This window comes from Miniopterus natalensis, chromosome 1 (assembly GCF_054644295.1).
Source record: "Miniopterus natalensis isolate mMinNat1 chromosome 1, mMinNat1.hap1, whole genome shotgun sequence".
Taxonomy (NCBI): Eukaryota; Metazoa; Chordata; class Mammalia; order Chiroptera; family Miniopteridae; genus Miniopterus; species Miniopterus natalensis.
The window spans coordinates 23,717,443-23,789,531 of record NC_142081.1 but is presented as its reverse complement, the minus strand read 5'-3'; the positions used below and the strand labels follow the sequence as shown (position 1 = coordinate 23,789,531).

The 72,089-nt window shown below is 41.9% G+C and overlaps 3 protein-coding genes and 1 pseudogene across 3 annotated transcripts; 2 read left to right on the top strand and 2 right to left on the bottom strand.

Moving 5' to 3' along the window:
• The first annotated feature begins 23,204 nt into the window (after positions 1–23,204).
• Positions 23,205–24,037, top strand: LOC148094049 (survival of motor neuron-related-splicing factor 30 pseudogene; annotated as a pseudogene).
• Positions 24,038–29,280: 5,243 nt separating this feature from the next.
• LOC148094048 (disintegrin and metalloproteinase domain-containing protein 21-like) lies at positions 29,281–31,931 on the top strand. The gene is made up of 2 exons (XM_087813987.1): positions 29,281–31,732; positions 31,824–31,931. Exon 1 carries the CDS (start codon positions 29,419–29,421, stop codon positions 31,579–31,581), a length of 2,163 nt encoding a protein of 720 aa, XP_087670113.1. The 5' UTR covers positions 29,281–29,418; the 3' UTR covers positions 31,582–31,732; positions 31,824–31,931.
• A 9,291-nt stretch (positions 31,932–41,222) lies between these two features.
• On the bottom strand, positions 41,223–43,674 carry LOC148094047 (disintegrin and metalloproteinase domain-containing protein 20-like). The gene is given in 3 exon segments (XM_087813982.1): positions 41,223–42,544; positions 42,547–43,256; positions 43,259–43,674. Coding segments are annotated over 3 exon segments (2,238 nt in total). The 5' UTR covers positions 43,644–43,674; the 3' UTR covers positions 41,223–41,401.
• Positions 43,675–56,724: 13,050 nt separating this feature from the next.
• LOC148094046 (cytochrome c oxidase assembly protein COX16 homolog, mitochondrial) lies at positions 56,725–71,640 on the bottom strand. Its single transcript, XM_087819483.1, has 4 exons — positions 71,517–71,640; positions 69,119–69,190; positions 60,132–60,194; positions 56,725–57,074 (listed from the first exon to the last, which is right to left on the bottom strand). The coding sequence occupies exons 1-4, from the start codon at positions 71,583–71,585 to the stop codon at positions 56,958–56,960; spliced, it is 321 nt and encodes a 106-aa protein (XP_087675609.1). The 5' UTR covers positions 71,586–71,640; the 3' UTR covers positions 56,725–56,957.
• Positions 71,641–72,089: the final 449 nt, after the last annotated feature.

Here is a 72,089-nt window from a genome sequence, read left to right as displayed (position 1 = left end):
AATTGAACCCATAACCCTTTGATATGCTGGCCTACGCTCCAACCACTGAGCCACACCAGTCAGGGCAAAGATGCCTTATTCTTGATTGGGCCTTTTCTTGGTTGCTGGAAACATTTATTTTTTCCCCTGATCTCCTATAAAGTTGGTTCAGATAGTTTCTAGTTGTTTTTCTTAAGTTTTACTGTGGCGGAAGGAGAGCTTGGAGCTTCCTAGTCTGTCATTTTACTGATGTCACTCTCAGTACAAAACTTTTAAAAGTTGTATGATTTACACTGACCAGGTGGCTCAGTTGATTGCAGCGTCATCCTATCCATGGAAAGGTTGCCGGGTGTGTACAGGAGGTAGCTGATCAGTCTCTCTCTCTCTTCCTCTCTCTCTAAAATCAATGAACGTATCTTCAGGTGAGGATAAATAAGTAAATAAAATCTGTATGATTTCACAAAACAACACAGAGTAGTTCATTAAAACCCACAAATTGTTTCAAGACTGCCACTTAGCAAAACATGGTCCTGTTTCATTTATCACCTTAGGGAATGGTATGAATTACAATTATTGCAAAATCCATCGAATTACCTCTCATTTTCATATATATCCAAACCTCTTTCTTTTTTTCTTTCTGTAATAGTAGAGCCTAATTCTACCATAAGTACACCTTTGCTTATAAAATATTAATTTATATTCTGGTCCATGATATTCTTAAGAATCTTACTGACTCTAAAACCATGATTTGTTTAAAATCTCATGCAGTTTTTCAATTGGAAAAATACATGAATCAGCGTCCAATTGTCTCCACATCCTAACTCTCATATTGAATACCCCCACACTTACCACCCTCCTTCCTCCTCCCAAAATACCCACATTACCCTCCCTTAAGCAGGAGATAATATAAGTTGGTACAAGTGTTGACAGGTGAGATGCAAAAGAAAAATTCACAAAGACTTTTTTCTGACTTTCGGTTTTTTAATAAAATGAAGAAGAATTTTGAAAGGGTAAACATACACACATGATTACTCAAAACTAACTCATTTCTGATTTCTCCATGTATGGGAACAATCCTCTTCAGACCATTCAGATAGCCTATGCATTTGGTCAACATATTGTGTAGTAGCTTTCCTGGCTATACTTTTTCTACAGCCTGAATGCTAAAAGCAGCTTAATTATCTTTCAAACATTACCATCCTTGTATCACCCCTGTCCTCACAAATACCCTCCCAATAAACATAAAGGAAAAATGGGTAACTTACTATCACTCTGTCCCAAATGGCCGAACTTTCTTTTCTGTTCCATTTTTCCAAAAATACATATCTGATGTTTGAGTTCATCAGTTTTTCTAATCCTTACCAATACAGTTAGTTCTATTCATTTTTATACCATTCACAGTACTTTTTGTTCTTAAAATTATCTTTTTTTTAATCATGGCCAGTTCATCTCAGGCTGAGGTCAAGGCATGCTTATAACTTTGCAAATGTTCCATATTGCACTGATACTGAAAAAAATCTTCCAGTGCTGCATAAAACATTTAAACATTTAAATATTAATGTGTGAGTTACTCTTCCCAACTGAAAGATATGATCCATAAGAGAAGAAAATAGGTGCCTGGCTCGTCATCCCATGAACCAGAAGGTCATGGTTTGGTTCCCAATCAGGGCACATGCCCAGGGTTGTGGGCTCGATTCCCAGTAAGGGGGTGTGCAGGAAGCAGCCAATCAATGTTTCTTCTCTCTCATTGATGTTTCTGTCTCTCTCTCCAGCTCCCTTCCTCTCTCTGAAATCAATGAAACATATATATATATAAAAGAAAAAGAAAACAGATGAGATAAGTTCTTCTTGGTAACTTCCCTATATGGACTTGAGTACATTCACATGCAATTCAATGTTGAAATGATTTTTGAAAAGGTAAAGAAGATGGTGCGTGAGATAAGTTAATGATGTGTTTCTTCAGACTGGGTCAAAAAGAGGCTGAAGTCAGAACTTTTATACAAAATTAACTTCCTGAGGCATACTTAGCATTGCAATAAAATACACAGATTTTAAGGGTGCAGCCTGATGGATTTTGATTTGTAACCACAAGCCTGTCTTAGTCTGTTTGGGCTGCTATAACAAAATGCCATAGAGAGCAAGGGGGCTTCTAAACAAGAGAAGTTTACTTCTCACAGTTCAGGAGGCAGGGAAGTCCAAGTCCTAGGCACCAGCAGATTCAGTGTGTGGTGAAAACTGCTTTCTGGTTCATAGATGGCACCTTCTTCCTGTAACCACACAAGGCAGGCAGAAGGGGTGAGGGATCCCTCTGAGGTATCTTTAATAAAGGCACTAATCCCATTCCTGAGGGCCCTGCCCTCCTGACCTAATCACTTCCCAAAGGCCTCACCGCCTGATGCCTTCCCCCTAGGGGGTTAGGATTTCACCCTTTGAATTTGGGAGCTACACAAACATTCAATCTATAGCACACCCCCGTCAAGATACACAAGTTTTCCATCACTCCAGAAAGTTCCCTCCGTTCCCACGTCAGGAAACTGCCACGTTAAATTCTATTCCCAAAACTGACTCTGGACTATTCTAAAACTTTATGGAAATTAAATCACATATTAACTTCCTTTGGTCTGATTTCTTTCTGTCGTCATCCTTCTCCTCCTCCTCATCATCATATCTGTGAGATACATCCATGTTCTTACACGTAACAGAACTTTCTTCTGATTTACTGGTTATTCCACTAATATACCCATTTTTTTATCCACTGCTGTATTAAGTGCTGGTGGTTCCAGGTGGTGGGATAAATTCATGAATAATGCTGCTATGAACATTCATGTGCAAGACTCAGTGAATAATTTCCTAGGGCTAGAATCGCCGGGACATAGGGTAGATGTAGGTTGCACTCTTCAAGAAACTATTAATATACGCCCTGAATTTCATACTCATGACATTTCTTTACACTTTCTTTCGATAATTCAGCCCAAATGCATTCAGTTTTCATAAAGTGTGTGAGAATATATTTCTCTCCTCAAAATTCTTAGAGAGAGAAGCTTCCACTCTCCTCACCATGCTCTATTTTCATGTCATGTTGACGTATTATGTCCTCCAAGCTTAAGGCAAAAAGCCACCATGTGTCTTAAAACTGTCACAAAAGCACATCCCCTGTGGGCCAAGACCTGTAGCCCTGGAGACTACACAGGTGCAGGGAGGGCAGCGGAACAGCCGCCAGTGGGTCAGTAAGAGGAATGGAAACTGGGCCACCCAGCTCCTACTCCTTGGTTCCTGGTCCCATGTGTTCTGCGTAACGGATGTACAGCACCACATAGCGGTCTCTGATTTAACACAGACACTGCACGCCGAAGGAGGGCGCTCTGTCCGTCCAGAGTAGTGTTTCAGGGCTGGCATTTTGGCCATGTCTTCAGTAGGCTCTCTCACACACTACGAGGGGAGCTGCTACTAAAAATTTGATAAGCGATGCAGACTGTGTATTCCCATGGGTGGGCCCGTTCCTGTACCTCATTCTCTCAAGGGTGAGTTCTCTGTTTTCACACTCAGTCGTGTGGGATTCCGTTTTTAAAGATCACACATCTCACCAGGAAATCCACTTATTCTTCCCCTGGGTGTTTTCCAAGAGACCAGGGGACCTTTCAGTGCAGGCTCCCTGGATCCCTGAGCACAGCCTCCCCTAATGAATGCGCCATTGTTATGTAATAGCTGCCCCCTCCCTGCTCCACCTCTCTGGGGGTGCCAGACCTCCAGTCTCTCTCTGCTCTCCTCCTGACTACACAGCTGGGAAAGGTGCTGTTGCAGGTTAGTCTTGCCTGCCTCCCACTTGCCTGTAGTTTCTTTGGTCACAGGCTGCCTCACTCATGGGGCCTGCCTGGGCCCAGGCCCACCTGACAGGTGATCTCTGGCTGCCTCTACTCTGGCTGCTCCTGTCCCAGGTCTGCTGCTCCCATGCCCTGCCAGGATGGCGCTTCACTTCCTCTGAAATTGTGATCCCCAGGAAGGTGTCCCACAGGGTGGGTGGAGCTGGGGTGCAAGACCAGCTGTCCTACAGGATTCACTTCAGGGGCCATAGGCATGTGGTTCACATGAAGGTCAAGAAGAACTTGCTGCCCAGACAGTTTCCTGTTATCACCGATAACGACCAAGGTGCGATGCAGGAGGACTACCCCTTTGTCCCTCGAGACTGCTACTACTACAGCTACCTGGAAGGAGTTCCCGGGTCCATGGGCACGCTGGACACCTGCCGTGGGGGTCTGCGTGGCATGCTGCAGGTGGATGACTTCACTTACGAAATCAAACCACTGGAGGATTCTTCCAAGTTTGAGCATGTGGTTTCTCTGCTTGTGTCGGAAGAACAGTCAGCAGAGAATGAAAGGTGTAGGATTGAAGAAGAAGATGGTGATCTAGCATATGAAGAGGCAATGGTTGCTGAAAACCCTAGAGCTGTGCCCGTGTATTTGTGGTGGACCCATAAGCAAGACGCAAAAATTCACTATACAGTTACTAGCTCATTATACAAGATGTGCCGTAATATGACACAGGTAGTAGAGAACGTGGTGATGATAAACAACATAATGCATACCATTTATATTCAAAATCAACTAGTCATCAACATACGCCTTATGTGCATATGGCAACATTCGGATCCTACGGACGTAACCCGTCAGAATTCTTACAAAATTGTAGAACAGTTTGCTTTGTGGAAATTTTGGAGGTTTTATAAAGAAATTCCTCATGATACTTCATTGCTTCTTACAGGACATAAATTGGTTAGAGATATATATTTTAGCCACGACAATGGAGTATGCAACCCGAACTGGGGGTCAATGGCTGTATTTGTAGCAAATTATCATATATTTTTAGCTGCCTCTATTTCAGCACATGCACTTGGTCATGGTTTGGGCATCCTACATGATAAACCCGGATGTAGATGTTTTCGAAGGACCTTCTGTGTCATGGTTCCTAAGCCAGGTCTTTTTGATATGTTTAGCAACTGTTCTTATCTCGCACTCCAGTTTCGTCTGGCTGTCTTTCCCAACTGCCTGGCGCATAAAAATGTACCATATGGTAATTTTCCTTATATAGCTCCTCGTTGTGGTGACCAGATCATAAATGAGAGGGAAGAATGTGACTGTGGCACCTTTAGAGACTGTGCTAAAGATAAATGTTGCGAGACCAATTGTGCCCTCTCCCTTGGCAGTCAATGCAGTGGAGGAGGTTGCTGTTTGAATTGTAAACCTGCTAAACCTGGATGGATTTGTAGGGAGAGGTTTGGCATTTGTGATCTAGCAGAATACTGTGACGGGAAAACGGCTCTTTGTCCAGAAGATGTTTATATCCAGGATGGAACCCCGTGTTCAGGATTAGCCGTTTGTGTGAGCGGAAACTGTAGTGACCATGATATGCAGTGTCAGGCCCTTTTTGGCTACCAAGTAAGAGATGGTTCTCCAGCGTGCTATAAGCAATTGAATGCAAGAGGTGACCGATTTGGAAACTGTGGGTTGGTGAACGTCATTTACGGAAAAAGAACTCAGAAATGTGAACCAGATGATGTTTTTTGCGGAATGTTGCACTGTCGTAATGTCCCAGAAGTACCTGGTGGAGGTGATCATATTACATTTCGTCACATAATAGTAAAAGATGTTCAACAAGAAGTATGCTTTGGATATGATCTACACCTTGGCTCAGAAGAACCAGCTCTCGGACTTGTAATGGATGGTGCAACATGTGGGCCAGGAAAATTTTGTGTGAAACAGAAGTGTACTTTTCATGCAGACATGGGTTATGATTGTGATGTCAGGACATGCAATTTCAGAGGGGTGTGCAACAATAAGAAACATTGTCACTGTCAACGAGGGTGGAATCCACCAGGATGTAACCAAACAGGACCAGGTGGTAGTGTGGACAGTGGCCCTGCACTTGACAGAGAACCAGGTGTTCGCGGCAAAATAAGTGTTAATGTAAACCACGCCCTAGTTGCGCTCTTTATTCAATCAGCCCTTTTACTGCTTGCATTCATTTTGGGTTGGCTTACATACTTAACTGAAGATGATGATGAAGGTGATGATAAAAGAAGGGGTAAAAAGTAAACTGGGAAAGAAACAGAATCCCCTGAACTTTACTAAATGCTAACTGGAACCTACACAATGGAGAAAAATCACATTGGCACTTACTGGGAGAATCGATCAAGAATCACTCTGAGAATGGCATCATCCTACAGCTATTCATCCCAAGGTTGTCATCTTGAAATAAAGTGACTTGGAAACTGAAAAACATTCTGTGTGTTTCAGTTCACTTAACATATCATGTGTGGCCATATTGTTAAAATTCCTGTAGATGTCAGTAGGACCTCTTAGATTCACTAGCCAGAGGGCCTGTACTTACTTAAGATGTTGGCTCTTATGTCTTGGAGATGCTCCTGTAGGAGATCTTGTGGGCAGTGGTGTGCCCTTTGTTATAACAGTTTTGCCCAATTGGTTATGTGCTAGATTTTTGTTATTTGTTCATTTTATTGGTAGTGTCAAATAAGCATAAAGAGAACCCCTCAGCACACAGAGTAGGAAGATCAAAAACTTCTGTGTCATAGGCCCGTGATGTCAACAGTAGTGCTAGCACCTGCTCTTTATGTGATCTTGCCTGAAGTCTTTGAAGTTTACATTTTCAAGGTCCACAATTACATTCAGAGAAGAAATAGATTTTTCTAAGGTTGTGTGATGATCAAAAAAGCCTCTAAGCCCAGCTGGTGTGTCTCAGTGGTTGACCCATGAACCGGGAGGTCACAGTTTGATTCTCGGTCAGGGCACATGCCCAGGTTGCATACTCGATCCCCAGTGGGGGGCATGCGGGAGGCGGCCAATCAGTGACTCTCTCTCATCATCGATGTTTGTCCCTCTCTCTCCCCCTTCCTCTCTCTGAAATCACTAAAAACATTGCTTTTCGTTTTTTCTTTTTTTTCCCCCAAAAAAGCCTCTAAGAAAAGCCAGCCCAATTTAAGCACTTACAGGCCAACTCTTATCATTTTTGTTCTTCTTCGGTTGTGCTAAAGCTGGGGTATTCCAAGTATGATGAGTTCAGCATCCCTCCTTATTGTAAAGCTTTCACATAAGGAAGGGGCCACTGATGACTGATCCATCATTTCCTAAGGCCTCGGGTTATTGTGTCATAGTATCTCACATTCAGAATCACGGGAATTGACTCATCACAGCCTGTCCATAAATTACAGAATGGCACCGACTGTCTGACACATAGGGTGTTTCCAAAAAAGTGTATATACATTCTTGAATAATTATAAAGGCCGTGTTTTATTAAAATACATTTAATATTCCAAATTGAGCTATGGGCTGTTAAAGTGTGTATACGTTTTGGGGGGACACAATGTATATATGAAGACAAAATTTTAGGTAAGAGGAAACAGGAAGCGGTCACTTCAGAAACAGTGCACTAGAACAGAGTCTGACAAGTGGTGTGTTGTGTTTGTGCTATTTAGATGCCTCAGGCCAAAGTTTACATCTCTTTCTGAAAATATGGGATGCAGATGAGGCCAGCCACCAAATGGTGGAGGAAGGATGCAGCAGTGGAGAATCGGTAGGATCGCCAGTCTGTGACACTGTAACTTGTCCATCTTTTATAGAGCTCTCATGGCCAGCTCTTTGTGTCCGGTTGGCTTCTCTGATCGAGTGATCTGGACCTTCATCCATGATGGGTCTGAGCCCCTGCTTCCTTTACTCTTATCAAATATGGGCGCTCCATCAGCAACTGTCATCAGTATCTCCTAAAATCGAGGTTGGATGACCATTTCCTAAGAGGGTTATTTCTTGCTGATCCATGGGCAATTGTTGAAACTAGACTGTCTTCCTGCGGGGGTGGGGGTAGGGGGTGGGGGGTGGGTAGCAATTCTGTTTCTGTTTCAGCAGCCTGTTTACCAAAGCATGTGAACTCTGGGCCCTGTCACATTTTCCCTCTTTTTTCCTCACTTTCCCAATACTGGTTCATATCCTCACTGATCTGTTTTGCATTTGTTAAGGGCCTGTTGTTTCCCTCAGGCTGTTTAATTTGTACTACAGTAAGTTTGATTGTGTGTGTGTGTGTGTGTGTTTTCTTTGGTTATCATGCTCTCTCCAAAAGTGTGAAGTAAGATTTTGACCCAAGGATGGGTGTGGCGTGCAAGTCTACAATGTTTGTAAATAGCATTGACAATTCAGGTTATATGCCATAACTTCTAAAGAGGTGGCTGTGTCATGTTAAGGCCTAACATGTGTATTCCTTAAAAGTGGTTTCTAATTGGTGCCAGATACTCAAGACAGATCCCTTACAGCCTAGTGAACACAGCTGGACTTTTCCCAGTTAACATAAGAGCAGACATGCTCAGGGTTAGCCTTAAGTTCCGTTTAACCCTATTTGTAGGGCTTTGGCATATCAAGAAAGGGTGAAGTTCCAGGACAAAGGTAAGGGGGAGCTGCAGAAGGTGAGGAAGAGGAGCAGTGGGGCTGAAAGGAAGAGAGGGATCAGGATAGGAGGGAGGTGAGAAAGGAGTGGGGCTATGAGACACACAGTTACAGAGGTAGACCGGAGGACAACGTCTTTGGGAGGGGGAGAAGGCTGAAGTTGTTTAAAAGGAAGGCTCAAAGTCTTAGAATTTGTTCAAAATCTATCTTTCTTTCTTTTCTTTTCTTTTCTTTTCTTTTCTTTTTTCTTTTCTTTTCTTTTCTTTTCTTTTTTCTTTTCTTTTCTTTTCTTTTTTCTTTTCTTTTCTTTTCTTTTCTTTTTTTCTTTTCTTTTCTTTTCTTTTCTTTTTTCTTTTCTTTACTTTTCTCTTTTCTTTTCTTTTCTTTTCTTTTCTTTTCTTTTCTTTTCTTTTCTTTTCTTTTCTTTTCTTTTCTTTTTTTTCTTTTCTTTTCTTTTCTTTTCTTTTCTTTTCTTTTCTTTTCTTTTCTTTTCTTTTCTCCTTCCTTCCTTCCTTCCTTCCTTCCTTCCTTCCTTCCTTCCTTCCTTCCTTCCTCCCTTCCTCCCTTCCTCCCTCCCTCTCTCCCCCCCTCCCCTCCCCACCCCTCCCCTCCCCTCGCCTCCCCTCGCCTCCCCTCGCCTCCCCTCGCCTCCCCTCGCCACCCCTCCCCTCCCCTCCCCTCCCCTCCCCTCTCCCCTCCCCTCCCCTCCCCTCCCCTCCCCTCTGTTCTAATACCCTCTCTTCTAAGGTGGCACGCTACACAAGTGTGACCTGCCCAAGAAACCAAAGGGCCCCTGCAGTTCAAGACTGTACTTCCTGAAATCATGCCACTTTCAGAAGAAAGTAATAGAGTCAGGAGCTTTGTGGCACACCACAGAGCTAGCACAAATCTGACCAGGGGTTGGGCGGATTACGGGTTTCCCCTAGTTAAAGAGGACTGACATAGAAGGAGGGACTTGCCCGACCTTACAGTAAGCCTGATTCTCTGTTCATCCAAAGGACTCCAAAAAGCAGGCAAATACTGACATGAGTCTGGCAGAGGGTTGACCTGCAGAAGAATGGCAGCCTGCAATCTCCATGCTATAAAAAAGAACAGAGACCAGGAGGAGGACTTGCAGCCCCACCCAAGGAAGTTAGGGTTCTTTGATAGGTGCTGTTCTTGACCCAGCCACCCAGTGTTTGGGGTTTGCCCAACCTTTCTCATGTAATGGCACCAAGTTATTTTAAAAAACAAAGATGTACATGCCTCAGATAGAGGTTAAAGGCTTCATTCGGTTGAAGCCTATCAGGGAATGCCTGAAGACCAGGCGGGAACCAAGGTCAGGGTTCTTCTAAGATGGAAAGAATTTGAATAACCCACCCGTGTTTTAACTTCAGTGGCAGTTTCCACCTTTTGCAAAACTTGTGGATGGGGGTGGTTCCTCTTTTCCTGCCCCTTGTTTGGAGTCCCAGTAACCAACAGAACAGTATTTCTGACAGCTGTTTCTGTAAGCCTTGCGGCACTTTTAGGTGGTCATGGGGTGTAGGAGGTATAAAGCCAAAGAAAGAAAACGGGGCAGAGTAGAAGGAAGGTAAGGGAAATGAGAGGACTCTCTGTATTATGTGTTGAAAATCTTTTGCTCCTTTATCCTTGAGGGGTCTGAGGCCTTCTGGGTCAAGTTGGCTACACAGGTCCGTTCGGAGTTACCATTGCCCAAGGGAGTTCCACGTGGCTCCCAAGTGAGTCACCTGGATTCCACATATAATCCTCCATGGCTGTACCGAGGTTCAGCAGCAGCCGTTCCCTCCCCTGCTACTCAGAATCAGTTCGTACTCTGTCCAAAATGGCAACTCCCCTTCTCACCAGCTGGACACAAGATGTGTGAGGTGCCCTGATGGCACCTGTAGCTTGCAATTCTGTGGGACTCGTGCCATGTCCCTGGCAAAAGCACATCCCCTGTGGGCCAAGACCTGTAGCCCTGGAGACTACACAGGTGCAGGGAGGGCAGCGGAACAGCCGCCAGTGGGTCAGTAAGAGGAATGGAAACTGGGCCACCCAGCTCCTACTCCTTGGTTCCTGGTCCCATGTGTTCTGCGTAACGGATGTACAGCACCACATAGCAGTCTCTGATTTAACACAGACACTGCACGCCGAAGGAGGGCGCTCTGTCCGTCCAGAGTAGTGTTTCAGGGCTAGCATTTTGGCCATGTCTTCAGTAGGCTCTCTCACACACTACGAGGGTAGCTGCTACTAAAAATTTGATAAGCGATGCAGACTGTGTATTCCCTTGGGTGGGCCCGTTCCTGTACCTCATTCTCTCAAGGGTGAGTTCTCTGTTTTCACACTCAGTCGTGTGGGATTCCGTTTTTAAAGATCACACATCTCACCATGAAATCCACTTATTCTTCCCCTGGGTGTTTTCCAAGAGACCAAGGGACCTTTCAGCGCAGGCTCCCTGGATGGCTGAGCACAGCCTCCCCTAATGAATGCGCCATTGTTATGTAATAGCTGCCCCCTCCCCGCCCCACCTCTCTGGGGGTGCCAGACCTCCAGTCTCTCTCTGCTCTCCTCCTGACTACACAGCTGGGAAAGGTGCTGTTGCAGGTTAGTCTTGCCTGCCTCCCACTTGCCTGCAGTTTCTTTGGTCACAGGCTGCCTCACTCATGGGGCCTGCCTGGGCCCAGGCCCACCTGACAGGTGATCTCTGGCTGCCTCTACTCTGGCTGCTCCTGTCCCAGGTCTGCTGCTCCCATGCCCTGCCAGGATGGCGCTTCACTTCGTCTGAAATTGTGATCCCCAGGAAGGTGTCCCACAGGGTGGGTGGAGCTGGGGTGCAAGACCAGCTGTCCTACAGGATTCACTTCAGGGGCCATAGGCATGTGGTTCACATGAAGGTCAAGAAGAACTTGCTGCCCAGACAGTTTCCTGTTATCACCGATAACGACCAAGGTGCGATGCAGGAGGACTACCCCTTTGTCCCTCGAGACTGCTACTACTACAGCTACCTGGAAGGAGTTCCGGGGTCCATGGGCACGCTGGACACCTGCCGTGGGGGTCTGCGTGGCATGCTGCAGGTGGATGACTTCACTTACGAAATCAAACCACTGGAGGATTCTTCCAAGTTTGAGCATGTGGTTTCTCTGCTTGTGTCGGAAGAACAGTCAGCAGAGAATGAAAGGTGTAAGATCGAAGAAGAAGATGGTGATCTAGCATATGAAGAGGCAATGGCTGCTGAAAACCCTAGAGCTGTGCCCTTGCAATTGTGGTGGACCCATAAGCAATACGTGAAAATTCACTATACAGTTACTAGCTCATTATACGTGATGTCCCGTAATATGACACAGGTAATAGAGAACGTGGTGATGATAAACAACATAATGCATACCATTTATTTTCAAAATGAACTAGTCATCAACATACGCCTTATGTGCATATGGCAACATAGGGATGCTACGGAAGTTACCCGTCATCACAATTCTTACAAACTTGTAGAACACTTTGGTTTGTGGAAATTTTATGGGTTTTATTACCAAATTCCTCATGATACTTCATTGCTTCTTACAGGACATAAATTGGTTAGAGATATATATTTTAGCCACCACGATGGAGTATGCAACCCCAACTGGGGGGCAATGGGTGTATTTGTAGCACGTTTTCATATATTTTTAGCTGCCTCTATTTCAGCACATGCACTTGGTCATGGTTTGGGCATGGGACATGATGGAACTGGTTGTAGATGTTTTCGAAGGACCTTCTGTGTCATGGCTTCTACGCCAGGTCTTTTTGATATGTTTAGCAACTGTTCTTATGCCAGATTCCAGTTTCGTCAGACTATCTTTCCAAGCTGTCTGGCTCATAAAAATGAACCATATGGTAATTTTCCTTATATAGCTCCTCGTTGTGGTGACCAGATCATAAATGAGAGGGAAGAATGTGACTGTGGCACCTTTAGAGACTGTGCTAAAGATAAATGTTGCGAGACCAATTGTGCCCTCTCCCTTGGCAGTCAATGCAGTGGAGGAGGTTGCTGTTTGAATTGTAAACCTGCTAAACCTGGATGGATTTGTAGGGAGAGGTTTGGCATTTGTGATCTAGCAGAATACTGTGACGGGAAAACGGCTCTTTGTCCAGAAGATGTTTATATCCAGGATGGAACCCCGTGTTCAGGATTAGCCGTTTGTGTGAGCGGAAACTGTAGTGACCGTGATATGCAGTGTCAGGCCCTTTTTGGCTACCAAGTTAGAGATGGTTCGCCAGTGTGCTATAAGGAATTGAATGCAAGAGGTGACCGATTTGGAAACTGTGGGTTGGTGAACGTCCTTTACGGAAAAGTAACTGGGAAATGTGAACCAGATGATGTTTTTTGCGGAATGTTGCACTGTCGTGATGTCCCAGAAGTACCTGGTGGAGGTGATCATATTACATTTCGTCGCCTAATAGTAAAAGACGTTCAACAAGAAGTATGCTTTGGATATGATCTACACCTTGGCTCAGAAGAACCAGCTCTCGGACTTGTAATGGATGGTGCAACATGTGGGCCAGGAAAATTTTGTGTGAAACAGAAGTGTATTTTTCATGCAGACATGGGTTATGATTGTGATGTTAAGACATGCAATTTCAGAGGGGTGTGCAACAATAAGAAACATTGTCACTGTCAACGAGGGTGGAATCCACCAGGATGTAACCAAACAGGACCAGGTGGTAGTGTGGACAGTGGCCCTGCACCTGACAGAGAACCAGGTGTTCGCGGCAAAATAAGTGTTAATGTAAACCACATCCTAGTTGCGCTCTTTATTCGATCAGCCCTTTTACTGCTTGCATTCATTTTGGGTTGGCTTACATACTTAACTGAAGATGATGATGAAGGTGATGATAAAAGAAGGGGTAAAAAGTAAACTGGGAAAGAAACAGAATCCCCTGAACTTTACTAAATGCTAACTGGAACCTACACAATGGAGAAAAATCACATTGCCACTTACTGGGAGAAACGATCAAGAATCACTCTGAGAATGGCATCATCCTACAGCTATTCATCCCAAGGTTGTCATCTTGAAATAAAGTGACTTGGAAACTGAAAAACATTCTGTGTGTTTCAGTTCACTTAACATATCATGTGTGGCCATATTGTTAAAATTCCTGTAGATGTCAGTAGGACCTCTTAGATTCGCTAGCCAGAGGGCCTGTACTTAAGATGTTGGCTCTTATGTCTTGGAGATGCTCCTGTAGGAGATCTTGTGGGCAGTGGTATGCCCTTTGTTATAACAGTTTTGCCCAATTGGTTATGTGCTAGATTTTTGTTATCTGTTCATTTTATTGGTAGTGTCAAATAAGCATAAATAGAATCCCTCAGCACACAGAGTAGGAAGATCAAAATCTTCTGTGTCATAGGCCCGTGATGTCAACAGTAGTGCTAGCACCTGCTCTTTATGTGATCTTGCCTGAAGTCTTTGAAGTTTACGTTTTCAAGGTCCACAATTACATTCAGAGAAGAAATAGATTTTTCTAAGGTTGTGTGATGATCAAAAAAGCCTCTAAGCCCAGCTGGTGTGTCTCAGTGGTTGACCCATGAACCGGGAGGTCACAGTTTGATTCTCGGTCAGGGCACATGCCCGGGTTGCATGCTCGATCCCCAGTGGGGGGCATGCGGGAGGTGGCCAATCAGTGACTCTCTCTCATCATCGATGTTTGTCCCTCTCTCTCCCCCTTCATCTCTCTGAAATCACTAAAAACATTGCTTTTCTTTTTTTCTTTTTTTTCCCCCAAAAAAGCCTCTAAGAAAAGCCAGCCCAATTTAAGCACTTACAGGCCAACTCTTATCATTTTTGTTCTTCTTCGGTTGTGCTAAAGCTGGGGTATTCCAAGTATGATGAGTTCAGCATCCCTCCTTATTGTAAAGCTTTCACATAAGGAAGGGGCCACTGATGACTGATCCATCATTTCCTAAGGCCTCGGGTTATTGTGTCATAGTATCTCACATTCAAAATCATGGGAATTGACTCATCACAGCCTGTCCATAAATTACAGAATGGCACCGACTGTCTGACACATAGGGTGTTTCCGAAAAAGTGTATATACATTCTTGAATAATTATAAAGGCCGTGTTTTATTAAAATACATTTAATATTCCAAATTGAGCTATGGGCTGTTAAAGTGTGTATACGTTTTGGGGGGACACCATGTATATATGAAGACAAAATTTTACGTAAGAGGAAACAGGAAGCGGTCACTTCAGAAACAGTGCACTAGAACAGAGTCTGACAAGTGGTGTGTTGTGTTTGTGCTATTTAGATGCCTCAGGCCAAAGATTACATCTCTTTCTGAAAATATGGGATGCAGATGAGGCCAGCCACCAAATGGTGGAGGAAGGATGCAGCGTTGGAGAGTCGGTAGGATCGCCAGTCTGTGACACTGTAACTTGTCCATCTTTTATAGAGCTCTCATGGCCAGCACTTTGTGTCCGGTTGGCTTCTCTGATCGAGTGATCTGGACCTTCATCCATGATGGGTCTGAGCCCCTGCTTCCTTTACTCTTATCAAATATGGGCGCTCCATCAGCAACTGTCATCAGTATCTCCTAAAATCGAGGTTGGATGACCATTTCCTAAGAGGGTTATTTCTTGCTGATACATGGGCAATTGTTGAAACTAGACTGTCTTCCTGGGGGGTGGGGGTAGGGGGTGGGGGGTGGGTAGCAATTCTGTTTCTGTTTCAGCAGCCTGTTTACCAAAGCATGTGAACTCTGGGCCCTGTCACATTTTCCCTCTTTTTTCCCCACTTTCCCAATACTGGTTCATATCTTCACTGATCTGTTTTGCATTTGTTAAGGGCCTGTTGTTTCCCTCAGGGTGTTTAATTTGTACTACAGTAAGTTTGATTGTGTGTGTGTGTGTGTGTAAGTTTGATTGTGTGTGTGTGTGTGTGTGTTTTCTTTGGTTATCATGCTCTCTCCAAAAGTGTGAAGTAAGATTTTGACCCAAGGATGGGTGTGGCGTGCAAGTCTACAATGTTTCTAAATAGCATTGACAATTCAGGTTATATGCCATAACTTCTAAAAAGGTGGCTGTGTCATGTTAAGGCCTAACGTGTGTATTCCTTAAAAGTGGTTTCTAATTGGTGCCAGATACTCAAGACAGATCCCTTACAGCCTAGTGAACACAGCTAGACTTTTCCCAGTTAACATAAGAGCAGAAATGCTCAGGGTTAGCCTTAAGTTCCGTTTAACCCTATTTGTAGGGCTTTGGCATATCAAGAAAGGGTGAAGTTCCAGGACAAAGGTAAGGGGGAGCTGCAGAAGGTGAGGAAGAGGAGCAGTGGGGCTGAAAGGAAGAGAGGGATCAGGATAGGAGGGAGGTGAGAAAGGAGTGGGGCTATGAGACACACAGTTACAGAGGTAGACCGGAGGACAACGTCTTTGGGAGGGGAAGAAGGATGAAGTTGTTTAAAAGGAAGCCTCAAAGTCTTAGAATTTGTTCAAAATTCTTTCTTTCTTTCTTTCTTTCTTTCTTTCTTTCTTTCTTTCTTTCTTTCTTTCTTTCTTTCTTTCTTTCTTTCTTTCTTTCTTCTCTTTCTTTTCTTTTCTTTTCTTTTCTTTTCTTTTCTTTTCTTTTCTTTTCTTTTCTTTTCTTTTCTTTTCTTTTCTTTTCTTTTCTTTTCTTCTTTTCTTCTTTCTTCCTTTCCTTTCCTTTCCTTTCCTTTCCTTTCCTTTCCTTTCCTTTCCTTTCCTTTCCTTTCCTTTCCTTTCCTTTCCTTTCCTTTCCTTTCCTTTCCTTTCCTTTCCTTTCCTTTCCTTTCCTTTCCTTTTTCCTTTCCTTTTTCCTTTCCTTTTTCCTTTCCTTTTTCCTTTCCTTTTTCCTGTCCTGTCCTCCCTCCCTCCCTCCCTCTCTCTCTCTCTCTCTCTCTCTCTCTCTCTCTTTCTTTCTTTCTTTCTTTCCTTTCCTTTCCTTTCCTTTCCTCCCTCCCTCCTTTGGACCAACGGAAGTAAGCGGCCCGTGGTGTGATCACTGTTCTAATACCCTCTCTTCTAAGGTGGCACGCTACACAAGTGTGACCTGCCCAAGAAACCAAAGGGCCCCTGCAGTTCAAGACTGTACTTCCTGAAATCATGCCACTTTCAGAAGAAAGTAATAGAGTCAGGAGCTTTGTGGCACACCACAGAGCTAGCACAAATCTGACCAGGGGTTGGGCGGATTACGGGTTTCCCCTAGTTAAAGAGGACTGACATAGAAGGAGGGACTTGCCCGACCTTACAGTAAGCCTGATTCTCTGTTCATCCAAAGGACTCCAAAAAGCAGGCAAATACTGACATGAGTCTGGCAGAGGGTTGACCTGCAGAAGAATGGCAGCCTGCAATCTCCATGCTATAAAAAAGAACAGAGACCAGGAGGAGGACTTGCAGCCCCACCCAAGGAAGTTAGGGTTCTTTGATAGGTGCTGTTCTTGACCCAGCCACCCAGTGTTTGGGGTTTGCCCAACCTTTCTCATGTAATGGCACCAAGTTATTTTAAAAAACAAAGATGTACATGCCTCAGATAGAGGTTAAAGGCTTCATTCGGTTGAAGCCTATCAGGGAATGCCTGAAGACCAGGCGGGAACCAAGGTCAGGGTTCTTCTAAGATGGAAAGAATTTGAATAACCCACCCGTGTTTTAACTTCAGTGGCAGTTTCCACCTTTTGCAAAACTTGTGGATGGGGGTGGTTCCTCTTTTCCTGCCCCTTGTTTGGAGTCCCAGTAACCAACAGAACAGTATTTCTGACAGCTGTTTCTGTAAGCCTTGCGGCACTTTTAGGTGGTCATGGGGTGTAGGAGGTATAAAGCCAAAGAAAGAAAACGGGGCAGAGTAGAAGGAAGGTAAGGGAAATGAGAGGACTCTCTGTATTATGTGTTGAAAATCTTTTGCTCCTTTATCCTTGAGGAGTCTGAGGCCTTCTGGGTCAAGTTGGCTACACAGGTCCGTTCGGAGTTACCATTGCCCAAGGGAGTTCCACGTGGCTCCCAAGTGAGTCACCTGGATTCCACATATAATCCTCCATGGCTGTACCGAGGTTCAGCAGCAGCCGTTCCCTCCCCTGCTACTCAGAATCAGTTAGTACTCTGTCCAAAATGGCAACTCCCCTTCTCACCAGCTGGACACAAGATGTGTGAGGTGCCCTGATGGCACCTGTAGCTTGCAATTCTGTGGGACTCGTGCCATGTCCCTGGCAAAAGCACATCCCCTGTGGGCCAAGACCTGTAGCCCTGGAGACTACACAGGTGCAGGGAGGGCAGCGGAACAGCCGCCAGTGGGTCAGTAAGAGGAATGGAAACTGGGCCACCCAGCTCCTACTCCTTGGTTCCTGGTCCCATGTGTTCTGCGTAACGGATGTACAGCACCACATAGCAGTCTCTGATTTAACACAGACACTGCACGCCGAAGGAGGGCGCTCTGTCCGTCCAGAGTAGTGTTTCAGGGCTAGCATTTTGGCCATGTCTTCAGTAGGCTCTCTCACACACTACGAGGGTAGCTGCTACTAAAAATTTGATAAGCGATGCAGACTGTGTATTCCCTTGGGTGGGCCCGTTCCTGTACCTCATTCTCTCAAGGGTGAGTTCTCTGTTTTCACACTCAGTCGTGTGGGATTCCGTTTTTAAAGATCACACATCTCACCATGAAATCCACTTATTCTTCCCCTGGGTGTTTTCCAAGAGACCAAGGGACCTTTCAGCGCAGGCTCCCTGGATGGCTGAGCACAGCCTCCCCTAATGAATGCGCCATTGTTATGTAATAGCTGCCCCCTCCCCGCCCCACCTCTCTGGGGGTGCCAGACCTCCAGTCTCTCTCTGCTCTCCTCCTGACTACACAGCTGGGAAAGGTGCTGTTGCAGGTTAGTCTTGCCTGCCTCCCACTTGCCTGCAGTTTCTTTGGTCACAGGCTGCCTCACTCATGGGGCCTGCCTGGGTCCAGGCCCACCTGACAGGTGATCTCTGGCTGCCTCTACTCTGGCTGCTCCTGTCCCAGGTCTGCTGCTCCCATGCCCTGCCAGGATGGCGCTTCACTTCCTCTGAAATTGTGATCCCCAGGAAGGTGTCCCACAGGGTGGGTGGAGCTGGGGTGCAAGACCAGCTGTCCTACAGGATTCACTTCAGGGGCCATAGACATGTGGTTCACATGAAGGTCAAGAAGAACTTGCTGCCCAGACAGTTTCCTGTTATCACCGATAACGACCAAGGTGCGATGCAGGAGGACTACCCCTTTGTCCCTCGAGACTGCTACTACTACAGCTATCTGGAAGGAGTTCCGGGGTCCATGGGCACGCTGGACACCTGCCGTGGGGGTCTGCGTGGCATGCTGCAGGTGGATGACTTCACTTACGAAATCAAACCACTGGAGGATTCTTCCAAGTTTGAGCATGTGGTTTCTCTGCTTGTGTCGGAAGACCAGTCAACAGAGACCGAAAGGTGTAAGATTGAAGAAGAAGATGCTGATCTAGCATATGAAAGGGCAAAGGTTGCTGGAACCCCTAGAGCAACGCCTGTGTATTCGTGGTGGTCCCATAGGCAATTCTTAAAACTTCACTACACAGTTTCTCATTCATTATACAGGATGCACCCTAATTTTACAGAGGTAATAGAGAACATGGTGATGTTAAACAACATAATGCATACCATTTATTTTCAAAATAAACTAGTCATCTACATACGCGTTTTGTGCATATGGCAACATAGGGATATTATAGATGTGACCCATACTGGTAATAGTTACAGAATTACAGAACTGTTCGGTTTGTGGAAATATTGGAACTGGTTTCATGAAATTCCTCATGATACTTCATTGCTTCTTACAGGACATAAATTGAGGGGCGATATATATTATTCCCACCACGATGGAGTATGCAACGCCAACTGGGGGTCCATGGGTGTATTTGTTGCAAATTATCATTTATTTTTAGCTGCCTGTGTTTCAGCACATGCAGTGGGTCATTCTTTGGGCATGAGACATGATGAACTTGGTTGTAGATGTTTTCGAAGGACCTTCTGTGTCATGATTTCTCAGCCAGGTCTTTTTGATACGTTTAGCAATTGTTCTTATGACACACTCCATCGTCGTATGAGTATCTTCGCTGACTGCCTGGCTTTTACAGATGCACCATATGATAATTTTCCTTATATAGCCCCTCGTTGTGGTGACCAGATCATAAATGAGAGGGAAGAATGTGACTGTGGCACCTTTAGAGACTGTGCTAAAGATAAATGTTGTGAGACCAATTGTGCCCTCTCCCTTGGCAGTCAATGCAGTGGAGGAGGTTGCTGTTTGAATTGTAAACCTGCTAAACCTGGATGGATTTGTAGGGAGAGGTCTGGCATTTGTGATCTAGCAGAATACTGTGACGGGAAAACGGCTCTTTGTCCAGAAGATGTTTATATCCAGGATGGAACGCCGTGTTCAGGATTAGCCGTTTGTGTGAGAGGAAACTGTAGTGACCGCGATATGCAGTGTCAAGCCCTTTTTGGCTACGAAATAAGAGATGGTTCGCCAGCGTGCTATAAGCAATTGAATGTAAGAGGTGACCGATTTGGAAACTGTGGGTTGAGGAAGTACCTTTTCGGCGGAATAAGACCAACGCAATGTGAACCAGATGATGTTTTTTGCGGAATGTTGCACTGTCGTAATGTCCCAGAAGTACCTGGTGGAGGTGATCATATTACATTTCGTCACATAATAGTAAAAGACGTTCAACAAGAATTATGCTTTGGATATGATGTACACCTTGGCTCAGACGAACCAGCTCTCGGACTTGTAATAGATGGTGCCACATGTGGGCCTGGAAAATTTTGAGTTGAACAGAATTGTACTTTTCATGCAGACATGGGTTTTGATTGTGATGTCAAGACATGCAATTTCAGAGGGGTGTGCAACAATAAGAAACATTGTCACTGTCAACGAGGGTGGAATCCACCAGGATGTAACCAAACAGGACCAGGTGGTAGTGTGGACAGTGGCCCTGCACCTGACAGAGAACCAGAAGTTCGAGGAAAAGTATCTGTTACTATAAACCACGCCATAGTGATACTGTGTATTCGATTTGGCCTTTTACTGCTTGCATTCATTTTGGGTTGGCTTATATACTTAACTGATACTGAAGATAAAGGTGAAGATGATGATAAAAGAAGGGGTAACAAGTAAACTGGTAGAGAAACAGAATCCCCTGAACTTTAAACGCTAACTGGAACCTACACAATGGAGAAAAATCACATTGGCACTTAATGGGAGAATCGATCAAGAATCACTCTGAGAATGGCATCATCCTACAGCTATTCATCCCAAGGTTGTCATCTTGAAATAAAATGACTTGGAAATTGAAAAACATTCTGTGTGTTTCAGTTCACTTAACATATCATGTGTGGCCATATTGTTAAAATTCCTGTAGATGCCAGTAGGACCTTTTAGATTCGCTAGCCAGAGGGCCTGTACTCACTTAAGATGTTGGCACTTATGTCTTGGAGATGCTCCTGTAGAAGATCTTGTGGGCAGTGGTGTGCCCTTTGTCATAACAGTTTTGCCCAATTGGTTATGTGCCAGATTTTTGTTATTTGTTCATTTTATTGGTAGTGTCAAATAAGCATAAAGAGAACCCCTCAGCACACAGAGTAGGAAGATCAAAAACTTCTGTGTCATAGGCCCGTGATGTCAACAGTAGTGCTAGCACCTGCTCTTTATGTGATCTTGCCTGAAGTCTTTGAAGTTTACAGTTTCAAGGTCCACAATTACATTCAGAGAAGAAATAGATTTTTCTAAGGTTGTGTGATGATCAAAAAAGCCTCTAAGCCCAGCTGGTGTGTCTCAGTGGTTGACCCATGAACCGGGAGGTCACAGTTTGATTCTCGGTCAGGGCACATGCCCGGGTTGCATGCTCGATCCCCAGTGGGGGGCATGCGGGAGGCGGCCAATCAGTGACTCTCTCTCATCATCGATGTTTGCCCCTCTCTCTCCCCCTTCATCTCTCTGAAATCACTAAAAACATTGCTTTTCTGTTTTTCTTTTTTTACCCCCAAGAAAGCCTCTAAGAAAAGCCAGCCCAATTTAAGCACTTACAGGCCAACTCTTATCATTTTTGTTCTTCTTCGGTTGTGCTATAGCTGGGGTATTCCAAGTATGATGAGTTCAGCATCCCTCCTTATTGTAAAGCTTTCACATAAGGAAGGGGCCACTGATGACTGATCCATCATTTCCTAAGGCCTCGGGTTATTGTGTCATAGTATCTCACATTCAGAATCACGGGAATTGACTCATCACAGCCTGTCCATAAATTACAGAATGGCACCGACTGTCTGACACATAGGGTGTTTCCAAAATTGTGTATATACATTCTTGAATAATTATAAAGGCCGTGTTTTATTAAAATACATTTAATATTCCAAATTGAGCTATGGGCTGTTAAAGTGTGTATACGTTTTGGGGGGACACCATGTATATATGAAGACAAAATTTTAGGTAAGAGGAAACAGGAAGCGGTCATTTCAGAAACAGTGCACTAGAACAGAGTCTGACAAGTGGTGTGTTGTGTTTGTGCTATTTAGATGCCTCAGGCCAAAGTTTACATCTCTTTCTGAAAATATAGGATGCAGATGAGGCCAGCCACCAAATGGTGGAGGAAGGATGCAGCAGTGGAGAATCGGTAGGATCGCCAGTCTGTGACACTGTAACTTGTCCATCTTTTATAGAGCTCTCATGGCCAGCACTTTGTGTCCGGTTGGCTTTCTCTGGTCGAGTGATCTGGACCTTCATCCATGATGGGCCTGAGCCCCTGCTTCCTTTACTCTTATCAAATATGGGCGCTCCATCAGCAACTGTCATCAGTATCTCCTAAAATCGAGGTTGGATGACCATTTCCTAAGAGGGTTATTTCTTGCTGATCCATGGGCAATTGTTGAAACTAGACTGTCTTCCTGGGGGGGTGGGGGTAGGGGCTGGGGGGTGGGTAGCAATTCTGTTTCTGTTTCAGCAGCCTGTTTACCAAAGCATGTGAACTCTGGGCCCTGTAACATTTTCCCTCTTTTCCCCACTTTCCCAGTACTGGTACATATCCTCACTGACCTGTTTTGCATTTGTTAAGGGCCTGTTGTTTCCCTCAGGCTGTTTAATTTGTACTACAGTAAGTTGGATTGTGTGTGTGTGTGTGTGTGTGTTTTCTTTGGTTATCATGCTCTCTCCAAAAGTGTGAAGTAAGATTTTGACCCAAGGATGGGTGTGGCCTGCAAGTCTAAAATGTTTCTAAATAGCATTGACAATTCAGGTTATATACCATGACTTCTAAAGAGGTGGCTGTGTCATGTTAAGGCCTAACATGTGTATTCCTTAAAAGTGGTTTCTAATTGGTGCCAGATATTCAAGACAGATCCCTTACAGCCTAGTCAACACAGCTGGACTTTTCCTAATTATAACATAAGAGCAGAAATGCTCAGGGTTAGCCTTAAATTTCATTTAACCCTATTTCTAGGGCTTTGGCATATGGAGAAATGGAGTTCTTACCGGGCAAAGGCAAGGGGGACAAGTGAATATAACCGTTGGGGGCAAAGTTCCAAATGTTTATCCATGGCACCTGAAGGCTGGCTCTTTATGAAATTGTTTTCTGATGAGAATAGAAATTATTAGTCTTTTCTTCCTCCCAGTACCTGGCTCCCAGCTCCCCTCCCTCCCCCCTCCTTACAGATGTTCTTTCCCGATGAGGCGCCTTGTTTTCCTTCAGGAGATTTTCTTGCTGCTGCCACCCCTGGGCTCATTTGCCCTGACCCCTTCTGGCTGCCCTGCCCCTAACCCCACACAAGATGTGAGAGGATCTAGCAAAACAGCTGGCAAGCTACAAAGCTGAACTTCAGCAAGTTGAAGTTGCACTGTCTGGAAATGGAGAGAATGAAGATTTCCTAAAATTGAAGAAAGATTTACAAGAAGTTACAGAACTAACCAAAGACCTTCTGTCAACTCAGCATTCAGAAACTCTTGCAAGTTCAGACTGTTTTGCTTCTACTCAGCCCACTCATTCTTGGAACGTAGGGGACAAGTGTATGGCAATCTGGAGTGAAGATAGACAGTGTTATGAAGCGGAGATTGAGGAGACAGATGAAGAAAACAGCAACGCTGCAATCACCTTTGCTGGCTATGGCAATGCTGAAGTGACTCACTGTTGAACCTCAAGCCTGTAGAAGAAGGAAGGAAGGCAAAGGAGGACAGTGGCAGCAAACCTATGTCCAAAAAAGAAATGATTGCCCAGCAGCATGAATATAAAAAGAAGAAAGCTTTGAAAAAACCACAGGGAATAAAAGATCTTGAGCAGGAGAGAGAGGACCAGAAAGTGAAATGGCAGCAGTTCAACAACAAGGGCCTATTCTAAAAACAAAAAAGTCCAGGTAAAGAGGAGTATTTTTGCTTCACATGAGAGTGTAACTGGCAGAGTTGGAGTAGGAACTTGTGGAATTGCTGACAAGCCTATGACACAGTATCAGGATACCTCTAAATATAATGTCAGACATTTGATGCCTTAATAATCAGAAGAGCAGTTGGATTTCATCTCTGCAGGGCTTTACATTTACTTTTTATCCTTATATTTTTCTAAAGGTAAATTATTTGTTAGATGAGTGAGGCAGATGCCATTGTCGTCATTGTTTGCCTTCGGTAGAATGAAGCTTGAAGAAATGGCTTTGATAACCGCTATTCATTTAACTTGCTTCATTGCTACCACCAGTTTCCTCAGTTTGTTGGGTAAAGCAACTTTTCTAGATAGATGGCTGTTTAAATACAGCAGTTAGATGAATTGTTGCTCTTTGTAATATCAGGCCCATACTTTTTGTGAAGTCCTAACCTGGAACTTTGAGAAGCTTTGAACTTGCCACATATTCTAGCAATTCACTGGAACATCAAGGCAAAACGCCAAACTTCCAGAGATCTTTTAAATATTTTTTCTTATCTCCCACTTAAACTTGGCTGTTGGCCAGTTAAGCCTAAAAATAGGTTAATTTATAAATGACAAAGGCCATTTTGAGGTTTTCCTTCAATAACTTGTTTCCTCAGCCTGTTAGGCCATCTCTAAAATGTATCCAGCTCTTTTACTTACATTGAGTTTTAGTTTTATGTAAGAAACCATGTTTTAGGACCAGCTAACTTTTCTAATGTTTTTGGGTGTTTTTTTTGTACATTTGCTTTTTTCCTGTTGGTTTTTCACTTATGGTAGTGGTACCATTTTTTTGGATGTGAAATGTTTATATGAGAAAACAAAAAGCTGATGTATAGCCCAGTAAACAGTGTGGGTACTATTTTTGTAAAAATACAAACGAAAAAAAAACCAAGGCTAAATTAATGAGCAAGAGTACTAATGTTTCATCATTAAAAATTCGTTGTATTTCTTGTGCATTAATCCGACCGTAATGTCCGTGTATATTATGTTCATGTAGCTGAGTTTGCAATTTTTTGTTAATTAGATCAAGTTGTCAGCATTTGCTGGTGTTAAGTAAACATAGTTATCCTGACTTGAGTTTAAGCCAAATATATGCATAGAAAAGTGTCTTCCTGTTAATGGAAGATGGTGAATTTTTTAATGTGTTAATTTCAGTTTTTGTATGTTTAATTTTTATTAAATAAAGTGGTTTTAAAATCTCAAAAAAAAAAATAGAATAGAAATTGTCACATTTTTAAATTAATGGCTGCATGCCTTCCACTTGAGGCCATGCTAATTTGCTCTAGCAATGACCGCACATCTGACCCAGCAGCTACACTAAGAGATTCTACTGGCTAGAGCTTGATGTAATCTAAGGTCATTTTTCAGGATCAATACGTTTTGCGTAGGGGCCAGATTGGTGATTTGAATGGGATCTGATAGAGGCAACCACTGCTACATCTTCTAGTCTTTAATGATGGCACTTAGGTCCACCTTCCCTCACAGAACACAGTATTGTCCTTGATTTACTACACTGGCCAGGGGTAGAGGGCCATTTAAGAACTTCTACCTGTGGTAAGATGACACCAAAGACCCTATGAGGACGTTATTCTAACTGCTGCAGATGTCAATCCCAATTATCTACCTAGGGTGTCCCAAAGACCACTGAACCACCGCAATCTCTACGTCAGCTAGGACTCCACTTACTGACTGATGTCCAAAGGCTGCCACTGTAACAGTGTCCATGATGATTTTTTGGAGCTCTGGGTATCCATGTCAGTGCAGACACTATACCCAATAATCCTCTCAACTCTAAATATTTACCTCTGGCATACAGACTCCCACGAAAATGGCTGTAGGTTTCTTGAGGGAAGAACAAACATAATGGTTACATTATATGTTTGTTATAATGTTGATATGTCCTTCCTCTTAGGAACCCACTGATCTCCTTAGTCAATAGATTCTGTATCTGAAAATTGACTTTGTTCCAGGAACTGAACTGAAATCATGATTTTATATCCCTTTAAAAGAGAATCTACCCAGAGTTAGAGTTAATATTTTATTGAATTAGTTTTTACTCTATGCAGTATTTATATAGCTGAAATCTTATAGATGATATATTTTGGCAAATATTATACCATAAATTCTCTCATAAACCATTGTGAGCATATTTTTCTTAAAAACATTATAATGGGACATGCAATTTAAAAAACATGTGTATAAAACAAAATAGCAAGGTTTTAAATTGTATAATTAAAAATATATTGAATATGGTAATTTAAAAGGGTATTAACCAAGTTTGACTCTGTACAAGTTGATAGCCAGAATATTATGTTGGATAATGGGAAGTTTAATTTTTGTTTTGTTCTCCTTGAGCATGGGTGGGGTAAGGTGTTGTGGATAGGGTGACTAACCATCCCAGTTTACCTACGACTGAAGGGGTTGCTGGGATATGGGACTTGCAGTTTAAAAGCCAGGAACCAAGACAGCCCAGGGCAAACCAGAATGAATTGCTTACCCTAACTGTCAGTTAAAAACTGGTAAATAGGGAAGAGTTGAAAGTAGGGAAAATTGACAGGCTCAGTCCTCAAATACGTAGATGTGATCTTGGAACAGAAGATGAGGGGCTACTACCTGAATCCGGGGGAGGATCACTCGTCTCCTGAGACTGGACTATGGAGTGGGGTAAAGGAAAAGTAGAAATGGGCTTGGATGCAGATGGGTTTGTACTGGTGAAAATCCTAGAAGCCATTTTGTCTTTGAATTTGGCATCACTATAGATATATATTTTTACTATATTCCAGAGTAAGAAATCCATTTTATATTGTGCCCCAGTAGCCACATACACAAACACCCCCCAAATTTTGGCACCATATGCATAAGAGTTGCTAAGGAATTTCTCGGAATGTCCTCTGATATTTTTATTCAATTTCCTTAAAGAAAAAAACTGCAGCTTATGACCCATTAAACTGATTTCATGACTTGCTAATGAGTCAACATTAATGACAGACAATGGGAAAACAGTGCATTTGAGCATGATAGAATAAGAGGAGATATGGGTAGGTAGTAGTCTTGAGGAATTGGAAATAGCTGTGAGGAAGGGAAGAGTTGATAAAACATATGGAGGAGGGCTGTTGTCTATTTTGAGATCCCAATAATGTTAGAGCATATGGAATTTTAAAAATGATTTTACTGAAGCGAGAGAGATAGAAACATCAATGAGAGAGAAACATGGATTGGCTGCCTCCTGCATGCCCGCTACTGGAGATCAAGCCCACAACCCCGACATGTGCCCTGACCAGGAGTCAAACCAGTGACCTCCCAGTGCATGGGATGACACTCAACCAACCGAGCCGCACCGGCTGGGCAAGCATATGGATTTTTAATGGCACCACTTTACATTATTGATGGTAGAATGATGTTCCTTTAGGAGTTTGGGTCTCTGGGGTCCTAGAAATAATATAACAAGGGCAAAGAGTATGGTGCAAAGATTCTTTGAAGCATTTTCCTATTATTGCCTGCTCTGAGCTCTAAGAAAAATATTATGACATGGTTTATCATATCTTATCAGCCGTCTTCACACTGTATTTTTATTAGCCCTTCCGACATTCCATCCACAACTGCCACTCCATGATAAGTAACAAACATATCAAGAGAGATAAAGAGAGTATCACCCAATTTAGAGATCTTTGCCCTTGGAAATTTTTATATAGTTGAATTTATCTATGAACTTTGTTTTTCTCTTGTGAGCTACTTGCACCTGGAATAAAGTGCCTATCCATTAGCAATGGAATGTGCTCATATGGATCCAAGCTCTCTAGGTAGGTTAATGCTAAGGATATTGTTCAGAATGAAACTAGTCCTCCCCGTCTACTAGCATCCACATAGCAAGTCTAGAATAAATTATAAACTTGAATACTATATGTTAGAAAGAAAAGATGAAATCTACTTGGTTAACTATTTAACTGTGATTGAAAGGCAACCAGAAGGTATGGACTACTGGCACTATATGTAAATTAGGAACTCAGAATATTAAGGATGTGTAAATGTAATGTCCAGGAGAATGAATGGAGAAAAGAGCAACGTGGCGTAGGAGAGTTTGAAGTAACCAGCTGAGTTCTTGTCTCTATCCCTTAGGGTGAGGAGCCAGCACAAATCTTTCTAGTTCTGACTATGCATTCCGTTCTTAAGATTTTCACAAACAAATTGTTTTGAGATTCTCCCCCGCAGTGGTATATGGGAATTTTGACACAGAAATGGAAATATAGTATATGACAGAATTAAACCAGTTTTGTTTCTTTTGAAAATTAGAGTTTACTGTAGAGCTTTAGGGAGTTAAAGGTTTTGGCATAAAGTGGTTGAAGTGATAGAGCCGGTCACCTAGGTTCAAACGGAATGGAACTGAAGACAGGGACATGAGATTGAGAGAAATGGGAGATAATGAAAGACAAAAGCATGTGGGTTTTCTTTTGAATCTGAGGAATAGGTATAGCAGGAGTAAGGGAGAGCTGGAATGATTAAAATTATTGGTAAGTTGCTTAGGATGTAAGAAATGGTTTGGTTTTGCTTCGTTTGGTGACAAGGTATAGATTATGACTGTGGGTGGGTAAACTGAAGTACACTGAAACTGAATTAGAGAGGTTAAAAAATGTTGAAAAATCCTTCTGGTTTTTAGATGCGTTGTCTATATACTTGCTATCGTTGTTCATGATGAAGGTGGGATTTTGGGTGGCGAATAATTCACGTATCAGACTTTGAAGTTTGTACAAGAATAATAGGGAATGATAATGGAAAAGTGAGAAAGGAAGGTTAAAAATTAGTGCAGTCAAATGTAGCAGGATGAATGGTTTGGAGATGACTTTGTGGGCTGTCTAGAATAGGAACCCAGGCTCTAGACCATGAGGTACATAGGGCTTCTGAGAATTGGATTTCTCTAGAGTGAGCTTTAGGGAAAGCAGTAAATTCTGCTGAAGCTCAAATTTAGTAAGGTAAGTAAATATGGGGAGCTCTATGAAGAAGTTTAGGATTCAGTTTGGCTCTCTTTCTCTCTCTCTCTCTCCCTCTTCCTTTGTCATCAAGAAAAGACAGCAGAAGTCAGAGGGGAAGCTGTACAGATGGATGATGTAGAGGGATTTGAATCAGGGTAAAGGAGTATTGATAGGAGTGAATTCAGAGTCCAGGAGATTGGTAGTAGTGGGTCAGGCATCTTCATTTCCATATCTCCTATGCAAGTCTAATCAGGTTAAATGAAAACCCAGGTACCTGTCACCTAACTGCAACAGTTATCAACATATGGCCCATACTGTCTTATCTATAACCCTAACTTCCCACCCCCATTTATTGAAAGCAAATCCAGAGCATTTTCATGATTCATTAATCCTTTTCCATGACTTGATTCTTTCTCTCTCCCACTTTCCTTACCCAATCCCACCACCTTCCCCACCCTTCTTTTTATTTTCAGTTTTAGCACTGCAGCCCTGATGGCCAACTCTGCCAGGATTCAGATCCTTAAAGGTCAGCTCTATACAATGACCAGCTCAGAGGAAGGAGCCAGACCAACAGTGTCTCACACTTTTTTTCTGGACAGATGACTCCATAATGACAGCTCCATAATGGAGGCTGGTGAGGCCAGGGTGTCCATGAGAGTAGTTCTCCTGCTGCTGTGGCTTCGAGTGTCTCTATCCCCTTCTGGCCTCTCCCAGGCTAGGCTCTCCCAATGCCTCAGCTCCCCAGAAGTGGTGGTCCCCCTGAAGGTGCCCAGCAGGGGCAGAGATGCTAAGGCTCCGGGCTGGCTCTCCTACAGCCTTCAGTTTGGGGGCCAAAGACACATTGTCAACATGAGGGTCAAGAAGCTCTTGGCTTCCAGACACCTACCAGTGTTCACCTACACGGACCAGCATGTCCTCCAGGAGGATCAGCCTTTTGTTCCTGATGACTGCTACTATCATGGTTATGTGCAGGGTGTCCCCGAGTCCCTGGTTGCCCTCAGTACCTGTTCTGGAGGCTTTCGAGGAATGCTACAGATAAATGACCTTGCTTATGAAATCGAGCCAATAAGGCACTCTGCTACATTTGAACACCTGGTGTATAAGATAAACACTAATGAGACACACTTCCCACCTATTCGATGTGGCTTAACAAAGAAGAATATAGCACACCAACAACTGGGATTTGAAGAGGCTGAGAAAACAACTCTGAAACAAAATTCTGATAACTGGTGGACCCACTCATGGTTTCTGGAGCTGGCTGTGGTGGTAGATCGAAATTTCTTTATTTATTCCCAAGGTAACTTCTCAAAGGTGCAGGAGGATATATTTCTTGTTATCAACATAGTGGACTCCATTTATCAGCAGTTGGGTACTTATGTGATTTTGGCTGGGATTGAGATTTGGAATCATGAAAATGTTTTCCCAATGACAAGCATAGAACAAGTTCTGGAGGATTTTGCTCAGTGGAAACAAATCAGTCTTTTGCGGCTACAGTATGATGCTGCACATATTTTCATTAAAAATTCACTTATACGTATACTTGGTATAGCCTATGTTGCAGGAATATGTCGTCCTCCTATTGACTGTGGAGTTAATAATTTCCAAGGAGACCCCTGGTCTCTTTTTGCCCTCACCGTGGCCCATGAGTTAGGCCATACTTTGGGCATGCAGCATGATGAAGAATTCTGTTTGTGTGGGCAAAGTGGTTGCATCATGAATGCTATCAGAGTGCCAGCAGAGAGATTCACCAACTGTAGTTATGCAGATTTTATGAAGACCACTTTAAACCAGGGATCATGTCTGCACAATCCTCCAAGTCCAGGGGAAGTCCTTATGCTGAAGCGCTGTGGGAATGATGTAGTTGAAGGAGAAGAGGAATGTGACTGTGGATCTACAAAGCAGTGTGAACATCACCCCTGTTGTCTGCTGAACTGCACTCTGAGGCCTGGTGCTGCTTGTGCTTTTGGGCTGTGTTGCAAAGACTGCAAGTTCATGCCATCAGGGACTTTGTGCAGACAACAGATGGGTGAATGTGACCTTCCAGAGTGGTGCAATGGGACATTCCATCAGTGCCCAGAAGATGTATATGTGCAGGATGGGATTCCCTGTAGTGACGGTGCCTACTGCTATCAGAAGAGATGTAGTGGCCATGACAAACAGTGCAGGGAGATTTTTGGTGAAGGCGCAAAGAGTGCGTCTCAGAATTGCTATAAAGAAATCAACTCCCAGGGAAACCGTTTTGGCCACTGTGGTCTAACTGGCACGGCATACCTCAAATGTAATACGGCAGACATCCTCTGTGGGAGAGTTCAGTGTGAGAATGTGGGAGACATTCCCCACCTAAGAGATCACTCTACTTTGCAGCACATTCACATCAATGATGCCACCTGCTGGGGTATCAGTTATCATTTAGGGATGGACACACCTGACATGGGTGAAGTGAAAGATGGCACCGTGTGTGGTTCAAGAAAGATATGCATACACAAGAAGTGTGTCAGTCTCCCTCTCCTGTCACAAGTCTGCCTGCCTGAGACCTGCAACATGAAGGGAATCTGCAATAATAAACATCACTGCCACTGTGGCTATGGGTGGTCCCCGCCCTACTGCCTGTTCAGAGGCTATGGAGGTAGTGTTGACAGTGGCCCAGCATCTGCCAGAAAAGGAGTTTTCTTTCCACTAGTTATGATTCTTAGTGTGTCTCTTTTACTTCTACTGTTGACTACTGTATTTATGTATATTCAAAAACATTTTGGTCCCAAGGAGACGAAGGCTCATCCTTCAGATTAAGAAAATGCCTCTAATTTAATATCTTATGCATTATAAAGATTTAGTTTCTTGGAGTAGAAATGTTACATGCCTGAAGCACATTTCTAAGTTTACAGAAAAATGAAGAGACCTTCCTTTCAGTCAATATCAGAAACATTGCCATCAAGGAAAGGTAATTTCCAACATCTTCCTAACTACTGTTCATTGTGTAAGCACCAAGTAAAGCTCGTTTCCCTCTGAGTTGGTGCTCTTTGTGTTTCTAGAGTACACATATGACTCACAGGAAAGCCAGGAGACCGACATCTGAAGACCCATGGGTGAGTCTTGCCTCTCCATTTATTCCCAAAGTAATTTCTCAAAGGTACAGAGGATACATTTCTTGTCAGCATAGTGGATACCATTTTTCAGCAGTTGGGTACTTATGTGATTTTGATTGGGATTGGAATTTGGAATCGTGGAAATGTTTTCCCAGTGATAAGCACAGAACAAGTCAAGGCTGTAAGTTCATGCCATCAACAGAATTCTGTGGAAATTAGGTCAATGAATGTGACCTTCCAGAGAGGTGCAATGGGACATCATCCTTTCAGTGCCCAGAAGATGGATATGCACAGGACTGGATTCCCTGTAGTGGCAGTGCCTATTACTATCAAAAGAGATGTAATAAAGTTGGGAAAATTACTTAAAATTTCTAATATTCTGCTTCAGAATCTGAAAATGATGATGATAGTATCGCTTGTTCCACCCAAAGTCTTGGGTTTATTTGGTAACCAAAAGAAAGAAATTTTTGTTAAATTGTAAACAAATTGTTGTTTAATAAAAATTCCTGGCGCTGTACCCTCTCTGTTTTCTAGCCAAGTTTGTCTGCTCTTACTCTATGAGGGCAGGGTTGTTTTTATCTGTTTTGCACACTGTTTTATCCCAAAACATACAACAGTGCATAATACGCAATAAGGAACAATATAATTAATTGCATGAAATTAATTAGGAAAAGTAAAAATAAACTGTCCTTTTTTTAAAAAAAAACCCATATTTTTATTGATTTCAGAGAGAGGAAGGGGGGGGAGAGAGAGAGAGAACCATCAATGATGAGAGAGTCACTGATCAGCTGCCTCCTGCACGCCCCCGACTGGGGATCGAGCCCGAAGCCCGGGCATGTGCCCTGACTGGGAATCAAACCGCAATCTCCTGGATCCTCGGTCGATGCTCCACCGCTGAGCCACGTCCGGCCTGGCCTTTTGTCCTGTTTTTAAAACCACTGAAACTCCTACTCAAAACTGGGCCCTGAATATTTAAAATACTGTGTATTTACAATGCTCTTTGCTTCTAGTCCTCTCTTCTCAGTCTATTCAGTGTTTTTAGAAATCCTGTCTCTAGAAAATACATATCTAATCAGGCACCCTCTATATATGGTCCAGATAACTTCTAAATGACACTCTTTGTAAACTGAGTCAAACAGCATTCTTGATATCGTTTTCTATTATGTTTTGCACACTTGGCATCCTCTGGCTGTCTTCTGTTTTGAGTATACTTGGTTGTGTCATGTGTCTGCACATCTGTACATGTAATTCTCATTTCCAAAATGCTGTTTACCACCCTTCCCCACCCCCATCCCTACCCGTGCCCTGGAAAGCTCCAATTTTTCTCTCAATAGAGGTTAAACATCCTACCTTTAGAAAGGCATCTCCTTGTGAAATGTTATGTGTGTACTTGTGTGCTTCTGTCACTCTGTGGCCGTCCCTTTGAGGCGCTCTAGGAGCAGACCAGGAGAAAGCCTGACAGTGCACCAGCCGGGACAGAAAGAGGAGCAGCACATCTCGTGGAGCCACAGAACCAGGGATGCATGAACCAAGAATACAGTCTGATTAAACCTGGAGGAAGATCTACATGTGTTAAGTATATATGGCCATTTGGAGACAAATAGCAGCTGTTCCAATTTACTGATTGTCTTTTGAAGTTTTTTTTTGTTAAAAAGAAAAGTTAAATTTGATGATAGTCAAATTTATCAACCTAATATATTTACTGAGTTTTATATTTATATATTTTTATAATTTTGTAGAATTAACCTCCTACTACAAACATAAAGTCTTACGTACTATCTTCTTTGGATTCCCAAAAAAGTAGATGATAAGACCAGGATTTAGATGGGGTTAGTTTATTTGGAAGCACACAAAAAAGCATGTTACTGAGCAAGTTCCCACTGTGGGCTACTGGGGCTATCCCACAGAAGAAGTCATGTGAAATACACCTCGGAATATTATTCCATGGTGCAGGAGAAAGCTGTCAGGAAAAGAAGTGAGGTACAACACTTAAAGCAGGAAACTGTCAGAGATGGATATTGTTTACTGCAGCTGCCAGTGAACACTGGTGGGACAAGGGGATGTAGGGTGGGGCCATCAGCATCTGCTGTATCCAGGTTCCCTAGAAAACAGATGCTAAGGCAAGGATTAAATGCAAATCTATCTTCTGTTATACTGGTGACAATTCCTAAATACACTAATGCCTTTCTACTTTACAGGAGTGTGCTTGGCCCATTCAGGAGCAGGCCGGAAGCAACTGTTAACCAATGAGAGATGTTTTGTGACTATGTCTCACAGCTCCCCCAGTCCTCATGGGATAATTGTGAGGTGTCTAACAGTGCCTCTCAGACAGGCCACAGTAGAATTGTGTCCTGGTTGCTCAAATGGTCACACTCACCCATTAATATATGCTTGAATTGCTTTTAACCCTTTCCTGTCTTAGTTTCCCACTCCTTCACCATGCACTCACATTTTGGGACAGTATCCCAGATAAACTGCTCACACTCAAATTCTTATCTCAGAGTCAAGGACAGTTGGTACCAGAAGTGTTCCTTAAAAGGCAGATCCATAGGATGTGAGATTCTAGAATTGGACGGTTACTTGTCAGAAGGCTACTAGGACCCATAGTTATAGCCAGTGGATTTGTGACAACTGGTGTGCTGCAACATCAGAAACTAAGACTCTTACTTGTGGTGTGTTAAGATAAGGTACAGATGGAAGGGGTGCCCTTGCTTATACAATAGCTTTCATGTTTGAATTAGAAATATGAGAATTGGGAAGTTAGTTAACTGATGAAGAAGCCACGAATAAAGAAAAAGACAGGCTCAGGCCAAATAAGTTGGGCATGGTACAAAAGTCCTAAGACCTCTATGAGGAGAATCTCATTCTATAGACTGTGTTGAAAATAATACCCAAGGTTTGTCATAAATATGCAGATTTATAAAGATTACTGAATTTAGAGCTCTGGTATGTTTCCTATGTAAAAATCAGAGGTCCTATTAAGGAAGAAATGCTATCCTGAGATTCAGGATGAGGACATTTGAGTGGATGCACTTGAAAATTTGAATCCTGAGATTCTTATGAACTCCCTAGGCCAACAGAACTCACTCCTTACCCTTTGCTAGAAGAGAACAGCCTCTCATTGCCTGGATACCATGTTTCACCAAAGATTATACTAATCTTCCTAAAGATCTGTCCTTAACTTTCTCTCATTGCATCTAGACCAGTAACTAGGGTCAGTACAGTTCTTAGGATAAGAGGAAGTAGATCACTGGTCAAGAGAGCTCCGGGAGCTGGCTAATATATGCCATCAGAAGCCAGGAATATATAGAAACAGATCCTGAGGATACTGCTTCAGGAGAAATAGAATATAAGATTATACAAGGGAAAGCTTATAAATAAGGAGGTGCTCAGGATTTAACATTCTTGCAAAGATACCCAGAGCTGATCCTAATGTGCTGCATCTTTGAGGCTTGGAAATGTTGAACTATAATAGTTGAGGTGGAGATGCTAAAACTACTTTGGCAGAGAAGTGAATTTGGGGATCACAATATTCAGGGAAGGTGTTTTAGCATGGATTTCTTAGAAAAGGCCAGAGAAACCACCACTAACCCCATCACTCTGAAGGCCCTGGAGGAATGTCTTCACTCAAGCAGTAGGAAATGCACATCAAGCAGAGGAAAGCAGTCAGCATTGGGACCTCAACAGTGGCTGTCTCTGTAGGCCTGGGTTGATGACTCGACAGGGTGCTTTAGAAATGGGCTCCCTAGGGTCAGTGAAGGTAATAAGATTCCAGAATACCAAAAAAAAAAAAAAAAAAAAAAAGGTGTTAGGGAGATTAAAGATGGCCGTGGACTGAGTGGAAGCTACACTGACACTCCCAGGATCAAACTGGAATTTGATTATATTTGAACAACTAAAATATAGAAAAACCACCCTGAATAATCAACTGCAACTGAAGACAAGCTGGAGAGCACCCTCATAACCCAGGAGGAAAAGTGGAGACCACATAGAGACTGGAAGGAAGTGTGGAGGCATGAGAGGGCTGGCTGGGCCCCCACAGGCAGCAGCTGAAGGCCCAGAGGGATATCTCAGCTGTGGGGGTTCCCAATGAGGACTCTGGGGCCTAAACCCCAGGCTGGGCTTCCCAGCTAAGAGCACCAGAACTGAGAAAGGTGCCGACATAACATCTGGCTGTGAAAAGCAGCCAGGTTTCTGCCTGCCAGGGAGAAACAGCTGGAAATGCAGGCACCCTCTTAAAGAGCCAACACACAAAGTTTCATGTGCAGCCACTCACCTTGGGCACCAACAGAGGGAGGGCAGAGGGGACTGGATCTGTGTGAGGAGAATCTAGGGTTGTGGATGCTGGAGATAGAGCTCAGAGGACACCCCTCTGGATTCCTGTGCCATTCCTCCAAACTGGAGAGGACATGTTTCACAGACAGACATTTATCTTCCAAGCAGCTTTTGCCTGAGGGGGAAGCAATTGGCCCACCCTGCTGGAAAACCTCTCTCCCTACCTGTGGAGTTTGTATAGCCTGAGGCTCATTAAGAGAATCAGATTAATCAGCCTGCAGGCAGAGGCAGACCTCAGAGTGCTTTAAGTCTTTGCCTGATCTGCTTCTGGACCCAGGCCTTGGAAAAGCAGACTCTGATGTGCATCTTGGTCCTGTCCAAATGCACCCAGCCCCAACAGAGGGGATCTCAAGCTGTGGGTTGTTATAGCTCCAAACAGGGTACTCAAGGCCAGTCACAAACAGCGTCTGACATTGGCCTGCACCAGAGGCCCTCCAAAAAGACTGAGAGTCCTAGCAGGCCTACCTAATATATAGAAACAAACCCGAATAGGCAGCCAAAATGGGGAGACAAAAAAGAAAAAAAAAAAGCCCCAAAGGAAAGAACAAGAGAAGTCTCCAGAAAAAGAGCTAAATGAAATGGAGAAAGCAATCTCTCAGATATAGAGTTCAGAATACTGATTGTAAAGATGCTCAATAGCATGAAAAAAAGATATGGAAACTATGAAAAATGACCAGTCAGGAATGAAGAAGGACATAGCAGAAATAAAGAATACATTGGAAGAAATAAATAGCAGATTAGAGGAAGCTGAGGATCAAATCAGCGAATTAGAAGAAGGTAGAAAAAAAATCAGAGATCCAAAAAGAAAAAAACAATTAAAAAACAGGAGGACAGTCTAAGGGAGCTGTGGGACAACATGAAACATAACAATATTCGCATCACAGGAATGCCAGGAGAAGTCGAAAGTAAGCAAGGGTTAGAGAACCTGTTTGAAGAAATAATGGCAGAAAACTTCCCTAACCTGGTGAAGGAAAAAGTCACACAAGTTCAGCAGGCACAGAGAGTCCCAAACAAAAAGAATTCAGAGAGGCCCAAGCCCAGACACATCATAATTAAAATGCAAGAATTGAAGAAAAAAAGAGAATCTTAAAGGCAACAAGAGAAAAGCAATCCGTTACCTACGAAGGAGCTCCCACAGGCTGTCGGCTGACTTCTCATCAGGGACTCTACAGGCCAGAAGGGAAGGGCATGAAGTATTCAAGGTAATGCAAAATAAGGATCTGAAACCAAGACTATCTATCCAGCAAGGCTATCATTCAAACTAGATGGTGAAATAAAGAGCTTCCCAGACAAAAAAAGGCTAAAGGAGTTTATCACCAGCAAACCAGCATTGCAGGAAATGTTAAAGGGACTGCTGTAATAAGAAGAAATAGAGAAACATAGGCATAAAGAATTAGAATGGCAATAAATAAGGACCTATCAGTAGTAACCTTAAGGACGTTAAGGGAGAGATCAACAGCAATACAGTCATAGTTGGGGACTTTAACACCCCACTGACTTCACTGGATAGATCTTCCAGACAAAAGGTCAACACAGAAACAGTGACTGTAAATGGCGCACTAGATCCGATGGATTTAATTGATATTTACAGAACATTTCACCCCAAAGCTGCAGAATATACATTCCTCTCAAATGCACATGGGTTACTCTCAAAGATAAACCACGTTAGGACACAAAACAAGTCTCTACAAGTTCAAGAAAACTGAAATCATATCAAGCATCTCAAATCACAAGGGCATGAAATTAGAAATCAACTACAGTAAAATCACTCAAAAACATTCAAACACATGGAGGCTAAATAGCATGTTATTAAACAATGAATGGGTTACCAATAAGATCAAGAAAGAAAGAAAACCACCTTCCTGGAAACAAATGAAAGTGAACACACAGCCATCCAAAATCTATGGGACACAGCGAAAGCAGTCCTAAGAGGGAAGTTCATAGCACTGCAGGCCTACCTCAAAAGGCAAGAAAAATTTTCAGCAAACTATCCAACCCTACAACTTAAAGAGTTAGAAAGCTCCCCTGTGAAACCATCCTGACCAGGGCTTCTGTTTGCTGGGAGTTTTTTTTTATTGCTGCTTCGATTTCATCAGTTGTTATTGGCCTATTCAGGTTTTCTGATTCTTCCTGATTCAGTTTTACATGATCTCACTCATATGTGGAATCTAATAAACAAAACAGACTGAGGAACAAAATAGATCCAGGGACATAGAAGCATGGAACAGACTAATGAATCTCAGTGGGAAGGTGGGGTGGGGGAGTGGTTGGGAGAGATTAATCAAAGAACTTATATGCATATATGCATAACCCATGGACACAGACAATAGTGTGGTGAAGTCTTGGGGGGGGGGGGCGGCAGATGCGGGGTGGAGGAGACCGGGGGAGGGGATATCTGTAATACTTTCAATAATAAAGATAAATTAAAAAAAAATTTTTTTTAAAAAGGTGTTCGTCCTTAACTATTAGAAACAAGGTGGGTATAATTACTGTAATGGGCCCTGACCTAAGTATATCTGAGGCCATGTCTAATAGAGTTTGGCTCTCCTAGGGATGATATAGGAAGGCAGGCAATGAAGGCATTTATTGCATTATACAACAAAAAAAGATTCAAAAAGTGGTGATCAGCATATTGATGCCAACTTCTGCAATGGGTATCTCAACCAATTTTCAAATCCTGAGATCAGTCTTTGACCCATTGCCAACTGAAGGAAAAACCAGGTACCTTTAGGAAGCACCCTGCAATGTCACCACAAATATATGCAATGAACATCCCTTACCTTGTTTCCCCAACTGGACCTTGTTTCCCAAAGGGACTTGCTCCCCAAATGGACACACATGTACCAGAGTAACTACACAATGGCGAAAGGGGAATACTCGGATCTTTTGAAGACTATCAAATGCAAGGTCTGACCTGACAGAGATACCACAGAATCCAAAATGCCTCATGAAGGAGACCATGTTAAATAAAATCCTGATCCAAGGGCATCTCACAGTGGGTCCGATAGGTCCATGAACCCACTCTGTGGTAATTTCCCTGGCTCCTGAGTAAATAAATTCAGAAGATGACGGGACCCTCAAAATGGTTCTTTCCCCTGTGAAGTCAGAGTTATGGTAGCAAAGACCAAGTGAGAAGCCTTAAATATTTCCTCCATACCCACCTATCTCCATAGTAAGACAGAAACACTAACACATCATGAGTGAGACAGCAGAGATTAGTGAGGCCACTTAACAGTTGCAGGTGGTGATCCACATCCATTCCCATTTAATTCAATAGTATTTCTGCGGCAAAGAATCAAATGGGTCTTGGTGAGTGATGGTAAATTACCATAAACTTAGCAGCTCCGATCATGGATACTGTGCTGGATATAGTAACTTCACTAGAAGAGATCAAGAAAACAACAATCTAACTGTAAAGGAACACAGGCACATAGAAAATTGATCAAGAACAAAATTGAGAAGGCACAGTATCAGGAAGGAAAGAATAAGGAGACATAATTAGAGACATAAATATGAAAAGATATTATGAACACTTCATGCTAATAACTTTGAGGAAAATACGAAAACAGGAGAAATGCCTTGAAAAACATAATTCACCAAAATTGACACAAAGAATTAAAAAACTGAATAGTTCTACCTCTGTTAAAGGGATTGAATCTGAAACCATAGGTTCACAAAGGATTTCAACAGTTAATTCTTCCAAATATTTTTGAGAAAACAAAGTATTGGATTGTCAGGAATCAGAGGTCTTGCCCTCATTAAACTTTGTAACTTCAAGGAAACAATCATATGGAACAGGCAGTGAAGGTGAGGTCCAGAACCACCAATACCTACATTTCATCTATAACTAGGGTATGAAGGCCCTGCCATTGCATCCCAAAGCAAGAAAAATATGACAGGAAATATTTGGTCCACAGTGCTCATCCAAGTTGGCCAAGGTTTGTTTAGGCCTACAAAATAATTCAGTTTCTCTGTCTGTAAAACTGGCTTCATCACAGAATGCTTTCCTTTCCAGGTGTTCATTCCTAATAAACACCTTAGACACTAAAACTCCAACTGAGTGTCTGCTTCTGGAGAACTTAAACTATCACAATGGAGTAATTACTGATAAAGTACCAAATAGCCCTAGGGCCAGGGGAACAAAGAAAAGAAGTTGAGCTTATTAGAGTACTCATGATTAAAGGAGATCCTCTGCAGAGCAGGGACCAAGGCCCTTTAAGGAGGGCAAGTGACCAGCTAGTGCTCATGCTTCAGGAACTCAGAGGAGAATCACCCTGCTAACCCCAGAGCTGCAACTCAGATCTCTGAAGGTGTCAGTGGCTAACTGGTGCTGGTACTTCTAAGGAAGAATGAAGGTGGTTCTAACAAATCCAACAAAACTGGAACCCCAAACCAAGCATAGCTACCAGAGTGAATGGTCCCAGCCAAAATGACACTAAGTGTAACTTTTAGCACGCAGGGGATTAAACTCTCTTCTCCCCTCATCTTTCATTCCAGGCTACTTCTCTGCCCCCTTTTGGCATAGCTACCTGGAAGAGTGCTGGCAAAACAGAAATGGGGTATATAGTGGCACATCCCAGACATTACATCTTACAGAACAAAGGTGGGAGAAGGTTTAGATCTGATAAACATCAGCTTCAAAATGTGTCTTTGCTGTTCTTCTGCTCAAGGTACATAAAGAGACGACTTCCACGGAGCATCTGAGATCTTGGTCCCCAGCATGTTCTCAATTTGGCTCAAATAAATTCTTTTTCAAAAGTCTTTTTATAGATTTTAGGGAGGAAATGAGAGAGAGAGAAACATCGATGTGAGAGAGAGACATTGATCAGCTGCCTCCTGCATGCCCCGTACTGGGGATCCGAGCCCACAACCCAGGCATGTGCCCTGACTGGGAATTGAACCAGTGACTTTTCAGTGCACAGGACAACACTCAACAAATTGAGCCACATCAGCCAGGGTTCAAATAAATTCTTATAAGAATTCTTTAAAAAAAAAAAAAGAGATACATGATTGCCAGAAATAATAAACTTTTAATATTGCTTGAAACACTGAAGAGGAAGTTAAGAACATGCTAGGAATCCTTCAGTATAACATGATCCAGACATGAGAGATCCTTAAATTTTGCTTTAAATAGTAGACATGTTTCTCTACTATTAAAAAAATGAGATTTTTAAAATGAAGCAGGAGCTTTACTGTTCCTTCTCTTCCTCCTTTATCTCCTCTTCCTCCTTTACCTCTTCTCTATTTTTCCTTTTATGTTTCTTACAAAGCACAAGGAAGCGATACAAAAAGAAAGCAAACAAAGGACCAAGGCACAATAACGACACGTAAGCCAACTTTGCCTCTGGTCCTTGGTTCTTAGGAGGTGGGCCGCTATCATCACTACCTCCATTGCCCTTGTGCGTGCAGTTGGGAGGTGCCCACCCACGGTTGCAGTGGCAATGCTGTTTATTATTGCAGACCCCATTCATGTGGCAGGTCTCACACCGACAGTGCTGTGGCAGATGGACCATACTGACACACTTCTGGTAGATGCCCATCTTTTCTGGACCACACACTGTGCCATCTTTCACTCGACCAATATCAGGTATGGACATCCCCAAATGATAATCAATACCCCAGCAAGTGGTGTCACTGAACTGACCCTGAAGTCCTGTAGCATGTTCTACCAGATTAGGAATAACTGACATGTTCTCACACTGAACTCTCCCACAGAGGATGTCTGCGGTATTACATTTGAGGTATGCCGTGCCAGTTAGACCACAGTGGCCAAAACGGTTTCCCTGGGAGTTGATTTCTTTACAGCAATTCTGAGACGCACTCTTTGCGCCTTCACCAAAAATCTCCCTGCACTGTTTGTCACGGCCATTACATCTCTTTTGCTAGCAGTAGGCACCGTCACTACAGGGAATCCCATCCTGCACATATACATCTTCTGGGCACTGATGGAATGCCCCATTGCACCACTCTGGAAGGTCACATTCACCCATCTGTTGTCTGCACAAAGTCCCTGATGGCATGAACTTGCAGTCTTTGCAACACAGCCCAAAAGCACAAGCAGCACCAGGCCTCAGAGTGCAGTTCAGCAGACAACAGGGGTGATGTTCACACTGCTTTGTAGGTCCACAGTCACACTCCTCTCTCTCTTCAACAACTACGTTCCCACAATACTGTAACCTGAAAACATTCCCTGGATATGGAGGAGGGTAAATATACATGCCTTTACTCATAGTGTGGTCCCAATAGTAGGCACAACTGCAGTTGCTGAATTTAGTTGTCCCCTGCACGGTAGGAGCCATTATGCACCACTGGGAAGCACACACACACACACACACCATTCAGTGTCGTGCTGATTACCCAAATTATGACCAAGCTCATGGGACACAGTAATGGCAAAAGAATACAGACTGTTGCCTTGGAATATACCAATTCCACAATTAAAAGGATGCTGGCATAGTCCTCCAATGTAGGCAATACCAAGCTTTCTGCCAAAATATTTTTTTATGAAAAGACGGGCATCATCATGTTGCAGTCAGGCATCAAGTTGGAGAAGCTTCCAGGAAGCAGAGTCTTCCAGCATCTGAACTATGTCATCGGTGGGAATTTGGTTTCCTTTATCCCAGACCTCAATTCCAGTCAAAATTACATCAACCTTGAAAGGCTGATAGAAGATACCCAATATATTGACAACATCAAGTACTTCACGCTGCACTAGTGACACATTACTTTCAGAGAAAAGGTATCGGAAATGGTCCACAACCACTACCAGCTCAAGATATCGCAAGTGAGTCCACCAGCCCACATAAGAACTTTGCATCAGAGTGGACCTATAAAACTCTCGCAACTCCAATTGGCGTGCTATTTTCTCTTCTGTTAAGCCCCATCTCATAGGTGGGAGCTGTATATCATCACTATCTATCTTATACACCAGGTGTTCAAATGTGGCAGAAAACCTAATTGGCTCGATTCCATAAGCAAGGTCACTTATCTGTAGCATTCCTCGAAAGCCTCCAGAACAGGTACTGAGGGCAACCAGGGACTCGGGACACCCTGCACATAACCATGATAGTAGCAGTCATCAGGAACAAAAGGCTGATCCTCCTGGAGGACATGCTGGTCCGTGGAGGTGAACACTGGTAGGTGTCTGGAAGCCAAGAGCTTCTTGACCCTCATGTTGACAATGTGTCTTTGGCCCCCAAACTGAAGGCTGTAGGAGAGCCAGCCCGGAGCCTTAGCATCTCTGCCCCTGCTGGGCACCTTCAAGGGGATCACAACTTCTCGGGAGGAGAAGCGCTGGGAGGGGCTGGCCTGAGAGTGGCCAGAAATGGACAGACACTCCCCAAACCACAGCAGCAGAAGACTGACCTTGATGTGCATCGGGGCCTCACCCGCTGCCATTATGGAACTATCATTATGGAGCCACCTGTCCATGGTAGAGGAGAGGGCCGGGCATGAGGCGCTGCTGGTACAGTTTCTCCCTTTGAGCTGCTCAGGGTGCAGGGCTGACCTTTACAGATCTGTCTTGGAAGAGCTGGACCATCAGAGCTGCAGTGCTCGAAGTTGAAAACAGAGCTAAAGAGCGGTGGGTAGGGTAGGAGGGTGGGGGAGAGGGGGAGAGAGAAGAAAGTGGCGTAAAAAGTGATTCTTCAAATGGGACAAGGCTTGAATCAGTAAAATACCCGAGGTTGCTCTTATACATATGTAAGGGGAGGAGGTGGCAAAAAGGTAGGATTCCAGAAAAACAGATGAAGGAGATTTATCAGGTGGATTATAGTTGAACCTGTATGGGCGATACATAAAGTTTCCTTACAGACTATTCTCTAAACATGTAAACTGGCATAAAAATTTTCCACATTAAAAAAACTGACATCTGACTTCCAAATTTCTCTTCTATCCCAAATCTACCGATGCTCTGCTATCTTCAACAAGTACGTGGACACCCCATCCAAAACCCGACATTGTTGGTCCCTTTATTCAAACAGTTTGTTCCATCTCTTTTCTTCTGCAGACATCTTATCTACACCCCCCCCCCATTCTGTTTGAAGTTACCAATCAAAGTAAGCCCCACTTAAGGGACTCATTAGTTTTGAGAGACCCCCTCCAATGAAGATAATTTTTTATTTTACAATGCAATCTTATCTGCAGAAAAGACTGGACGAATGTCCAGGGAGGCAGCCATACTGATGGAGTAACAGGGAGTGGGGCTGCTATTTTGGGGCAAGGCAGACAGCCTGATTGCCTCTACTCACAGCATGACGGCAGCAGCCTTTTCTCTACCCCGCCCAGTGCATCATGCTCTCAATCATAAGAGACTCATCCTGGCTGCATAAACACAGATTCTATTACATGTTTTACATGGCTGGCGAATTAGCTGAGCTCTCTAGAGAAAGCTGGACTGAAGAGTTTAAACCGAGAATCAGTTTGTTAAAATGTTCAAAAGACCACAATTCAAGTGGCCTTACATCACGACTCCTATTGCAAACATAAATTTTAGCTCAGGCAAAAGCTAATTTTTCTCATTCACTGACTTTCAGTTAAAAGTATCCCCAGGCACCAGAAGGTTGCCGGTTTGATTCCCAGTCAGGGCACATGCCTGGGTTGCGGGTTTGATCCCAAGTAGAGGGCGTGCAAGAGGAAGCTGATCGATGTTTCTCTCTCTCTCTCCCCCTCTCACTTCCTCTCTCCCTCAAATCAATAAAAACATAGTTTTTTTTAAAAAGAAAAGAATGCCTGCATACATCTGGATAATATTCCAGAACTAATGGGTGGCTACTGAAAACCAAGAATGCTAGATGAAACCTTTTAGAGAAAGCATCTCTGACAGAGGTGAAATCCTAATGACCAGATTTCCTCTTCATGACTGTCATGATATCCTTGGTACTTGCTATAGATCTGGGGTTATTAAGATGGATACGCATTTGGAAGAGAATTATTAACAATAAAATGTTATAAAGAAAATAACCCATACTAAATTTTGTCAGAAACATGATGTGGCGGTAATAGAAAAGTTTACTGACGAAAGTCTTTGAGGGTGCTCACCAGTCTCTGTCACCACTGCATGACTCCAAAGACAAGCTCTGAGGGAATATCTAACCTTACCATCAATGATGTGATGGTACTGATGTTACTCCAAAGCCCTTCTTTTCTAGCATTACCGGCACTTCAAGCAGTGTATCCTCTGTAGCAATCATTAATTCTTTCCTCTACAGGTGTCCCAAAAACATGTATACACACTTTCACAGCTGATAGCTCAACTGATGTTTCCTTCTTTTCAGTCAGACTAAGCTTTAAACAGAGGAAACTCATCCTAAAATGCTACTGGAATTTTGAAAATGCAGTTGAAGTGCAAACACTGCCTTTATAATTATTCAAAGCGTGTATACATTATTGGGGGGTCTAGGGTTTCCCCTCAAAAATGTATACACACTTTAACAGTCGATAACTCAATTTTCACTCCTTTCCAGGTTTAGCTGATTTGAAATAACGCGCGAAGCCAGACTAAGCTTAGAACAAAGAAAACTTATCCACTAGACTTTTTTATGAGGATACAAAAAAGATAAAGTTTATGGTACAAAACTGGCAACAGCTGACAAATTGAAGGCGCACAAATACTGAAAAAAATGATTCTTGATGTTTGCAGCTCCGCTGCTTCAAGTTATCAGCGATGCCTGGACCAGAACGGTCATCAGTTTGAAAACAGGCATTGACAAAAGAAAGTATTCATTTCTGTAGATTCTTTTAAATTTTGAAAATGAACTATACGTTAATAAACACTTGACTTTTTATAATAATTTGAAATATGTATACATTTTTTTTGGCACCACCTATATTTCCGACAGCTATTTCAACTCCTTAAAACTCCTATCTTCCATGCCTCCATTCACTCTCAATCTCGGGCTAATTCAGTGTTTCACAAACTTGAGTCACAAACCATACAGGGCCATGAAATCGATTTAGTGAGCCACAGCTAAATAAGACATAAAAATAAATAATATCAGGGCTGGCTTTAGCTCAGCAGTTCCTTCAAAACGAGCATTTGCTTGTCAACCACTCTTGTGAGGTTGGTCCGAGTCCCGTGGGCGCCCTCCAGCCCTTTCAATAATAAGAGTAAGAAGAATAAGAATATCATACAGCTTCACAGAGATCACATTCATGTCACCTGCCATTACCTGTCACAAGAGAAACTATAGCAGCATTTGGCAGCCCTTTCTTATGCTGATTATCAGGTATTTCCTAAACTCCAAAACTAAAACTTATACTCTGTCTATGAAGCTGGAGCTAAGACTCTGCATGGTGTATTTCTCCATTGCTATTTGCCTTCCGGAATGAAGTTCTACCAATCAGGGCACTAGAGGGAGAATGAAAGACAAAAGGAGAGAACAAGGGACTTATTACCACCTATTTGCCTGCTGTTACTTTCTGTGAATCCCCAGCAATGATGCCTTGCTCTGGTGGTGAGGGTAGGTTACCACAAAGACCCAGAACCAGTTCCATCAAGGCCTATCACAGGTACAAGTATCCGGGGGACAGTGAACCCTCCTGAGAACCACTTGTATAGAGCCATGCTCCAGTACCCTAGGCAACCCACAACAGTCAGCCAGTGTCCCTCTCTGATGTTCCAGGTCACACCACCACCTGCCTTGGTACAAGCCCCACGTATGTAGCACCTCTCTCCGAGATCCGAGTCACAGTTTTGGAGGAACTTCTTCCAATTCCCTAAGAAGCCAGCACCAACTCAGCATTACTTTATAAGAGGTACAGCTATCAGCTCCACAATGCTCCTTTTCTGAGTTCCTAAATTACCAGCATCGCCTGGGCAATGCCCTATCTTCTACAGTCCAGGTCTAGATCTATGAGGCCCGTTATAAGAGTTTCTATGTTATGATAACCTCGACCTCTTCCTTTTGTTCCCCCATTCTTAGGGGTGGGTCTCCTTCTGGCAACTCCTACCTATGTACCTCAGTATTGTTTCCTTTTTACCTTTTCCGGTCTCTAGCACCTTTTAAAGAATTCCCTATATTAATTACGCTTGGTGGATTTTTTTCTTCTGGACTAGATCCTGACAGATACAGAACTTGGTACCAAGAGTGCTGCCGAGAGAGACAGACAAAACGGGACTCTGGGATTGGTTTGGGCATGTCCATGGCTTTAACACACTGCTGAACTCCTGTCCAATGAGGAACGAGCATGTACTGGCATCATAATTAAACTGCCACCGAATGTGGATTGTGATGAAGTGCCCTATTGAAGCAAGTGTGTGGGGACCCAGCTGTGATGGTAAGTACCTCAAGGACTGAGGAGCAGGTTGGCTATACTGAATTCTCCTGCAGAATTTATACAATGAAGCTCACAGTTCTAAATTCTCAGCTCAGAGAGCTGATAATCGTGGACCTAAAAGAATGTCTCCTTTCTTTCAGACACAGAGTCAACCTCATAGAAAGTCAAATTTTAATTGTGGAGTTAGAGAACCCCAGTGTAAGTTGAATACATAGATTTGCCAAGACTTGAGCGGGAAAGTTAGGATGCTGAGAAGGGGGAAAACCTTGACAGCTGCAAAGGGGAATTCCAGCTGGACTTGACTGATTCTGAATATCTAGAGCCTGCAAGTATCTGAGTCTCCTTTAGCAGGGAGAGAACCCAGCCCTCTCCCGAGAGAAGTCTAGCCACCTCTAGCTTGAGACCCTGTCATTATCTCAGCTAGGGAAGTTGCCCTGCAAGGGAATGTCTAGTCTCCTCAAAATGTACTCTTAACACCCTTTATTGGCTCTAAATGCAAATCAGAATCTAATTCAACATGTTCCAGAGGAATAAGTTCAATCTGAATTGAGAGGAAAGAACTTCTACTCCAGAATAATTACAATATTTTACTAACTCACACTGGAAAAATTAAGGAAACAAACCATATTAATAGAAATGATGAAGTAGTTACATAAAGATACATTTAATATAAAATTCAGATACAGGAATATGTATCTAATTTTTTAATATAAAATTTAGATACAGGAATATGTATCTAAATAAATAGCTTCAAAGATATAAAGCACTCTAGTGCTTCTCTTCAGAGCGTACAAATCTTTCCCCTTTTACAAAATATATAAAGCAAATGTTGAGAGATCAAAAGGAGAAAGAGAAAAATCCAAAATCTGCTTGTAGGTATTAACACACTTCTCTGAGCAACTGATAGATCAGACCAAAAAACCAAACCAAAACAAAAAGATTTAAGCAAGGTTTATCAAATTAACCTAATTGACACATATAAAACACGACATCCAACAATTGCAGAATACTCACTGGGTTCAAATGCACTCAGGCCCCTCCCTAGTGGTGATTTCCTGGAAGGCCCCGTGCCCCCAGCACCAGCCTGTGCTTGGAGGGCGGCACCCACAGCATTTGTCTACAGCCTAAGAGCCTCCTGGTTTCCAGACGACTGCCAGTGTTCACCTACACAGAGCAGCACACCCTCCAGGAGAGCCAGCCCGTTGTCCAGGATGACTACTACTATCATGGTGATGTGGAGTGGCCCGAGTCCACACGCTCCTCTGTACCTGTTTGGGGGCCCTTCAAGGGATGTTACAGATAAACAATCTCGCTTATGAAATCGAGCCCGCCCGCCCGTAAGGCACTCTACCACATCTGAACACCAACTGTATAAGATACACAGTAACAAGACAAGACTTAATTCCCAGCAATGAAATGTGGCGTGACAGAAGACGAAATCCAGCATCAGAAGCTGGAGTTGGAGGCAGAGAATTCAAAACCACCACCAAACTCCCAGTTGGTGGACCCACAGGCCCTTTGTGGAGTTGGTCCTATAGATGGACAGCTATAGTTTTAATTACCCAAACAGGAATGTCTCAAAGGCAACAGAAGAAATATATATTCAATGTGATCAAATTAGTAGATTCCATCTATCCACAGCTAGCCCTTCATGCTTCCTTAATTGGGGCTGAGATTTGGAACCAGGGGAAGCTTTTCAAGACGTAATCAACTACTTGCCAATTCCAGTGAGTGGAAGTGCTCATCTTTATCTCTGTTTGCCACATTATTCTGGGCATCTCTTTGTGGGCAAGAGTTTTTCTCATATATTTGGTCTGGCTTGAAACTCAGGAGTATGCTACCCTCATTTTGGGCCAGCAGTTTGTAAATGCATCAAAGAGGGTTTCTTTCATTTTGCAGTGGTTACTGCTCACCAGCTGGGCCATAACCTTGGCATGTCTTACATGGAGAAATTCTGCGTATGCAGGAAAACAACACTGCAACTGCAGTCATGGAAGTTCTTTAAACCTCATTAACCACGGGAGAGGAAATCTGTCAGGCGAACATACACTGGCTTTTTGAAATGCTACCCCATTGGAACATGGTAACAAGGTAGTAGACGATGAAGAAGACTGTGGGTCAGAACGTCAGTGCAGAAAGGACGCTTGCTGCGGCTCCAACTGTGAATTGAAAACCGTGGGCGTGCTATGCTCTTGGACCTCTCCTGGAAAGCCCTGTAGAATACACATCAGTGAATGCGACCTTTCTGACTGGTGCCATGGACGGTCAAGGTGGTGCCCTGGGGATTTCTATGTGTAGGATGAGATGCCTTGTGGTGACAGTACCTACTGTTATCACAAAATGTGCAACAGTCACAACAAACAATGTTACTATATTTTGGCCAAACAGTAAGGAGCCTCTGTGAGCTGCTATTCAACAATTAATATGCAAGATCATTTTGGCCACTGTGGTATAAAAGGTTTAACATACAAAAGATGCCCTCCAAGTACTTTGTGTGGAAGAGTGCATTGTGAGAATACAGAAACGATCCCCAGTGTAAAATGAGACAATGCCGTAGAACTCAGATATATATTAAGGGTACCAAAGTGTTGGGGAATGGACTACCACTCTGGCAGGAATACAGCTGACACTGGACAAGGAAAAGATGGCACCTTGTGAGGTCTAGGCAAGATATACATTAGAAGGAGCTGTGTCGGTTCTTTGACCCTCAACTATGACTAAAAATTACAGAAATGTCGTGAGAGGAGAGTGCAACGATGAACAGCAGTGCCACTGTTGGTGAGCTCTTCTTATTGTGAGTGCACAGGCTACGGAGAAAGCTAAGACAGTGGCTCAGCTCCAAGGGGCAGTCCCCTTCCTCACTATTCACAACTCTTTACACCATAATTCTACTCACACAGTTTTTCCTTACCTCAATATCTTACGGTTTTGTTTTTATCCTCACTGAGGGTATGTTCTTTTCTCACTGATTTTAGAGAGAGGGAAAGGGAGAGAGAGAGAAAGAGAAACACTGATGTATGAGAGAAACATCAATCAGTTGCTTCCCGTATGTGCCCCCCGCCCCCCGGGATCAAATCTGAAGCCTGGGTATGTGCACTGACTGGGAATCAAACCAACAACCTTTCAGTGTAAGGGATGGCGCTCCAACCAACTGAGCCACACTGGCCAGGGCTCAGTATCTTATGTTTTTATCAGAGTACACTGTTTTTAAGAGTCCCTAATCAAGAAAATATCCTTACAACTTAGAACAGGAAATGGAAGGGTTACAAAATATTCACTGGTTCAAAGAAAATATCTTTGGAAAGAGAAGATACCGCATGATCATTGCCCAATGACCACAGTTCATTAATTTAGAAAGTGTGATCAAAGGTAGGTTTTCTTGATTCTTTGTTTAATTGAAAGATAAACGGCCAACTTCTGAAATTAAATGTCTTTTGCTTTTCCTTAGTAAGTACTCAGTTCTCCCCATTTTCAATAGGGTTGCACTCAGTAGGAAACGCTGGAAACGTGTTCCAGTGCGTTCATCATATTAGCTCTGTGGCTACACCCTTTAACCATGTCTAAGGGAACAAATGTGTGGCATAATCACTAAGACAAAGCGTTAAAAGACACAGGCTCCCTTTGTAATATCTGAAGGAGAACTGTTAGAGCAAATCAGCAGAAAGAACAAGGCTTATAAACAAATAGCCAGATAAGGAACCAAAAAATTGTAAAGAGATATAAAAAGGCAAAAGTTTGCATGGTTTCCCACTGCACATTGCTGTTTGCAGAAGGGACATACAAGATCACTTAGATACATCTTTCCACATGAGATTAATTGCTATTAATTTAATAGATGGCTGGGCAATGTTATTAAAATACTCCTTTAGATGTGATGTTTGATAAGAACTTTTGTTGTCACTAATAATCCTTTTCTATTTAATAATGATAGCTAACATCTGTTGAGTGCTTTCTCTATGCCAGTTACTGTTGTAAGAGCTTTACATAATTAAATCACATTAACTCTACTGTTATCATTCCTGTTTTCCACATAAGGAAACTGGGGCATGACGTAGCTAAATAATTTCCCCAAGATAATGCATGTATATATTAAATATATCCATATATATTTAATTTATACAATATAATGTTCCTCACTATGGTTCCTCTGTAGTTCCCTGTGACAGAAACAAGCTTATTTGCAGAGCATTTGGGGAGGGATGTGGTGCTTTGCAGGAGCTGGGGAAAGCTGACTCTCGGTGCATATGAAAGTAATGCGTTTGAGGGAGAGGGGGGCAGAAGAGCATGCGTTGGGAGGGTATTGGTTAACAGCAAGAGATCCAGAAACAGAAAAACCAGGATCCATTGAAGCTGGGCCCTACAGAGGGAAATGGCCAAGTGAGAAGAAGATGGAGTGCCCATGATGGACGTTGTGGGAAAGAGAAATTTAGTAAGGGGACTTCCTGAGTTACTCATTGTATGGTGTGCAGTGTAAACCTCCTGTTCTCTATGAAATCTTCAGTAAATTTTACATTGATTACTAATACTTTGTGTCAGAGAGCCGAGTATTCTTTAATGTGGGGAACTCAAAGACAATGACAGAACATCACCAGTCAACTGCGTTATAAACTGAAATGTTCCCATGGATTCTCAAAGGCAAAAGATATCAATGTCTTAAATCAATCTATTAATTTCTTACGAGGAGCTTGGAAGGACCTTCCACAGCAAATCAGCTCAGAAAGCAGTCTCTGGTGTTGTTCTTGAGAGAGGAGAGAGATTGGGGAGGATAATTAAGAAACATCCTCTGCCCTTGAGGTTTACAGTCTTACCAAATCCTAATGTCACCCTTTTAAGTGAATATCCCTGTAAGTGCTGAACTCATTTATTAGTTATAATAGTTGGTTGTTTTAAATATTTTTATTGATTTCAGAGAGAGGAAGGGAGAGAGAGAGAAAAAAAAACATCAATAATGAGAAAGAATCATGGATTGGCCGCCTCCTGCACACCCCCTCTGGGGATCAAGCCCGAAACCAGGCATGTGCCCTGACTGGGATTCAAAATGTGACCTCCAGGTTCATAGATCGACACCCAACCACTGAGACACACCGGCCGGGCAGTTATAATAGCTTTTAGTGGGTTCATTAGAATGTTCTACACACACAAAGTCATGGCATCTACAAACAGAGATCATTGTACTTATTTATTCCAGTCTAAATGCTTATTTCCTTTTCGCCATCCCAATCGACCTGGCTAAAACCTCCAGTTCAATGTGGAATAGCAGTGATGAGAGCAGACATTCTTGTCTTCTCCTTTCTTAGAGGCAAACACTCATTCTTTGCTTATTAAGTTTGATGTTAGCTGTGAGTTGTTTTTGTTTTGTAGATGCCTTTAATCAGGTTGATGACGTTTCTTTCTACTCCTAGTTTATTGAATGTATTTATCATGAAGAGAGGTCAAATTTTGTCAGATGTTTTTCTGCGTCTGGATTACGATCATATAGTTTCTTTTTTGTCCTCAATTCTACTGATATAGGGTATTACATAATTTTTGAATGTTAAATCAATCTTGCATTCCTGAGGTAAGTCTCACTTGATCATGATGTATAATCCTTTCAAAACATTACTGCATTTGATTTGCAAGTATTTTGTTGAGGATTTTTGTATGTGCATTCTTAAGAGGTGTTGGTAACTTTATGATGTCTACCTCGTGATGTTTTTGTGTTAGGATAATACTAGCCGCACAGAATGTGCTCGGAAGTGATTCATTCTCTTCTATTTTTTGGAAAAAGTTTGTGAAAAAATGGTATTAATTCTTCTTTTGAATATTTGGTAGAATTCACCAATGAAGCCCTCTGGGTCCGGCCTTTTCTTGTGGGTTTTTAAATACTAATTCAATTCTCTACTTGTTATAGGTCTTTTCAGATTTACATTCCTTCTTAAGTCAGTTTTGGTAGTTTGTGTCTTTCCAAAGACAATAATAGAACATAACTTAGATAATCTAAATTATCTAAGTTATTGGCATATAATTGTTCATAGCATTCCCTTATAGTTCTTTATTTCTCTAGGGTTGCTAGTAGTGTCCCTTTTTCATTCCTGATTTAATAATTTGAGTCTTCTTTCATTTTTTTATCTTGGTAAAACTAAAGCCTTGCCAATTTTGTCTATCTTTTTAAAAACAAAAAACTTTTGGTTTTATTGCTTCAGGTATATTGCAGCTATGTCATCAGGTGCAAGTACGTTAAATACTGTCCTATCTACCTGGAGAACTGACTCCTTTATCCCTCTTTATCCCTGACAGTTTTCCTTGCTCTGAAGTCTGCTTTGCCTGAAATTAAATATTTACTGCTCCCTCCTCCTCCCTTTTTTCCCCTCCTTCCTCCCTTCCCTTTTCTTTCTTCAGTCATGTCTACTCTGTGGATGACCCCACCAAAGGCATTCTTCATTTCTGTTCATTTTTGATTTCTAGAATTTCCTTTTGATTCTTAAAACTTCCATCTCTCTGCTTACATTACCCATCTGTTCTTGCATGTTGTGTACTTTTTCCATTAGCGCTCTAAGCATATTCATCAGATTTTAAATTCTCAGTCTGATAATTCCAACATCCCTGCCATATATGAATCTGATTCTAATGCTTGCCTACTTTCAAACTGTGCTTTTTCTTTTAGTACGTCTTGTAGTTTTTGTTGTTGAGTTGGACATGATACCCAGCTGGACTGGGTAAAAGAAGCTCCAGTGAATAGGCCTTTAATGATGTGGCAGTAATGTGTAGGGGGAGGGTAACATTCTATAATCTTATGATTAAGTCCCAGTCTTTTAGTGATCATGGGCCCCTGGGATGGACCTTCACAACTGCTTCTCAGTCTTCCTCCCGCCACTCCCATTTAGGTGAGAAAGGAAGGCTGGAGTTGGGTGTTTCCCTTGCCCCATTTGGTTAGGCTCTGGTAAAACCCAGTGTGATTTGGCTCTAGCAAAATAAGTTTCCTTTGAGGTGAGGCTTTTGTAAAAGAGAACAGAAGGGGGGGGGGGGGGCCATATTTCTGAATGATTACTTTCCCCTTCCCTGCTGGAAACACAAGGATATTTTTCTCTGATATTCACTGTGAGAACCTGGTGGGCTCCAGGAAGTAAAACACAAAATATGCCCCCAGCCTGGTCTCTTTTTTAACTGCAAGTTAGTCATGCTCAGTCTCTAGTAATTAGTCAATTACCCTTTAAATTATTCCCAGTGGTGGTTTCCCCTCCAGGGAAAGTGTGATTTTCTGTATTTGCCTCAAGTGCTCAGGGTAGTGGTTTTGTCTTGTGACCTTAGTCTCTCACGCACTAAAGAAGTCATGGATTTTCAGTTTTTCAGCTTTTTTCTATGTTAGGATGGCAGTTAAGACTTCCAAGGTTTCTACAATGTTGAACTGGAAACCAGAAATCTATTTTGTTTTTCAAGAAACTGCCAAAACATTTTCTAGACTGATTGTACCATTTATCCTGCCAGCAATGTAAGAGATCTAGTTTTCTACATCCTTGTCAGCATTTGGTATTGTCAATTTTTAAAATTTTAGCTGTTCTAACAGATGTGTAATGATTTATCAATGTAAACAAATTTGTATTTCTCTAATGGCCAGTGATGTCAAACATTCTTTTCATGAGTTTGCCATTCATATATCCTCTTCAGTAAAATGTCTCTTTGTCTTTTGCCCGTTTTCTAATTGGATTGTTTGCTTTTTTTAACCGTTTAGTTTTCAGAGTTCTTTATATATTCTAGATGTGTGTCTTATGTGGCTTACAATATTTTCTGTCTGGGGATTGGCTTTTCATCCTTCCAAAAGGGTCTTTGGAAATCAGAAGTTTTAAATTTGATGAAGTGTCCAATCTATCATGTTTTTCTTTTATGAATTTTTTGGTAAGAACTATATACTAGGTCCCAAAAACTTTGTTTTTTCCTAAAAGTTTTATGCTTTTTACATTTAAATCTGATCCATTTGGAGTTAGATCCTATATAAGGAGTGAAGCTTAAGTAGAGGTTTTATTTTGTTTTGTTTTTGCCTATGAAAACCAATTGCCCCCTCAGATAACTAAGTCTTATGAGTCAGCTCTATCACAAATTATCACCACTAGATAATCAGCTTGCTTTGCTTTTTGCTAACACTGACCCACTGAAAATAGGTATTATTTATTATTTTGTTGTTGCTAATCCTCACCCGAGGATATTTTTTCCATTGCTTTTTAAAGAGAGTGAAAGGGAGGGAGTGAGCGGAAGACAGAGAGAAAGAAAAACACTGATGTGAGAGAAACACATTGACTGGTTGCCTCCTGCATGTGCCCCGATCAGGGCTGGGGATCAACCTGCAACCCAGATACCTGCACTTGACCAGTAATCGAACCCAAGACCCTTTGACACACGGGCTGACACTCGAACCACTGAGCAACACTAGCCAGGGCAAAAATAGGGATTTTGATTGCGGAAGAGGTGGGTGGATTTATAAATTGTTTTGGCAATTAACGTAGGGAAACAAGGCTGAAAAGAAGAAACTGAGTAAAAAAAACTAACTTTCCTCAATTCTACCCTTTTGCCTACCGTTTAGATCACAGCAAATGCTGGCCCTGGCCGGGTAGCTCAGTTGGTTAGAGCGTTGTCCCAATACACCAAGGTTGCGGGTTCAATCCCCGTTCAGGACACATACCAGAAGCAACCATTGGGTAAGTGGAACAACAAATTAATGTTTCTCTCTCTTTCTCTCTCCTCCCCTTCCTCTTTCTCTCTTAAATCAATAAAAAATAAAATAAATAAAATAAATCACAGCACATGCCAAGCTAAAAAATAAACTAGTTAATTTGCATGTCAAGGCATAAAGCATACCTTCAATCAGTGTTTCCCAAACTATAGTCATCTGTGGATTACTTGAATAAATTTGCCATTTCTGCATATAATATGTAATATTCCACGACTTTTGTTTTAACCAGGAAAGTATCATTGTCTTAACCATATTAATGGTATCAATACAATCATTAAGTGATGCTTTGGAAACTGATTAGCATACCATGTGAGGTACTATAAGTAAAGACAAGATTCTTATCAGACTGTGCTCAGTATTATCTATGTAGGTTGATACAACATCTCTGCTTGGTGTTCCTATGAGAATTTGGATCCAGACACTATTCTCATTAGGAATCAGGCTGAAGTGTCAAAATGCTGCCCTGGTGGCTGGGGGAAAAGGAGCATGGCTGTGTATTTGAGAGCGGGAAAAAAGACAGTTGTTAAGCAGCAGTGTTCACATTTTTATTGCGTGTTATAAAACATATGTGGTCAACATCTGTTACTTTCATTTGCAAATGGCAGAGTTGGGAAGCAAAAAACCTGTACCTGATCTTTTAATCATGACTATCTGTCACCAAATTACTCACATCCAGGCTTCTGCAGATCTGGAATTTTCTTTCCACCAGATAGGAGTACGTAGTGCAAATTCAGCTGGTAACATTAAAAAAAAAATCAGCATAGTCAAGCTGTCTTAGTCTTTAAGATTTCTGGACTTCGTCCTTGGAGGAGATCAGGATCTTCCCAAGGCCTGGGTCCTCGAATATTCTTCCAGTCATCAAAAGCAGAATCCTTTATTTTCTATAGAGCCACAAAAATTAAAGTATATATATTAGTGTAGGGGTCCTGTGGCTTTCATTAGGACATCAATGAGCAAGTGAAAAGAATCCAAACGGCCCTCACTTATAATTTTAGTAAATAAATCACTGCATATCAAGCATAACAACTGAAGTGACATATTTCTTAGGATTAGGAATTTTTCTTGCTTGCTATCGATGTAAATGCCCATCTTTTTCCTCATCACAATAAAACGATTAAAGTAAAATTTTAAAAATGTACATGCCTTGTTTTTGAGAGCACAGAGAAAGGGAAGAAGCTAAGAAAACAGAAGTCCAACTCCAAAGGCTGACCCAGCAGAATAATGACCAGCATGCATTAGCAGGAGTGACAGTAGTAAGTGAGAGGAAAAGAACAAAGGTGGAGACCCCGAAGGCTGCTAGAAGGACAAAAACAGACTAAGATGATTTGTCCTGCACCTGAGAAGTGAGCATGGGCTCAAGAATGAAAAGACATCCCCCAGAGCTGCCATGAGCAAAGCCCATTCGGGTAATAAAAACTACTTAGCTACAGTTGGATCACTGTACCTTCCGTCAGTGTGAAATGTCTCCCAGGCATAAGAATAAAGGTAGGATAAAAGGGAAAAACATGAGTGTTTCTTCACCCTTCCAACAGTAACTTCCATTCATCTGCTTTCACTGTTCTAGACTAACTGAGTGAATTAAATAGAAAAAGAGGCTCAGAGAACACAGGATAGCTTATATCCAAAGACAGGGAATAAAAGAAGTTTACCTTGACACTTGGATACTGAGCTTTACTCTTTTACTAATGAGCTGTATAACCTTGGGCGAGTAACTGAAGCCATCTGGGCACTAATTCCCTCATAAGTAATAATAAAAAGGCTGGAACAAATGGTCTACGTGGTTTCTTCAGGTACCAAACTCTACGGTTTCTAAAAGAACTAAAATCCACTCTGAGACAAACCCTCCACAGCATCACTACTGACACAGTACTCATATATTGAGAAGTAGCAAGTTATAGGTTTGAACAAAATAATGGGGAAGTAGTGAATGAAATCATTCTCTAAATTCACTTATAGTTTTACCAGGAGTTTATATTGAATATATATGGATGAACAAAATTTTATTAATTTAATGTGCAAGAAAAAAGTAAATTATTTTCAAGTATAGTTATGAAATCATCCAAAATTATAAAAAGGTTTTAAAAAAAGAATAATAGCCTTCACCCAGATAACATAAGACACACATGCTCAAGAGAATTTAAGAATAATTATTGGATGGGATACAAAGTTGGCAGAACAACTTCATGTAAAAGTGCTCCAGTCTTCAGAGATCTTTGGTGAATAAAAGATTCTCTGTAGAATTCTGCAAAACATGCAGTCGTTGAAGACTAGGCTGTATGAGCCCTAGGTGGGCGAGACCACCTAAGGCTCACTAGTTAACAGCCAACTGCTATAGAACTGATTGTGGAACAGAGTCAAGAAGTGCTGAGGAAAAGCAGTGTCAGTACTGGATTTTCAGCAGTTGTCACAGTGGACTTAATACCTAGTTGCTTCCTTCACAGCCAGCTGAGACACCAAAAAGCTGCTCTTTAGGAATAAGAATGATGTCAAGAGAAAGACCTACTTAAGACTCATCCAACAAAGCTTAAAACTAAGTAAGCTCTGACAAGATCCTTTGGGGAGACAATCTGAACAATGAGACCTACAAAACGGGGTTTAGGAAGCACCAAAGCCTTTCCACAGTTCCTCCCTTATAAAGCACAAAACCAAGTTCAAAATAATCAGCCAATAATTGAACTGCCTGCTAAAAGTTCAAATCTCTTCAATGTATTATTCACAATGTCCACCTTTCAATAAAAAATGACCAAACACACAAAGAAACAGAAAAATACAGGGGTAGGTTTACATAATACAAATAAATACAATAATAAATAAATAATAATAGAAGAAACTGTTTCATGTACACTGTACTTGCAGCTGTCAACCGACTTTTGCCCACCCCTGTATAATTCATAGGTAAAAAATAGAGAGAGACATCGTCCTCCCTCATCACATTCTATGATACAATGTGTAATTTATTAAACTCTCTGATTTATGCTAATCAAATGGGTAGGAAATGACACCTCATTATAATTTTAACTAACATTCCCATTATAAGTTGAGCATCTCTTCAAGTTTAAGAAAGATATTTATTTCCCTTCCTCTGAACTCTTTACAATGCTTCGCCCATGTTCCTACTGACCAACTGAATGGCTGAACTTTTCCATTTTGATTTGTAGATGTTCTTCATATTTCAATGAATTCATCATAATAAAGATAAATATTTTTAGGATTCCTCACTTAACTACTGACTTTATATGCATTTTTTTTTTATTTTTAGGCTGAACTTCTGAATTTTTAATTATGAACTCACCAATCTTTACTTTTAAAGCTTCTGGGTTTGGTATCACATTATTTTATTTTATTTTATTATTTTATTTTATTTTATTATTTTATTTTATTATTTATTTATTTTATTTTTTATTTTATATTTTATTTTATTTTATTTATTTTTTAAAAATATATCTTTATTGATTTCAGAGAGAGGAAAGGAGAGGGAGAGAGAGAGACAGAAACATCAATGATTAGAGAGTCATTGATCGAGCCCACACATCAGGCATGTGCCCTGACCGGGAATCAAACCCCAATCGCCTGGATCCCAGGTCGACGCTCAATGGCTGGGCCACGCCTGGTCGGGCGGTATCACATTATTTTAAATAGGCTTTTTTGACACGAGACCACAAAGAAGAATGTTCATTTTTTTCCTCCTCGGACTTTTAGCATTTTGGGTTTTTATTTGTAAATTCTTGATCCATCTAAAACTTATTCATTTATAGTATATGAAATATACATCCATCTTTGTTTTCTTTTCAATGACTACATAGTTGTCCCAATACCATATAGTTAAGGTAAATGTTTTTTCTGCACTGTTAATCATTGAAGTTTACCTTAAGGCAGACAGAACCAGTCACTGACAGGGAGGATTGTTACAAAAGAAAGACTATATTAACATACTGTACCTCATACTCTGATTCCAGTGACATTTTATTCATTTTCAGTCTTTTTTCTAACTCAGGATCAATCTGTAAAACAGAAAGAGGACCTATACATTATTTAAGTCTGTAGGATTTAATTTTCAATTTAAAGTTATATAAGGGATGGCTAGGATGGTATGGTAGATGACAAACACATGGCAAAATCTCCATCATCCATCACCCATCCATCCATCGAATCGCATAATGATAACTGATGTAGTACTACCACCACCACTACTACTAACAGCAGCTAATGTTTACTGAGGACTTGTTATGTACCAGGCATTTTGACATATAAATACCTCTTTTATCCTCATAAAAACCTAAGGTAAGTATTAGTAGTATGATCACAACTAAGGAAAGTAGGACACAGGGAGTTTGAATAATTTGTCAAAGAGGCAGAACTTTGCTCTGAACCTTGGCCCTCTGCCTGCATGCTATTCACCGCCACCCTAAATTATGTTATTACACAAAAATGTTATGCTAATAAATAGAATGCTGCTCTTGAAAACAAAAAAGAACACCTTCCATGTACCGAAAACAAAGAAGTATCTACGAAAAAATCAGACAGGATTCCACAGTGGTGCCGTATTACCTGTGCATGGCAAAGTCTTTAGGAAAGAAGAATGTGATTGCTGAAATTAATAAACCAACAACAACAAAATCCAAATTAAATTAAATGGGATAGCTGAATAGTGACTGAACACAGCAACCAAATTAGTGCACTAGAAATACAACCTGAGGATTTCACTAGAATGATGCACAAAGAGATGGGATGAATGAAAGGTGTATTATGAAAGCTAGATCCAAAAGTTCCAACATGTCTATTAGGGGTTTCAGAAACAGACAGTGAAAAGAATGGAATAAGGGCAATAAATAATTAATCAGTAATTAAAAAGAAATGAATCCTTAGACTGAAAGAACACAATAAAAAATACCCACAACAAAACAAAAAAAGCCCATCTTAAGTAATAGCAAAACTTTAGAATATTAAGGATAAAAAGAAAATCTCAAAAGAAAAATAAGATGAAAAGACAGATTACTTACCAAAGGGATGAGAATTAGAAAAAAAACCTCAATTTTAAATGCTAAAATAAAATGAAACTATTCTTCAATGTTGATTATGGAGAGATTATTCTGAACCTCAGTTTTACTTTTACTATATTCTTATTTCTTCCTCCTTGGCTTCTACTTGATTGAGGTTTTCTCTATCGCTGTTTTGAGTGGTAGAAATACATATAAACATATCAATAATTCCAGTAAATATTGAATTTCATCTATTAAATATTTTTCTGACTGAAATTTTTAGAAATCCAGCTATATACTATACTATTTATGAGAAATGTACTTAAAAAATAAAAGCACAAGGTTGAAGACAGAAGGTTACAAAAATGATACAACACAAAAAATACTAGTGGGGGTGGATATTCAATACATAGCTATATATATAGTTTATATATACATAAAATATATAAAATATTTTTATACTTTTGTACATAAATTATATATACACATACACTTATATATATTTTAATCCTCACCTGAGGAGTGAGGATATTTTTTTCCATTGATTTTAGAGAGAGTGGAAGGGAAGGTGGGAGGGGGACAGAGCGAGAAATGACGATGTGACACAGACACACGGACTGGATGCTTCCCACACGCACCCCAACCAGTGGCGGGGACTGCAACTCAGGTACCTGCCCTTGACAAGAATCAAACCCTTGATCCTCTGAAGGACAGGCTGATGCTCTAAGCACTGAGCAACGCCAGCCAGGGACATACCAATATTTTTTTTAACTTACCTTTATTGTTGTAAGTATTACAAATGTCCCCTTTTCCCCCCATTGACCCCTTCCACCCTGTACCCCTCCCTCCAGGCCTTCAACCCCACTACTGTCTGTGTCCATGGGTTATACACATAAAGTCTAATGTTAATCTCTCACCACCCACCCCTGCCTTCCCTCTGAGATTCTTCAGTCTTCCATGCTTCTATGTCTCTGGATCTACTTTATTCATCAGTTTATTTTGTTCATTAGATTTCACATGAGTAAGATCATGTGACACTTGTCCTTCTCCGACTGGCTTATTTCCTTTAGCATGATATTCTCCAAGTCTCACCATGCTGTCTCTAAGGGTAAGGGATCCTTCTTTTTTACGGCTGCATAGTATTTCATTATGTAAATGTCCGAGAAGATGCTTGATATAATTTCAATCTTCTTGAACTTGTAGAGACTTGTTTCGTGTCCTAACATGTAGTCTATCTTTGAGATGTCCCATGTGCACTGAGGAGAATGCCTATTCTGCAGCTCTGAAGTGGAATGTTCTGTAAATGTCAATTAAATCCATCTAATCTAGTGTGTCATTTAGAGTCACTGTTTCCTTGTTGATTTTTTTGCCTGGAAGATCTATCCAGTGAAGTCAGTGGGGTGTTAAAGTCCCCTACTATGACTGTACTGCTGTCAACCTCTCCTTTAAAGTCCTCCAGAAGGTTTTTTGGGTTTTTTTCCAGCCTGTTGTGAGCCTTTTGTTCCGAGGTGGGTCTCTTGTAGACAGCACATATTTAGGTCTTGTTTTCTTATCCATTCAGCTATCCTATGTCTTTTGATTAGGACATTTAACCCATTTATATTTAAGATTATTATTGATAGGTACTTATCTGTTGCCATTTTATTTCTTTAGGCCTATGTTTCTCATTCTCTCTATTCCAACTTCTTATTACAGCAGTCCCTTTAACATTTCCTGCAGTGCTGGTTTGCTGGTGATCTACTCCTTTAGCCTTTATTTGTCTGGAAAGCTCTTTATTTCACCATCTATTTTGAATGATAGCCTTGCTGGATAGAACAGTCTTGGATTCAGATCACTGTTTTGCATTACCTTCAATACTTCATGCCATTCCCTTCTGGCCTGTAGGCTTTCTGATGAGAAATCATCTGACAGCCTTAGGGGAGCTCCTTTGTATGTAACAGATTGCTTTTCTCTTGCTCCCTTTAATATTCTCTCTTTGTCCTGAATTTTTGGCATTTTAATTATGATGTGTGTTGGCTTGGGCCTCTTTTGGTTCTTCTTGCTTGGGACTCTCTGTGCCTGCTGAACTTGTGTGACTTTTTCCTTGACCAGGTTAGGGAAGTTTTCTGCCACTAGTTCTTCAAACAGGTTCTCTAACCCTTGCTTACTTACTTTTGACCTCTTCTGGCACTTCTACGATGCAGATATTGTTGCGTTTAATGCTGTCCCACAGCTCCCTTAAACTGTAGTCCTGTTTTTTAATTGTTTTTTCTTTTGGGTTCTCTAATTGAGTGATTCTTTCTACCGTCTTCTAATTTGCTGATTCAATCCTCAGCTTCCCCTAATCTGCTGTTCATTCCTTCCATGTTCATGTTTTCTTTATTTCTATGTCATTCTTAATTTCCTTCATAGTTTCTATATCTTTTTTCATGTAATTGAGTATCTTTATGATCAGTATTCTGAACTCTGTATCTGATAGATTGCTTATCTCCATTTCATTTGGCTCTTTTTCTGGAGACTTATTCTTTCATTTGGGGCTTGTATTTTGTCTCCCCATTTTGGCTGCCTGTTTGGATTTGTTTCTATGGATTAGGTAGATCTGCTAGGACTCCCAGGCTTTGGGATGGTCTCTGGTGTAGGCCAATGTCAGATGCTCTTTGTGACTGGCCTTGAGTACCCTGCTTGAAGTTTCCCACACTTCACAGCTTCTTGTTCCTTCTGCTGGGGATGAGTGTGTTTGGACAGGACCAAGATGGGTACCAAGGTCTGCTTTTCCAAGCCCTGGGTCCAGAAGGAAATCAGGGAGACACCCAAAGTACCCAGAGGCTGTTATTCAGTTTCTTAATGAGCCTCAGGCTATAGAAACTACACAGGGTGGGGCCAGAGGTTTTCCAACAGGGTGGGGCAACTGCTTCCTCCCCAGGCAGAAGCTGCTTGGAAGGTAAATTTCTGCCTGAGAAAGAAGTCCTCTGCCTTATGGGGGAATGACTCAGCACCGGAATCCAGATGGCTGCCCTCTGAGCTCTACTCCCCCAACCAGCCCCCCTGGATTCTCCTCACACTGCTCTAGTCCACTCTGCCTCTGCCAGAGCCCAAGGTGAGTGGCTGCACACAAAAGTTTGTGTGTTGGCCCTTTAAGAGGATGCCTGCATTTCCAGCCACCTCTCCCTGGCACACAGAAACCCTGCTGCTTTTCATAGCCAGATGTTATGTGGGTACCTTTCTCAGTCCTGGTGCTCTGGGCTGGGAACCCAGTTTGGAGTTAGGCCCCAGAGTTCTCAGTGGGAACCGCCCACAGCTGAGATATCCCTCTGAACCTTCAGCTGCTGCCTGTGGGAGCCCGGCCAGCCCTCTCGCACCTCCACACTTCCTACCAGTCTCTATGTGGTCTCCACTTTTCATCCTTGATTATGCCGGTGCTCCCCAGCTAGTCTTCAGTTGCAGTTGATTATTCAGGGTGGTTTTTCTGGATTTTAGTTGTAATTCCAGTTTGGTCCTGGGAGAGCTTCAGTGTAGCTTCCACTCAATCTGCTGCCATCTTGGATCTCTCCATAGCAATATTTTTAATGGACAAAAGTTTCAAGGAAAACAGCATCAAAAAGGAACATTTTATATTCATAAATGGAACAAATTTTCAAGATGATGTTAGAATTATAAAATATTACATGACTACATCGCTTTGAAATTTACACAGCAAAATATATAAAAATATAAGTAATACACAAAACATATTAGAGGAGCTTAATATATCTTTCCGAGAAAGTAACAGATCAAGTAAATTATAAACACGTATGACTTTTGAAGATATGAGTAAAATAATTACGTTCTTTCTAATAGGTCTATACAGAATTTTGAGCCCAGCAAATTTAGATTGCCATCATCCCCTCAAATGTACACATTAACCTGGAATAATTGCCCCGACTCCCCAAACATCCTTCTTTACCTGAAGATGGTATTTAAGGAGATGGCTTGGAACATTTTGGGGGAGCGTTTTACTAAGTTTTTCTGGGTATCTCCCATGTATATAGGAGGTATACATATTATTAAACTTCTGTTTGTTTTTCTCTTGTTAATCTGTCTTTTATTACAGGCAGAATCTCAGCCAAGAACCTAGCAGGGTAAAGGGAAAATTATATCTCCTCCCCTACAGTTGATGAATCACTCTGAAAAATACTTTGGAAATTACATACATACCCTACAACCTTTAGTTGTACTTGTGCAACAAAAGAAATAGACAAGAATGTTCAGAACAGCATTACTTTCAGTAGGCAAACTGCAAATCAACCCAAATGTCTGTCAATGGTAAAATGGATAAATAAAAAATGGTAACACTTAGTGGAATACCATATAGCAATGAAAGAATCATGGGGTCAGCAAGTATGGCCCAAATCTAGTGTAAAAATTCATGAAAAGAAACCTGATTTCAAATCAAGTTGGGAGGAACTCTCATGATCTACATTGATCATGAAGCCCAACAGGAACAACTCTTTGTTTATAATAGCTCTCCCAGCTTCCTCTTCTCCCAAACTCAAGTTCTTTTTTGCATATTTTGTAGTATGCTCTGTTTTGGTTCTTTAACTCCCTAATCCAGCTGTACGTGTCCTTCCATCTGTCATTAAAATAACAATCATTTAGCTTTCTTTTTTGGTGATGTCTGGATCATACTGGCATTGGTACTGTAATTTTTCTCATTTTTATTATCTGAATCTTAGGAAACCTGGTCACTGTACTTGTAATGTTAAAAATTAAACCAGCACTAATTCCTCGCAAAGTACAACAGACAAAGCCAAAAACACACACACACACCAAAAAAAAAACTGGTAATGCTCAGGATTACAACACACTTAACTGCACACTTATATCGTATTACTTGGCATGAAGCAACAATGGATGATATATTATTGTGAATCCATGGCTGTCAGCATTAAGAATCAGGAGATAAAAGAGCAATGGCCACTAAGGCAGGAAGAGAAACTATGTCATATCTATTTCATACTGAAATTGAAAGCTACTGCTTTCAGTTTATTTTCTTAGCCCATTTCATGGTTTCTATTTTTTCTTTTCCAATTAAAAAAACGTATTCTTAATTATAGTTCACACACACAGTATATTAGTTTCTGCTCTACAACATAGCGATTCAACATTTACATACCTTACAAATCGATCACCACAATAAGTCCAGTAACCATCTGTCACCATATATAGTTATTACAATATTATTAGGATCTCATGGCTAGGTGGGCCAGGGTATTCTAAAATTCTAGAAAACTCTGTTCCTTATACTTTGCATCACATCCCTGTGTCGTCTCATGGTTTCTATACTTCCTTTTCAACCTTCTACACACATGACTGAAAAGCAGGAAATTTTGTGTCCTGGGAAGCTGGACTTTCAGTCCTAAAATCAGAATAGTTCCAGGCAAACTAAGATGGTTGGTTACCCTGAATCAATGCCACCTTTCTCTACCCATGTCAAAACTTCTCAACTCAACTTATCCTCTCTTGCTTCTTCTCAATCAAATTTGTCCTCTTAACCCCACTTTTGACCCCCTCTTGAATTCAACCTCAGCAATCTCGCTCTCTTGACTCCCCCTTGATCTCAACTTCTCAAACCTTGTAACACCTGTCAACCTCAACCAATCTTATCCTTAGTCCCTCTCAAATTTAGTTCACCTCATCCTCTCTACCCTGTTTGAGCACAACCTCACTCAATGACTCGACTTTATCTCAGTTTAACTTCTCAACTTCAAACAACCTAGTCTTCTAAATCTCAGGTCCTGCTCTCTGATCCTTCTCACCTGAACTGTCCTCTCAGCCTCCTTCCACAGACCTTGACCAACCATACCTCTCAACCTTACTCTCTTGACTTCAATCAACCTCTTTCTCTCAACTTTACCTAATTTTGTTCTCTTTACTTTAACCCCATCTTCTAGATCCCCCGTTATCCCAATCTCCTTCATTCTCTCTCCTTAACTTACCACCACCATTTATCCAATCCTCAAAACCAAACATCAAGTCATCGGAGATTTATTCATATTTTTATATTATGTATATCACATTAATCATCAAATACTATGTTTGCTGCTAAACTTTTTTCTGGAACCCATTTATTTCTCACTATCTTCATTGCACATTTTATTTCAGATTCCATTATTGTTCATCTATACTACTGTCAAAGCATCTGAATAGGTCTCTTTGCCTCCAGTTAAAACAATCTCTTCCTTACTATCTTGCTCCCCCAAACACCATCCACCCTGTACTATGCTGCCAAAGAGATATTTCTAAAATGAAAATCTGACCATATACTTAATACTCCCTCTGTTATAGAATATTAATCATTTCCCCCATTTAGCTCTTACTCGTTCTTAAAACCTGAATTCAAAGGTTGACACCTCTAGCAAACCTTCCAAATACCCCATTCCCAAATCTAATCTGTATGCCTCTATTTGAAGTTCTAGTAATGTTTTATGCAAAATTCTAATATAGCATTTTCCTGGGCACTGTTATATGTTTGGGTACATGTTCACATTTAGATATCTTCCAGCTGCAATTATGCCATAAGCTTTGTAAGAATCAGTTTCTTAAATCTTTATCTGTAGGATCTAATACATGATAAACATATGACAACTATTCAATTATTTTTCAAATATATACGTGTTATCCTACTTCCAAAGGTCAGATTATTACAACTTTCATCTTAAAGCAAAACGGAAAAGAATTCCTCAATAAAATAATTGGGATGTGCCCTGGCCCGAGTTCCCAAGTGGTTAGAGCACTGGCCCACACACCAAAGGGTCTCGGGTTCAACTCCCAGTCAAGGGCATGTACCTGCGTTGCGGGTTCACTCCCTGGCCCTGGTTGAGGCAGGTGTGGGAGGTAACCAATCCACGTGTCTCTCTCATATCGATGCTTCTCTCTCTCTCCCTTCATCCCTCCCTCCCTTCCAGTCTCTCTGAAAAGCAATGGAAAAAATATCCTCAGGTGAGGATTAACAACAACAAAAATTGGGATGCTAACAGATCTTTTAACTCAATTGATAATTGCCCTATTCCCTTATAGAAACCATTGTACCATATTCTTTTAAAATGTAATATTCATTCTAATACCTATTGTCTTTGAGACTAGCTGGAGTTGGTGTTTCTCTTAAACCATAAAATTAACTGAGCAAATTGAATAGGCCTTTGATACTCTTTACTTTAGCACCCATGTTACTGAGATCTGCTAATGAAATTTATCTATTACTCGGAGAAAAACAAATATCAGATGTGTGCCACACACAAAAACTACCTACTTCTCAATCAACCAGAATTCTTGTGTAACACTTGACTTGAATTTGACAGTAATTGGGTAATCACTGAGGGTGGGAATACTAGCTCTACCCTCAGTAGTCATATGACCTTAGGCAAGTTACTTAAGCTCTCTGGGCTTCAGTGTCCTCACCTATAAAATAAAGACAACCATATAGATATGAACCAGTACAGTCTTCCACAAAGGGATACTTATAAAAAGATAAGTATAACTATTTATAATGAAAAATAATTTTTCTTTCTTTTACTATAAGTTACTAAAGATGCACTACAATATAATTCATAAAATTACTGGTATTCATGTGAAATAGCTAATTTAAAACTGAAGTAATAAAACGGAGTGAAATTGTTGTCCCATGTTCTTTAGTCCCTTCTAAATCCTAAAAGCAACTACATCAGAGCACATGTTGTGGCAAAAAAGCTAACAATATTGCAAATTTTCTAGTGAATAGGAGAAAAATTACTAAACTCTTCACATTTCCTGATTCATTTCCATGTGATCATTAGTGTTGTTATAAAGAGTAAGAAAGAGCCCAATCATCATATATCAGTCCTGAAAGGCTAGACAAGACTCAGACTGCTTAGTATGCTGAGTATACACATCTCCTAAACCGGAACATACATATACACAGACACATGTCAAACTCCAATTACAGTTCTTACTTTAATCTTCACAGCATCATAACGGATTTGTGAAAACTCACGAAGACCAAAAGAACCTCCAACAATCAACAGCTGAAACAAAGAAAGGAAACAATTAAACAAAACAGAAGGGCAGAATTCAGTCTACTGATAGATTACTAATCTAAATGCCCCAACAGCGATAGATTATACAAAATCTTATAGATTATTTTTCCTGGTTAATTACCATTCACCTTTCAGAACAGGTGCTTTATATACTGTCACTGGGAAACATTTTAGCACATTACCAAATACCAAAATCAGTACTCCACACTTGTACCTGACCTTATGGTTTAAGTATCATCACAAGCATTTTATTAGTTCATCCTTACAAAAGACGTGTGAGCTAAAGAAAAAATCCATTTAATAGATGACTTGTCCATGATCACAATGGATAACGCCAGGAATAAAATTCTGGCCTTGTTTCTTCAAGACCAGAATTCTTTCAATTTTATATTTTACAAAATAAGCCAATGGAAGAGCATTTTTCTCCACTTCCTTAGCAAGTGACAAAAGAATCTCAGGGAATATGCCATATCCCTCAGTATATGGTCAATCTTAAAAGAGCCCTCGAATTGTCATTGTTGCTTTATCATCCCATCAATAATCTAATGGGCTTTAATTCCTAATCCTAAAGCTGCAAAAGTCTAACAGTTGGAAAAACATTAAGTTTAATCCCTATCTTCCTTTCTATATCAATATATTAATATTACCAATTAAAGAAATACAATGCCCTAGCCAGTTTGGCTCAGTGGTTAGAGTGTCAGCCCTAGGACTGAAGGGTCCTGGGCTCTATCCCTGCCCTGGTCAGGGCAGGTGCAGGAGGCAACCAATTGATGTGTCTCTCTCACATGAATGTTTCTTTCTCTATTTCTGTCTCCTTTCCACTCTCTCTGAAAAGCAATGGAACAAATATCCTCAGGTGAGGATAAAAAAAAAAAAACACAAAAAGACATAAAACATCATGAAATATAAAAATTTATCATTTTGAAGTTGGAATATCAAAAAAACCTTGAGACTACAAATTTCAAAACCCAATAAACCTGACCACATAAAAATGTAAAACATCTATCCCAACAAATACATGAAATTAAAACAACATAAATCAAAATACAACAAATCAGGTACATATCTGTGATTTATAAGCAGCTAATATTTGCAATGTTAATATGTGAGAATTCCTTGTAAAATGAAATAATTTTTGTCTCTTAGTTTCAATGCAAAGACACACCCCTGGTTTTCCTAACTCCTTCTCAGTTTCCCTCTATTTATTCCTCACCTTTCCAAGTTTCATACCTCTTCTACCTATTCACAACCAACACTGAGTCCCTAGGTGAAGTCTTCCAGTTCCATGGATTTAAATGTAGCCTCTATAACCTAACAGCCTCCAAGTGTACATTTTCAACAGGAAATAGCCCCCTGAACTAAAGATCTGCCTTCCTACTGGGCATCTCCACTTAAAAGTCTAGCAAGAATATACAAATTAACATTTTTTTAAAAAGCCTTCTGATTTTTACCCCAACACTCTTTCTACCCCAACCTGCCCCTAATCACTAACTAGTTCACATCCCGGAAAATGTCGATTACTTTCATCCAATTGCTCAAGCCAACTTCTTTAGTCATCTTTAGCTCCTCTCATTCCTATCTCACATCTAACCCATTCCGGAGTTGTCACCTCTACTTTTCAAAATATTTCTTGAATCTGACAATTTCTGACCATATCGTTTCCTAATACTGTAGTCCAGGCCACTATCATCTCTTTCCTGGAGCACTGTCATCACGGTACCCACATGTTACTTGGGGGGGGGGGGGGGGGTCTGGTCTTTGTCCTGGGTTCCTGGGAGGGAGCTGCTAACTCGGAATTTCCTGAGTGCTTTAAAAATATAAACATCGACCTTTCGAGGGCCGCTACGATGTGGCAGGCGCCGCGCTAAACACTCAATTCACAAGGTTTTACTTAACAACAACCCTGGAAGAATTAAGCCAGTTCACAAACTAGGAAGCTGAAACATGGAGATGCCCGCAACCGTACAGTTACATTAAGCAAATCCGTCTAGTTCCAGAGACCCGGGCCACCGCCAAGCTGTAGAGGCGCGGGGCGGGGTGTTTAGTGATCATTCAGGTTTGGAGTAAAATCTGGTTCCTGCGTCGCTCTCGGAAGCACCACGGAAGGTAGGAGGAGGGGCCTCGAGATCCCACTACCCGGAGAAGACTAGAAATAGGGCTGCCTGAAAGCTCCCAACCTACCCCAGCCCCTTCCTAGCCCGGGCATCAGTTCCCCGCCTCTCGAGCTACAGGTACCCCGCGGTCTCCATCCGGCCAAACTTGAGGTCCCACCCCTTCCGCAATCCCGCCCCCACACTTTTTCTCCAGCACTCACCAGCATGGGGACCCCGTAGCGAAGGGTCTTGCTCTTGCGCAAGGCGCGCGTCGTCGCGCGTGTAAACATGACAGAACTCTCCGACCCGCCCGCGCACCCGGCCAAGCAGGCCCCGCGCGGCCCCCCAAGTCTCAGCGGCCCAGGCCCCCTCCCAGACCAGGACGTCCTAGGCGCGTCCCCTTCCCTCAGCCTCCGGCCGCTCGTCCGCTCCGGCCAGGCCTCCGCCAGGCAAAAGCAATCGAGTCATCGTAACACACTCGCGCGGCCGCCCGGAAACCGAGCGTCAGAAGTTTGGTTCCGCAGGCCGGCTTGCTACAGGGACTTAGGGGTTTCAGTCGCCTTGGTGCTCGTCCTCCAGCCGTCTGGTGACCGGTACCGCCCACGCTCTGGGTCTTGACCGGCGTCTTCTTAAGACAGTGCCTAGGACGTAGCCGCTCGATAAAGTCAGCTAAAGAAAAAATAAAGTTGGAGATAGTTTCTATAGCTATTTAAATGGCGGATGGGGCCCGGCCGGGCGTGGCTCAGTGGTTAAGCGTCGACCTGGGATCCAGGCGATGAGGGTTCGATTCCCGG

Excerpts from the sequence above, each read along its gene's own strand:
- LOC148094048 (XM_087813987.1), top strand. The coding sequence starts at position 29,419 with ATGGAGGCTGGTGAGGCCAGGGTGTCCATGAGAGTAGTTCTCCTGCTG.
- LOC148094046 (XM_087819483.1), bottom strand. The coding sequence starts at position 71,585 with ATGTTTACACGCGCGACGACGCGCGCCTTGCGCAAGAGCAAGACCCTT. Across the intron at positions 60,195-69,118 it reads ATGATGCTGTGAAGATTAAA|ATTGATCCTGAGTTAGAAAA; the intron begins GTAAGAACTGTA and ends TCTGTTTTACAG. Across the intron at positions 57,075-60,131 it reads CACTGGAATCAGAGTATGAG|AAAATAAAGGATTCTGCTTT; the intron begins GTACAGTATGTT and ends GTGGCTCTATAG.